The 72089-nt window shown below is 37.7% G+C and overlaps 1 long non-coding RNA gene and 1 pseudogene across 2 annotated transcripts; both read right to left on the reverse strand.

Annotated features, from left to right (window-relative positions):
- Positions 1–15054: 15054 nt before the first annotated feature.
- On the reverse strand, positions 15055–16013 carry LOC114292721 (ethylene-response factor C3 pseudogene; annotated as a pseudogene). The gene has a single exon (XR_014328765.1). The product of XR_014328765.1 is annotated as an ethylene-response factor C3 pseudogene (transcript).
- A 7386-nt stretch (positions 16014–23399) lies between these two features.
- On the reverse strand, positions 23400–41910 carry LOC145790124 (uncharacterized). The gene is made up of 4 exons (XR_014328777.1): positions 41892–41910; positions 40617–40676; positions 40474–40522; positions 23400–23601 (listed from the first exon to the last, which is right to left on the reverse strand). It is a non-coding gene; the product is annotated as an uncharacterized LOC145790124 (long non-coding RNA).
- Between the last annotated feature and the right edge of the window lie 30179 nt (positions 41911–72089).

Here is a 72089-nt window from a genome sequence, read left to right on the forward strand (position 1 = left end):
GTTGATGAAGAAAGGCGTGTAGAACTTAAGGGTTTTGGAGCTTGGGATGGAGAGGGAGAGGGAGAGAGATATAATGCAAGGGCCTTAGAGGGAATTTTTGTAACCCTAATATCAGAGCTGGAGCCTCTGATATATAGGCAAAAAGAGAGGGAAAATGGGGGAAAAAATGGAGGGAAAACATGTCAAGTTTCCCTCCAAAATGCAACCCCCCGGATACAGAATCTGGGGGGAAAACAGATGTATATCTGCACTGTAGATGATGCAAGGAACATGGCCGGCCAGTTATCTTGGTTGCAGGTGGCCGGCCAGCTACTTCCCATGGCCGGCCGGCCAAGGGTCAAAAGGGTCAAGTGTGATTAATGGCCGGCCACCACAGAAAGAGGGCCTCTGATGTGTGCACAACACAGCCCTGTGGTTGAACACTGGAAAAAGTGAACCAGGAAAGAGAACAACCCACTTTTCAAAAGGGTTCAAAAGGGTCAACAATAATTACTGGCCGGCCACCAATTATTGGTGGCCTCCCAGGTGTGTACATCACAAATATGTGGTTTTGGGTGCAAGAAAATCGTCCAAGGGTGTTCAACATTGGCTCTGAAGTGAAGAAAAACGGGCGACTCAGGGCGATGAAGGGATAAAGTTGGCTGACAGAAAAATTACTGGCCTCCCACCCTTCTACGTCCTTCTTACCAATGAAACAGAGGTCCCTGCAAAAAATGAACCAAAACCAATGCAGAATGAAGGCTCGGGGGCCGAAACACGCAGTTCGAGGCCTTGAAAACGGGCTGTTAAGCACCGGGAGTGGTGTTCGACCACGAAGTTGGTCTCTCGGACCACAGTGTCCCTCAAAAGGGAGCAAATAAGAAGTATGCCAAAAATCGAAGCAAATGGAGGTGGTTAAGCGGTCCCGAACCGAGGCACACGGCCAACGATTTCGAAAAACCGGAAACCGGACTCCAAATGGGCAAAATGGCCTACGACCACAAAACGTAGCCTACGGCCACTGAGAGATGATCTACGAGACCTCTCCCTCCCTTCGCGAAGAGAAAATAGAGAAAACCGAGCCTGGTTCGCAAACCGTGGCAAAGCACAAAAAGAGTCCGGAAGTCCGGAGGCAAGGCTCGCAGCCGAGACTCTGAAACTTCTGAATGAGCACAATATGCAATATCACCAAGCGCTCAATTGGCAACGTCTGAGTCTCAAGGTCGGTCAAAAATGGGGTGTCTACAGTCAGCTGCTGTCCCTTGTGTTTAATCTCTCTTTTAGGGCCATTTTTGCATGATAGATTAGCCCTATTTGTGTTCATTTTTTAGGCTTGTTATAAACTGGAAATATGCATGTTTTGGGACTATCTTGCATCTGTCTTCATTCTTCATGATCAAATAATGCATGCTTTGTATAGTTGTAAGTCATTCCATGTGCCTAGTTTCGAGTTTCGGGGTTCATTCCATGCATCGGGTGCCATGTTTCCATGTTTTGAGGCTGTTTTGTATCATATTTCAGCGCTGAAATTCACATGTTTGCATATCATGTTCCATGCCTTGCCATACATTGGGTAGAGTGGCATTTGATGCCTTAGGCTTGGTCCTCGGTTTGCGTGCATGCGTGCACGTATTTCGAGAGTCTCATTTTCATCTCATGGCTACTGATGTGAGTGTGGCTGAGGTCCACTCATGTTGGTGTAAGTCCATTATGCATTGTGTATGCCATTTCATTTCATAGCATTGTGTATGCTAGGTTGTATGTTAGCGCATTGTGTATGCCATGTTACCTCGTGCATCGTGTATGCCATTTATAGCATTGTGTATGCTAGGTTGCATGTTAAGATTGCATTCATGCATGTCATGCATGTTGCATTGTGTTTGGGATAGGAGTTAGCCCGAGCACGGGAAACGAGGGACGTTTCGTACTTCGAGTGACGGAACGTGTCTCAATTCCCTGTCACTGACATTCCGGATTACCCATGATGGAGTTTAGGCCTTGTTGTGTCCATATGTGCATTCATTTCATATTGAGTCGTGCAAATCGACTCATCGGCCATCATGCATCGAGATGCGTGATTGGTGGCACGAGGATCGAAGACTACACTCCCTGAAGAGTAGTCATGCATACATATGTGAAAATACTTTGCCATGCCCCTTTGTTGCTCTCTATTGCAGCAAATCAGAAATCGGCAGCCTTCCGGAGCTTGGCACGCATCCCGAGAACAATTGTAAACAGAGGCAAACCGGGACATCGCAGTGGATTTTCGCGCAAGGCGACTTAAGCATGCATCATCCATCATTCGGAACAGAGCTGAGGGAGTCCATGGATTTGCATGCCAATTTACTGCTTTCCTAGATTAATTTGTTAATTAATTAGGGTTTTGTATTTATTTGGACTGTAATTATTTATTTGGGACTGTATTATTTATTCGGACCCTCCGCGCAAGGGCATAAATGTAATAAGTGTGCGTGTGTGCAATGTATGTCTTCCAACCCCACGTCTTTCTCCCTTTTATTTACCCGTTTATGATGGTTAGATTAGGGCATGTTTCAATTAGCATACAGTATGATAGCATGTTTGAATTCATTCATCTGTTTTGCATGCATCAGGCTCAGCGCATCATACTAACTGCATTGTATTTTCAATTCCAAGTTGAATACATGTTAGTTGTAGCATTTCATATGCCATGTCTAGAATAGCCGAGCCTGCTATAGTTGCATTTTTGCATGTGTTGCATTAGGCATTTCCGTATAATTAGGATCATGCATGGATTTCTAATTAGCTTCTGTTTTGGCTTGGAGTACTCGGTAAGTTTTATGCTTTAGCATCCTTGCATGTGTGTGAGTGACTGCCATGAATAGCATGCTTACCATGAGGCTATATGCTTATGTGATATAACTGCCTGAATGCCTGTGGGTGAAGGTTGGGTTATTTGGATTGGAACAATTCATCAATTAAGAACCGTGACAATTTGAGAGTCCTGAACTGTGGTGAGCCAAAATGAACGGAACGGGACTCATCCTCCCGGGGCGTTCGGGGACGTCTACAGTGGTATCCTACCACCTCTCTACCAGTGCGCCAAGTAAGGGCCTACTTGCTATGAGACGCGATAACCCCATGTAGAACAAGCCGAAGCCGGCCTAATCGACAATCTGGCGAATGCCGATGGGGAGCTCCATGTACCACACCCTCGCGAATGTGGCTTAATATCCTCTGATAGAGTGTGAGTCCTCATGTAATCAGAATAATCAGAATGAAAGGCAGTGTAAGAAATACAATGCAAGAATGTATTTTAGACAACCAGATGAAAGGCAGTGTAAGAATTACAATGCAAGAGCATGATCTATGCAAGAAATACAAGGTACATTGAGGAAAATGGAAAATATAAGAACACAGTGTATACCGCGGTGGCGCCGTAGGATAAATGGGACTCTGGCTCTCATAGCAAGAGATCCTCCTACATGTCTCGTGCAAACCCTTTGAAATGACGAATACTGTCAGATGGAAGCACGTGTGTCTCAGGATGATATGTCTCTAGGTCAAAAGGTCGAACCCTGGGTGGTAGTGGTACAGGCTTGGGATTCGCCTCTATCCCCGGGGAAGCTCCATCATGTGATATGTCATCTGCCATCTAAAAAGGAGGTGAGAAAGTGGGCGAAAATGAGAAAAATGGATGGAAAATGCCAAAAGTCAACCCTAAGAAAGAGAAAATGGGAGAAAAAGTCAAAACCCAGGAAAAGGCACCAAACCCAAGAGAAACTCGAGGGAAACAAACCTCAAGTGGTGAAAATGAAGAAAAAAGCACTGAAATCAAATTTTAATCGGTTCAAAACGAAGGAAATCAAAAGGTTTTAGCGAATCAACTTCGCGTAGGGCATTGGAAAACGTGTATAAAGGTTGAATCTGGAGAAAAGAAAGGTCTAGAGTGAGAGAGGGATGAATTTTGGCTAAGGAGGAGTGAGGAATTGAAGTTTGGGGGTGTAAATATAAAGAACCAAGGCGAAAAGGCCAAAATGGCCCCGAATTGCCAACGGTGGCTGACAACCTTCAGGTGTGGCCGACGGGTGGCCGACGACCTCCCCTTGTGGCCAACAGGTTCCTCGTGCTCCTACATTGGGTCTTGATGTTGTTTTGTGTCTTCTGTTTTCACGACGTGCAAGAAAAGTTCACTTTTGAGTTCAAATTGCCGCTGCGGAAGCTCCAAACTGTGTCTTCAGCGCACGATGGTTCATCGCTGACCCACATCAACGAGGTGTATTCTTTTTGAACATATTGCAACTCTTCCTAGAGGTAAACGGGAGTTGCTAAGTTGGTTTTATCAAGTACACTTTTGCCACTGCATAGAATATGCATTTCTCTATTTGTTGCATAGAACACGCATTTATCCATTATTGCATAGAACATGCTTTTGCTTTTTCATGCGTAAAACATACATAGGACATGCTTCTGATCCATCTCGTGTAGAACATGTTGTCACTACATTTGCATAGAACATGCTTTGTATTGTGCATAGAACATGCACTCTTACTATGTTATGCATGTTAAGTTTCTTTCTTATGCAGGCACGATATTGTATGTACGGTTCATTCAGAGGAGTTCCAGGTGAGATCATTCCTATCCTTCGATCTACCCCCTGTTTTGGTTAAAAACATTTGGACATGTTCCAATGTTTATCACTACTCCTTTTTTTGGTTAAAAACATTTGGATGTGTTCCAATGTTTATCACCACTCCCTGTTTTGGTTAAAAACATGCGGATGTGTTCCGATGTTTATCACCACTCCTTGTTTTGGTTACAAACATTTGGATGCGTTCCGATGTTTATCACCGCTCTCTTTGGTTAAGAACAGTCAGGAGCGTCCCAGTGTTCACACCATCCCTTCTATCCTTCTGCGTGCAATGTGTTAGGATCTTGTTTGACACCTCGGTTGCGCCCGACGGTTGTGTTATTCTTTGCCTTTCCTACGTGATGCATAGTTAAGTTTGCATAATTTTCTTACATCCTTTCTGCATGAAATGTGGTTTGGCTCGTGATGCTCACGCATGGCATGTTTGATTATTTCTTTTCATGTTAGAGGTTACTATACCTTACTTTGGTTTGTTTAAATATAGCATTTCTTTGCATATCATTTGCATCTAGATTTTTTATTGCAGCCTCATTGCATGATCATAAGTTATGTTTTTGCATCATGCATATCACTTGCATCTTGCCCTAGAACTACACTGGTTTGATTCCTTGCAAAGGGATATGTAGAGAGCCAACGGGCACAATCGTCTTTGTCTTGCTTGTCTGTTTGTCCAAGTTTTTGGCCTTGTCAAAAATGGGTCATCTCTAGGTTTTGACATTCACTCCCGTCATTTCATGACTTCCGAGTTCTGTTAAAGAGGGGCAACTGTAGACACCCCATTTTTGACCATCCTCAAGACTTAGACGTCATTGTTTGTGCACTCGATGATTGTCCTTGTTTGTGTTCGTTTTGAGCACCCGAAGTCCTTGGTGAACCGCCTTGACTTTAAGCCTTGAAACCTTATCTATTTTATGCATGTTTTGGACCGAGAGCTTATTGCCTCTAGTCTGAAAGAGTTGGTGACCTGTTAGCCAGCCCCCTAGGCTGTCGGCCAGGGCTTGTTCTTGTCAGCTACCAGTGGTGGCCGACGGCCATTGCTCTCTTTTTCCAGATATTTGTTGCCAGCTGTGCCAGCTGTTGCTCACTGAGCTGCATCTTCATACACGTGTATGGTGAGATGTTCACAAGCTCAAGACTTGTTTTTCTATATACAGGAGATGTCCTCCCCCATTTTTTAGGGTTAGCATTTTTAGAACAAAAATCTTTCACTCTCTCTCTCTCTCTTTCTCTCTCTCTCTCTCTCTTGTTATTTTGCACACATTTGCTTTGTTTCTCTTAGCTTTTGTATATCAACCATTAACCAAATACTCTCACCTTTGGGCTGAGATTACTTGGAGCCTTGTTTGAGCTCTAGAAGGAGGTTTGAGCTTGGTTTGTTGCCTATTTTGTGCCTTAGCTTCAAGAGGTACAACACTTGTTATTTAAGCTTGTTTTCAATACTTGTTTTGTCACATTTTCAAACTGTTTTTGGGCCAATTTTGAATTGTCAAAAACTCTGTTTTTGTGACTTAAAAGTTTTGGTTTGAGGTCTCTTTGAGTTAGGAGGTGGTACACCCTCCTTGCCCTTTTGTTTGTTAAGCTTTTGTGTTATTATTCATCACTTTCAAATTAGGCCTTTTAACCACTAAATCTCAGAGATTTTCAGTGGTAAAAATCAACTTTTGAAGTCCAAAATTGGAGGGGTTAGCCGCCCCTCCTTGTGTCTTGTTTGCATGCCTAGTTAGCTTCACATGTTAGCATGTTTTTCTAGCTTAATTTAGTTTAAATCCAACATGTTTTTTTCTCTGAAATAACCTGTTTTGGCTCTATGTTGGGCTGGTTAGTTCAGTTGAGGCTTGTATTGCATAGTTGTAGTGTTAATTCATTCACTAGCTTGATGTTTTAATGCTTTAATCATCATTGGTTTGAGTTGAAAGCATGTTTTAGTGTTGTTTTACACTTAACTTCAGTACCTAAATCTCTACAACCTCCCTCTTTGCTTCACTCTTCTATTTGCTTTTGAGAGTTGTTTCAAACTTGGGATCCGTTAAGCTTAAGATCGAGGTTATGCTTAATGGTTTAATCCTCTTTGAGGGTTCATTACCAATGGCATGATCTCTCTCATGCCTTAAATTACCCCTTGGTTGACACTTCTTTCCATTAGAGGACACTCACTTTTGGACTTAATCGATTAAAGAATGAATCAGTAATGTAAAATGAGTAAACAAAATAAACAAGCAAAAGATGCAAGATAAGCATCTTTCATGTTGCATTGCATGTGTTCGAATTGGACGTTAATTTGAACACAAGGAAAATGGGGCATTTCATACTCAAAAGTGATGAGATGTGTCACTTTCCTTGGTCTCAATCACCCTTCATCATGCATGATAGGGCGGTGGTCTTTTTGAGTCGTCTTTTGCACTTAGTAAATTTGTACAAACTTGGTTCTTTGGCCATCATGCATGGAAATTGCTTGATTGGTGGTTTGAGAGCCAAGAGTTTCACTCCTTTGAACTTGTGTGATGATAAGGAGTGTAAACAGTACAAACAAACCTGCAAAAGTAGATTGTTTTGCTCTGTTGTTCTCTCTGTTGCAGTAGGGAAATCCAAACCAGTGGTGGCCGACAACCACCACCAGTGGCTGACCGACCACCATCAGTAGCCAACCAGCCACCTTTGTTGGCCGACCGACCATCAATAGTGGCCGACCAGTCCCCCGGTCGGCCACCAATGAAATTCAGCAGAATGTTCCTGAGGCAGAACAGATTTGATCTGGAGAAGAGGAGAGTGTAAGAGCTTCTGTGCAACAGAGGCTTGCAGCAGCAAAACAGTGGCCATTTGGGTGGAATACCGAGCATGCATGCATCCCTCACTTCCCGAGGCCTTTTAATCGCTTTGTTTAGTTAATTAGTGGTAGTTAATTTGTGCAATTGTTATAATTTTTTAAGTAGATTAATTAGTTAATTCATGTTGTAATTAATTAGCTTAATTGCTTTGTAATTAGTTAGTTAAGTGTTTAGCTAATTAATTCGATTTGTAATATTTAATTAGCTTAGAGTAAGTTAGTTAATTCGTTTCAATTGTTGTATTAATTCGCTTAGCTTAATTAGCGTAGCTAGTTGGTTAGCTCTTATTCATTCGGACCCTCCTTCGCGAGGGCGTAATGTTGTAATAAGTGTGCGTGCGTGTGTGTATGTCTTCCAACCCCACGTCTTTCTCCCTTTTATTTATCCACTTTTGATGGTTAGATTAGGGACATTTTCAATTAGCATACCTTATACTTGCATGTTTGCATCTATTCATTAGTATTGCATGCACCGAGGCTCAGCGCATCATTCAAACGGCATTGTTATTTCAATACTTCTTTGAATACGTGTTTAATCGCATGTTGTTCAAATGGATTCATATGTCACATTAATAGCCGAGCCTATTAATTGCATATTGCATGTGTTGCATTAGACACTTAACATAGTTAGGATCATGCATCTTTCTAGCTAGTTTTTGTTTTGGCTCAGAGTACTCGGTGAGTTTTTATGCTTTAGCATACTTGCATAAGTGTGATTGCCATATTGCCATGTTTTGCATGCTTGCCATGAGGCTATGTGCTTAAATGCTAAACTGTATGAATGCCTGTGGATGAAGGCTTATTGTTTGAATTAGAAAGATTCAACAAATGTGAGTTTTAAGGCCACTTTGTTGTGGCAAATCATGTTTTAAGCCAACTATGTTTGGTGGCAAAACCCGCATCTTTAAGCCCACTTGAGGATGGAAAATTCAAATCATTTTTCGCAAACAAACATGAGTTGAATTGTTTCAAATTGAGCAAACTAGTCTATACTTGCTTGTACGCATCATGTAGTAAAGCTAGTTTAATAACCGGAATAAGAGCATATAATGTTTATAAAGCATCATATCATGATTAGTAGAGGCCGATCTTTGATCGGGCGAGCAGGAGTGCTCATTTCAGGACCTTCTCCTCCCGTACCTAAGTTCCCAAGCCAAGGCAACTTTGATGATGACGGACACGTGGCCTTTGGCACGAGTCAGGGTTTCCTAAATTTCTCCAAAATAAAATATTTAGGTGGCGACTCTATATCTAGCAAAGTAGTCTAATTTTGGCATTATTTGCTTTTAAATCGATTTTCCAAAACAATTTGCCGAATTTAGACTCTTTGGTGTTTATTAGTTTCATATTACACTGTGAGACTAGATTCAGAACCGCAGGAGTCCGAACTGTGAGGCCTTCTTTTCAAACCCTTTCTGAAAGGCGGGGCCCGGAAAAAGGTGAGTCCACAAGGTCCATATATTTGGTTGAAAGGTAATTCGAAATTCAAAAACACTTCAAAGTTCCATATATTTAGTTCAAAGGTGGCTCAAAAGCACTTCGAGGGTCCATATATTTGGTTCGAAGGTAATTCAAAACTCAGAAACACTTCAAAGTTCCATATATTTAGTTTAAAGGTGGCTTAAAACTCCCTCAAAAGCACTTCGAAAGTCCATATATTTGGTTAAAAGGTAATTCAAAATGCTGCAAAACACTTTAAAGTAAGTGTATATGTTGTTTGTCACTTCGAAGCAATTCGAAGTAGTACAATCGGAAATGAAAATATATTGTTAAGGTCTGAAGAATCATGCTTTGAAGGTCTTGAAATTTCCATAGTCTCATGATGCATCGAAGGTCTCGAAGTAAAGCATAAAAGGGAACTGTTACTAATGGCTCAAAGAAAATAACATTGGCATGCATTGTGACTAAACCAAATCGGTGATATTTTGCTAAGAATTCACCATTTCAAACATATGCAAAGTAATCCAATTTTGAAGTACACATTAAAATTCAAAACATGTGAAATTATTTTAATTATGATTTGAAGCTTTATAAACTCTCAAAGCAGGTAGCCATCATGCATTCGAAGCTTTTAAAGCTTCTAAAATATGCCATGATCACTTTTGAAGCAAGGTTTTGGTTCTTTTTTAACAAAAATTGAATCATATTGTATGAAAAAAGAACCTTCGAATGCGTGTCTCCCTTCGATTACAATAATCAATTGCCAAATATTGTCTAAATTGATGTACAAACTCTTCAGGAATTCAATGTTTCTCATTCCGAAAGAGTTGGGGGTAATGTTAGCACCATAAATAAATAATTTATTATTATTATTATTATTATTATTATTATTATTATTATTGTTGTTGTTGTTGTTGTTGCTGTTGATAAATTGCAAAACACGTGACACTCTCCTACTCATTTGGAGGTTATGAGAAGTTATAAATCATTAAACATATGTGAAAAAAATGATGGAGAATGTGGAGGATCATGGAGCATGAATTTGAGGAAGTTATGAAGACATGTGGAAGATCATGGAGTGTGAAGTATGGGAAATGGAAGAATGTGGTAGTTATTATGTAGTTTTTTTTCTACAAATGTTCATCTATAAATAGTCATTCATGGCTACATTTAAAGGATCTAAAACTCAAATCAAAGACAATTGATTTCTATTTTTCTTATCATTTATATTTCATGCATTTAATTTTCTGCACTTTATTTTATGCACTTCTTTTTCGAAGCATAGAAGTAGAGGTAAATTAATGGTTAGTTTGATTATTCACTCAATCACCCCAATTGTTCACTGAATCATCTTTCTTCATCTCTCTCCTTTTAATTTTTCTTTTCTGTAAGGATTTTTCAATCGTTACTGGCACGCTTGCATTTATGATATTTTCCTTCCTAAGAAAAATAAGCCAACAAAAATATTACAATAAATCATAATCAAACAACACTTGAAGTATCATTAAAGACCTGATGCACTAGACCTAACCAAAAACAAAAGAAATTAGTATTTTCGGTTAATAACCAAAATAATATACTGTGAGTTATAACCAAGTCATAATTTGGATATTATAGAATTTTTCATTGTTTTTTAGGAAAAAAATATTTTGATACAAGTAAAACTCATAATTTTTGGGTATATTTGATTAACAATTATGAAAATTTGATTTCAGGTCGAGAATACCCTTAAAAAAAAAAAAAAAAAAACAAAACAAAAAAAAAAAAAAAAAAAAAAAAAAAAACTTTGAAAGAAATTGCTTTTATTAGCCTCTTACATAGGATCACATACACAATGGAAAAGATTTCATCAGCCATTATTTGCATTTGGCTTTCAATTGTTAAAATTTTCTACACATAAAGTATTAAGAGTCAAAATCAATTTTTCATTTTAAAAATAAATTCATGTGCATTGCGCGGGTCACTTATTAATATATATATATATATTATTTTCCTTACTTTGGTGACACATTCTAGGGGCCTTTTTTTTTTTTCCCTAAAAAAATCACATCAACATGCCTTTTCATTTACATATAAAGTTCTATACAAACTCAATTTCAATAAAAAACCAATTTTATATGTATTCTATTTGAGAAATACTTATTTTCCATATATTTTTCATCATGTATTTAGTTTGTCGTTGTCAGATTTTTTTTTATATAGTTGATATTTTAATTTAATTATTATCATATTTGAAGAAAAAATTATCTCGATAAACGAATAAATAAATGAGACAGAATGTACTTAATTACGCGCATTGCAAAGATCAAATTAATTTTTTTTTTTATCTTATTGATGTCTTAATATTAATTTATATTTAATTTTTTATTTAACATGAAATTATTTATTACAAAACATTTATATTTAATTTAAATTTTATATACCTATAAACAATATGTATGAATAATTCAAAAATAATATTAAACAAAAAAATCAATACTCTACATAATTAATATATGTATTTTCTTCTTAATCCAGTTATAACATATTTATATTTAATATTTTAAATAAATTTTGTGTAGTTCTATTTCTATATATTTTTATTTTCTAAATAAATATAAAAATTAAATTAAATAATTAGAATCAGTTTTAGTTTTATATTACTAATTCTTTTTCTTATTTAATTGTTATTTTTAACATCAAAATGAGTGTCTAATTTATTTTCTTATAATTTAATATATTATATAAAATCATTATATGATAATTATACTTTTATAATACAATAAAACTAAAATTATCAAAATAAATAAATAATTTAGCTAAATTTATTAAACCATCTAAAAGAAGACTCTATTTAGTGCCCATCTATAAGAGATGAAAATTGGTAAAGCTAGGTGACACAACTTATGTTCATCGTTTGTGAGGGGAAAAAATATATTTAAAAAAAATAATTATTAGAAAGTTAAAAAATGTTACTTTTTTTCTTATTAATTTTTAATATGACAGACTCTACATCTCGTCGCTCAGCTGAAGTTCACTATTCTATTGGATAACATCACGTATATGTAAAGATTTAAATTATGAACATTTGGGAAATGAATGGGTTATGTTTCTAAATTAAAACCCTCCTGTAATTAAACAAGGGCTTTATGCAGAGAAAGAGGTTGACCAAGAGAGGCTGCGAATCAAAAACCCCACATTTTCAGTCTTTCACCCTTTGGCCATCAGAAAGGACCAAAGGACAGGTCCAGTGGCCTAGTGGGGCTGCCTGCTACTATTAATTTCTTCAAACTTCTAGAAAAGAACCTTTCTCCTTAAAATGAATGAAAAGTATAAAAAGAAATTAATACACTCTAATTTGAAATTTTTGGTAGAAAATATGCCAATTTATCTAAATTAAACAAAGAATTATTGTTCAAATTGTGGATCTAAATGATAATTAGTTAAAATAGTTAATTACTTGCTTCAATTTTGATGTTCGGAGTACTGGATCTTGTTATATTAAATTTAAAAAAATCATCATATATAAAATTGATAGCTAACCTAGCCATTTACATCTAACTTGTTACTCATGGCTGTCTCAAAATACTTTGAATATAAAATGACAACATAAAATGAGATTTTTTTCAGAATTTTTAATCTTCTTGTTACATTTTTATTTCACATTTATTTTTGTAGCATGTTTCTATTCAAAAATGCTAATTGAATCCTAATATTCAATTTTTGCTACCGTATCTTTTTTATTTGATAATAGGAAATTATATAAAACAAACAAACAAACAAACAATCAACAACAACAACATAAATTTGTGCGATAAGATTTGAACCTTAGAACAAATTAAATTATGAGTTATTAATTCATGAGTTTTTAACATACTGTTGTACAAATTTAGATTCATGACCAAAAAAATAAATAAATAAATAAATAAACAAAAATAAATAATAATAAAACAACAACAACAACTAAGGTTTGACCCTTATACCAAATTAAATTATGAGTTTTTAATTTTATCAATTTAAACCCCTAATATTTTGATTTGTTTTCAATCTAAATTATTTGCCTATTTTATTAAGTAAAATGTTATCTTAGTTATTAAACTCAACGAAAATTATATTTAGACATTTTATTGATTTTAATGGCTATTATACTCTCTTTTTTTTTTTTTTTGTCAGTTTTATTCAACAAAATTGGGCAAATAATTTAGATTGAAAACAAATAAAAAATTAAAACTTTCAATTTTTTTTCTTTTTCATTGGAAAAAATGAATAGTATTGATGCAATCAGCAGAGAATGAAAGACATCATTTTGACAGGGAAAATAAGCCCTACCAAATTGCTAGCTAAACCACCATACAATACTTGAAAAACCTCAAGTCAAACAAAACGGACTCATTCAATTTTACAGAGACATCTAAGTCCCATCATCAATTTCCTTGTCTGTACAAACCCAAAAATAAAAATTAAATTAAAAATTGGCTTACGTTACTAGTATTGTTTCAAGAATTGCCAAGATGAAATAAATTTGTAAAATAAATGCATTAGCATCACATCATATAAGCTTCTCTCTCCAATAATACCTTAGTTTTTTGTTATTTAATTTTGGTATGAAAACAGAAGCACTATTATGGATTTATTATGGAATGGTATTAAGGGTGTGTTGGAGCCGGACAATAGAAAGTTTGGATTATTATTGTTTTGAATTTTGATTAGGACATGGGCTTGGAGTTGGACTCTTCCCACAACATAATCCTTTTCTTTTTCTTTTTTTCTTTTCTTTTCTTTGTGGTTTTAATAGTTGACTCTATTAAATTTTGACTGCATATAAATTCAAAATTGCTGAAGAGGAATACGAGAAATACGTTCCTATGAATGAAATTTAAAGAATTGACAGGCCGGAAAAATTGCAGAGCATATGATTTAATTCGATGCAAAGCAATTATATAAATATAATTTTGAGCAAGCCATGATGAAAGTCTCAAAAGAGATTGAGTTGGGCTTGTGTGCTTGATGAACCATTTTAGCCCAATAATAATCAAAGCTCAATCAAGATACTGAAATCTGCTTATTGTGTACCTTTTAACCCAAAACAATTGAGCATATATCTAATAACAAATAACTATCATGTATTTTATTTTAAACAAAAATTCATATTTCTATCTACAATTGGTATATCATGTATAGTTTACTATGATGCTGATGTCACCTTTTGACACAAGAATTACGGATTAACCACGATTAAACTAAATTAACCACAATCAAAATACTTGAGCACAAATATAAAAAGTAGATAAAACAACCAAATCAAGTATTTGTACACGTGTGTGTGCACATGCATTAATGTTTTATATATGTAAAACTCAGATGTGATATTAATGTATCTTTAAGATTTTGGTTGGATAGGTGCGGATTTGAAATGCATGAACTTAATATTAATTATTTAAAAAGAATAATTCAAATTTATATTTAATAGTTTATCTATAAATTTCAAATTTGAATTAAATAGTTTTTTTCATAATTTATTTGATATATAATTTTGCTAAGGATTCACTTTTAGTTAAAAGGAGTTTATTAAAATACATCTATTCTATTTCAATTTATCCTTCATATTATTTGGTCAAGGAGATACCAGGCATATCCACCTCGCATTATTGCTATTTATTAATCAGTGCGTGATGTCATGCTTGACTCAATATCGTTTCCACTGACACACATACTAGTGACAAAGAGCTGCACCATGAAATTTTGTTAGACTTTGGTGATTCAACCCATTGATTGTGGTTAGTTGATGCTGCAACAATTAGATACAAAGGAAAATGTTTGGACCCATAAAGGAGGATCTTTATGGCCTTTACTGATATATTAATTATTGATATGTTTGAATTTTTTGTTAAGATTATATCTGACAGTAATATGAATGGTTCAAATCATTTTGAGATTGTAGGGATCATATTTTGTGGGAATCTCTATCATTACTGTAGATACAAATCATATTTTTTAACATGTAAAAAAAATAAATAAATAAAAATCTAGAAATTGCTGGAATGATCTAAATAAATATATTTTTTAATTTTTTACGAAAATATATACAGAAAAATTGAGAGATGATATGATTCAAATAAATTCACTTATTTAAATAAAGTATACTTATTTAATTTATGTCAAATAGTGCTTTAATGTAATCAAACCAACTTAGAAAGAAATCTTTGAGGTGAAAATTGAATTGTTGCAATGAAAGTATGATTCTATGATGCATATACTACATTAAGTGGAGCTAGCTAGTAGCACTCTCAGTTAATCTAAGGAGTTCATCAAGCAAATCTGCACCGAGGTCCTCAAACACCACCACATCATCTTGATTTCTAATTTCTTCCTTCTTGTTTTTTCTACTTCGTCTAGAAAACTTCTTTCTCATCTTGTGTGCCTTTTTCAACACTTCAGCCGGGGAGGAACCCGTGCCACATCCATAGCCACAGCCACCATTGTAGTTGCAATTCATGTCAAGAAGTGATTTTTGGACTCTCTCCATTGGAAAGTTGAGGCGAGCCAGGTGACCTCGTATTGCCAATGCAGCTTGATCATAAGCCAAAGCAGCCTCCTCTGCAGTACTAAATGTTCCGAGCCAAACCCTAATTCCATATCTTGTTGAATCACGTATCTCCGCTGCATACTTTCCCCAAGGCCGCTTCCTAACCCCTATGTAGTGTTTTTCCTTTTTGATTTCTTTCTTTTTCTCATTAGACAAATTGGTGTCTGATGATTTTGCTCTTACCTCCTCCTCAGCGCAAACATTGACCGGTGAAGGAAAATTCTCATCCAACATAATTCCTTCACTTGGAAACAAATCGTTATCGAAAAGAAGCTCACCCCAAGACATTAATGGAGACTCAGGCAAGAAATCGAAACTAGGAGACAAATAATCATCCATCAATGTGTTGATAGGTTTTAAGTATAAATTTTACTCTCTTTCAGTCTCTCCCTCCTTCAAAAAGACTTGAATCATATACACCTTAAGCACCTAACAAGTAACACTTTTGATTTTTGAGTTTAAAGAAAATCGAGTAGAAAAAAAATTGATTTAAGAAGAATAGGGTTAGAATTAGATATTGGAAACAAGATATTGTATAAATGAATATAGAGTGGGTGGTGTGGGATTGATTTGTTTGTTTCTCTTTGATCTTTGTTCCTTATATATATATATATATATATATGTACTTTTCTTGGAATCATACTACTATTTTATTTATAATAGTTTGACGTTGGAAGACAAACTTGGTGGCTGAGTTTAAACACGATTTCAATGGTGTTGTACTTGGTTCTGAATTATTTAATAAGAATTTGCTTTCAAACCTTCATTAACTCGAGTCCGGACCTCTGTCATTATTCCCTGCAATGATTAAATGACTTGATTGGAGATAATACAGTATGAGGCCCACATATCTTTTGTCTATAAATTTTTTTTTTTTTTTTTTTTTGGACAATATATAATATACGGCGAGGTTGTATGTCCTCCAAAATTGGTGGATAAAAAGATAAATTTACCCCTCTTCTTGAATTTTATATATATATATATATATATTCTTGATCTGGAAAACAATCAAGCGTCTATAAACAAACAAAATGATTTATTTACTATTTTTACATAAACAATGAAAAATCTAATTTTTTCTATGCGCCAAAAAAATTATTTCTCAGAGCTTTTTTTGTCAATTGGTTTTGCAGATGAATGGTTTGAGACATCTGTTTGTTTAGGTGAAAAGTTCTTTTTTTTTTTTAAATTTATTTACATAAACCAAAAATATATCTACAAAATCAGACTCTTCACCTGAAAAAAATCAGATTGCTTACAAAAAGATATATTGATTTCTACGTACAATCTAGGGATAGTTATTTTGAATCAAAATACTTGTTTAAAATAATTTTGTGGTGGTTGTTTGTTTGTTTATTAATATTAAGTCGGCATTAATATATATATATATATATATATTTTTGGTTGGAAAAATTATTGGAAATTAATTGCTTATAAGTTATATTCCACAATTCATTTTGTAAGAGTGTTGCAAAATACGCCTACCTTTTTACTTTAGCCCCCCACTTCTTTGAACCCCCACCCAACTAAACACGCCCCCCTCTATTTTCTTTTTGAACCCCCACTTTAATTCCAACAATACCCCTCTTTTAGTTGGACCCCGATATTTTTTTTTTCTGTCCTACTACCGGCAGCCTTCACTGCCAGCACCACCTCCTATGGCACCACCACTACCTTTGGTTCTATCTCTCCTATGCCACCCCATCCTTCCTCACCTCCGACAACACCCCTACGCAACTTTATCGCAGCATCATAAGACCCAGATAGCGAAATCGACCATTGCGACCACCACAACCTTCACAAAACCCTAGCTCTCCAGTAAACAAATCTCCACCATTTTTGACCCACAAACAATCGAAAAAACCTAGAATCGAAAGTCAATCTCGTTACACAACGGCAAATGAAGCAATAAATAAATTTTAAAAAAAAACTTTCCAAAATCAACCATCAAATTGTTTGTGGATTTGATGTTTCACTGTGATACTTTTTGCACCCTCCACTTTATTGATGTCCTATAGCATACTTTGTATGTTCTTCATCAATAAAACTTCTTTTTGCTGATCAAAAAAAAAAATTGTTTGTGGATTTTGATGATTGGTTTTAACCTAGAAATCTCCAATTGCTAATGTTGCCAGATTTTGCAGCCCCGGCGAACACCTTCCACAACGCTCACCAACTGAGAAGTCACACTAGATTTGCACCAAGCCCAGTTGGATCAAAGCGTCACAAACCCAAATAGCAAACTAGAACTCACGATCAGAAGCTCCATCGTCTGAAATGACAACAAATACCATGACTGATGGTGCCCTTAGCGATGACGAGGCCCGATTGTAACCATCAAACTCTTTCTCTCTCTTTCTCTCTCTCTCTCTCTCTCTCTCTCTCTCACATACACACACTGTAGTGGGTTGTGGGGTTAGGCTTTTTAGGGGAAATGATGGAGAGGCGACATCAGAAAAGGAAGGCGACTGACCAAAGGTGGTAGTGAAAGGGGGATAGTGTGATAGCCGGAAGTGGTGGTGACCGCCAGAGGTGGATGGGATTAGAATTAGGGTTTGGGAATTAGAAATGAGGGTAAAAATAGAATTTTATGTTTGGGCAAAATTGGAAAAAACAAAAATGAAGGAGTTTGGGGTTCTAAGAAGAAAGGTAGGGATGAATAGCAACCCTCTTTTGTAAAACAAACATGACAACATATATCCAGTGTTATATATCAAGTTAACAAACATGAATGGTGGGATATATTATTGAATATATATATCCTATTCATATATATCATGAATAAATTCTACAGGACATTATATCATCCATTTTATATCCAGTGAAACAAATAGGACTAGAGAGGTGGTTGCATGGTAAAAAATGCCAATGAGTATTAAAATGTGATGATAAAATATTTTAGTTTTTAATGAAGGTTAAAAAGGCATTTTTAAGGCCTGGGGGTTAAGACCCCAGGTCTCAAGTTCAACACTTCTTGGGCCAACTTCATGGGCATAGCACAATTGGTTAGGAGATTAGCCTCAAGTTATTGTTATCACAGCATTTGGTGTGGGTTTAATACTCTTACGCTGCGCAAGTCCTAATTAAGTGAAACTTGTCTTGGGAGGTCGGACAAGTCACTACAACAATTTGCACTTTTAGCAACATTTTCTTTGGTCACCAAAAGTATATTTTTCAGAATTAAAAGTATCAATGACCTAAAAAAAAGGGTTGCTGAAGCCTCGTCACTAAATGATTCGGCGACCAAATACACTACGATCATGCTTTTAAAAGAATCAATGACCAAATAGTTTAGTCGCCAAATACCAAAAAATCATCACTGTAAAACAACATTTAGTTGCTAAAAATAGCCTTAAACAGATGCCATGTTAGGTTTTAGCGACCTACAAAAATGTCGCTAAAACATCCGTCAGCAACCAAACAAACTAGTTGTTAAATGCCAAATCTTTTGGTGACTAATCAAGATTTTGGTTGAAATCTTTGAAGTTGATGTTTGAAAATTTCATATAGCCTTGAAATAACTAGAATGCCAAGAATTTTTGCATGATGAGACGTTGTTGTTGTGTATTGATGGCATATAGTTATTTTGCGAAATAACATTGAAAAGAGAAAATGGGAAACGTATTTGCTTCAATATTGTTGTCAAGATACTTGAAATTGCAAAGTTAATTATCTTGCATTGTGAACTTTGATTTGGAAATATTTCTTTAAGTAAAAGTTATGTTTTGTATACGAATTATGGAAATGTTATCGGGTAAATATGTTAGTAAGTCCAGTTAGGAGGTGTAGATGAATTTGATAAGTTGGCCTGAGTGTCCAGAGTAAAAGACCGAAAACACGCACGAATGAAGTATCACTTCCCTTCCAGTTAGCAACCGGTAAAGTGGGTTATTGGTAGTGCTTGTTGAGCCTACTTGCAGACACCAACCTAGGGATTACCAAATTCGTACTTACCGCCCCCTTGTGTTTAAATTGAAAGGTTGGAATTGATGATATTGCAAAATGTTACTCAAAACATGGTGATTTTTAAGAAAAACATGACATGGGATTTTCATTGAAATGGCATTGCATGGCATTTGCATTTGCATTTGATATTGGAAATCTTGCACAAATGTATATACTTTGTAAGGATTTCCCTACTGGGCTTTATGCTCACCCCTATGGAATTTTGGTACAGGTAAAGATGTTGTGATCCCGTCGAGCTAAGAGTGTGGATATGTTTTGTGAAGAGTAGATTACTCTTTTATTTTGTTGTAAATTTTTGTAAAGCCAAGGGCCAACATGTATGGGTCCGATGGATCATTTTGGTGTAACCAGGCTCATGCCTTGGAATTTGTAAGCCCTTGAGGGCCCTTATTCATTTTGGTTTAATGATTTCACATGCTATAGATTCATGTACTAGCTTTCAATGAATGTGTATTCACATGTGAGATTACTTTTGTATAAACATTTGAAGTTTTGTAATGGAATATTGTGCTTACGACCTTCTGGTACCTCTTGTGTATTGGGATTATTACTTAGTGATTGTGGGTTGATGTATTATATTTATGTTGGATTATTTCGAGGTGTTACATTCTGCTCTCAATCGGTTGTGCGCTTGAGCGACTCTTCTTGAGCTTGAGCGGTAGGTATCTATCTGTAAAACTACCAGGAGAGTATTTCTATGCTCGAGCGACACTTCCTGCGCTCAAGAGGTAACTTTTTTTGTATCTGAACGCTTGAGTGTCACTTCTTGCGCTCGAGCAGACTATGCGTATATCAGTTTGTAATAATCATTTTTTCATAACTCTCTATCTAAACTTTCTAAAAATCCTAAGTTGAGACTCTCTGTTTCTCTCTCTAAAACTCACATTCTCTCTTCTAAAACACTTGTATCCATTGATTTCTCTACCCTACTTCCTTTGAGAAAAAGGTAGAGCTCATTTTTATCCGAATAGAGTTGGGTTTCGGCTTCATACGAGTTTCATCCACGTTTGTCTCGTCTTCTAACTTTGAGGTAGGGATTCTCTACACTTTTTTATGATTTTTAACCCAACTACTTGTTTTTTTCAAAACAATCTTGTGATTTTGGAAGATTTTGAACAAACCTAGGTTTTGATTTGAAATCAAAAAAAGAGTTTTCAAATGGATATATTGAAAATGGTTGTGGGATTGAAAATGATGTTGAGTTGTGATAGAATTGTTGAATCTATTCTTGGAATGGATTTTGAAAGAAAAAAGCGTTTTGTCATAATTGTCTCAAATTTTTATTTTGTATAAATAAATGGAATTGATCTTGGAAATATAAAATCGGATGGATATTGATATGGACATGTATTAGCGCTCACATACTGAAATTGGAAAGTTTATCTATTTTCGAGATTTTATATCTGTTTAGAAATATTAGTTTCGGGCTATCGGTAGAGGATAGTTATGATTGTTGTAGAAATTACATAAGGATTAGACAAATTGAAATCAATTTTTCATCCATTTGCATTGAGCATTATCACATCTTGATACATTGTACAAGTATAATGATTTTGAGAAAAATAGGTAAACGTGGAAAAGAAGTATGTATCACCAAATCAAGTTGGTCTGTGTATCTAGGGTGAAAGTCTCGAAAAATGCGCGTATACATGAGTGCCGATTCCCGCGGACGAAATATCTGTAAAATGGCAATAGTAGTGCTTGTATAGCCTACGTTTATACAGGTGTCGTTTGACGATTTTTCACAGACGAAATATCCATGAAAGGTTGTACCGATTTAAGGTTTCCCCCTTGTTTTCTAATGTGAAGGAAATAAATAATGAATGGTGATATAAACCGAACTTTGCATGGTTTGGAAAGAGAAATGAGACGTTTTGGTCATAAGCATTACATATGCATTTCACCCTTATATCTTTATTAAAATTCATGTATTGTGTTAGATTATTTTCACTGGGCTTTGGCTCACCCTATACGGGAAAACCATATTCAAGTATTGATGGGATGCCTCCGCCAGGGCAATATCTTGGGAGGATTGGAGGATAGAGCTTCTTTTTGTTTACTTGTTAATATTATTTTGTACAAGTCTAGGGTTTTGTCTGTATTGGATTTAAATCCATTTTGATGTAACCGAGTACAATCTTGGAAAGTTATAGCCTTCAGGGCATTTCAATTATCTGTTCGACTTCTATTTCATACCTTTCTTGTTGACACATGCTATAGATTCAGGGTTAGGACTTATGAATGTATATTCGCATGTGTCACCCTTTTGTACAACTGAATCTTATGTAATGGAAGGATGTTATACTCTGATTTATATATTTATTTATTTATCATCGTGGATGGTTTATTGTATTTATTTCGGATTCATTACATGGGTTTACTTTTTGAAATTGTCACAAATAGAGATGAAATTATAACCTAGTAATCAATTTTCAAAACAAACTCTGGTTCTGAAAATGCAAAACCAGAGAATGAAGATTCAAAACCGAAAGAAATGAAACTAAAGACAAAGAAGAAGAAGAAGAAAAGGAGGCGATGCTTAGTGGGCGGTGCGAGAGAGAGAGAGGGAAGAAGAAGAAGAAGAAGAAAAAGAGAACACATACTGTTTGAGGTCGGCAGTGTTGTGTCGTTTGAGATCGTGGAGTATTGAATGAGATGAACTTTTAGGTCAATTGTTTGTTTATTCACCCAAAAGGTTAGGTCAACCAATTAAAAATTAAAAAAAAAAATTCAAAACGACGTAGTTTTAAAAGATAATTTATTGGCAACTAAAATAATTAGGTCGCCATAAATACGGTTCACATTTTCGTGACTATTTTATTTGTGTCGCCAAAAATGTACAATTGGCGACCAAAATTTTCGTCACCGTATATTAATTTGGTCGCGAAAACTTTTTTAGCACTTCTTCCAAAAAATTTAGGATAATGCCAAACTCAACGGTGACCAAAATCTAAATTCGTCGCCAATAATTTAGTTTTTGGCGACCAACAAGTATATTAGTCGCCGATTATGTAACATTGGCAGCTAATTTATGTTTAGTTGCCAAAAAACGTCACCAAAAATGTTTTTTGTTATAGTGAGTTCCCAAGTTATAGTCTTCTAACTCGAAATAGACAACAGGACACCTTGGTGATCTCTACAAGGGGCGCTGCCCTAGACCTGCTGGAGAGTGAGAGGATTTTCTTGTCACGACCCAAACCTGTCCCTATAGGTTTAGCGTCGTAACCTGCCAGTAATCTTGGGATTACCAAAGGCGTATGAACAAATTAATATATGATAAGGGGTTGCGGAAGCAAATATATTAAACATACATAATCCATTGAGCTATGCAGATAAACAAGGGACATGAAGTTAAAACTTTATATACATAAACTTACATGTAACGTCATATATATATATATATATATCCATCTTACATTGTCATTATACACAAAATAAAACAAAAGAACTGTTCACAAAACAACAAAAGTCTTAATCTTATAACTTCACAAAACTTGACCACTAAACTCTTTCCGGAACCTCCTCGAAAGGCACAAAGGTTAGTCGACAAAACAGACCTCTAGGCAATCATCACTGAACCTGGTCACGCGCCTAGTCACCTACATACATAAATAATAGAGTGAGCGGGAGCCCAGTAAATAATAACAAAGTAAAGATTTTAATGAATAATGTCCATAACAGATTTAGATTTTAATTCTCATATCAAATTAGAAACACTGTTCGTATTCGTGTCAGAAACAGAGTCATATTCATGTTCAAATCATGTGTGGTATATCCATTAGCATTAACATATCACTTTGGTCATGCATATCAAGTTCCATAATGAAACCTCCGATACAGGGTATCTTATAAAATACATAGGCCACGGTATTGTTTATCCCGGGCGAGGGCCTCGTGCCACGGTATTGTCTCCCCCGAGTGAGGGCCTATGCCACGGTATTGTTTCCCTAGGGCGAGGGCCTCATAACCATAAGCCACAATATTGTGTCCCCAAGGCGAGGGCCTCTACTAAAGATACCTCAAATACATCTCAAAGAATTGAATCATCATTCATTTATACAAAATATAGCATTTTAGAAAATTGAACGTTTCATATAATTAGAAAATAATTACAGTCAAACATAACTTTACAGAGTTATTACTCACAAATAGCTTCGATAGTAGAACAGGTGGATCAAATCGCTCACGACGCGTGACCTACACAAACATATAAGAGATACACTTATTGAAACACACACACGGATAGTAACTTATTTCATTTCGTTCTTAGTGTGGTTCTCAGTTATATCCTTACTATTGTGCCTTAATTATGTCCTAGGAATGCCTATGATGCAATTAGGATGCCAAAATGCACTTTGAAACACTTAGCTAATTTTTCAAAAACAAGGCATCGCTCAAGCGTCACTTCCTACGCTCCAACGAGCCCCTAGGTTTGCAAAAGTACTAGTTGCAAGAATTTTTCGCTCGATGGACGCTCAACAGTCGCTCTAGCGGAAGACTGAGTAAATAAGGTCCTCGCTCGAGCGCAACTTTGGTGTCTTGAGTAGTCTACAAAATTTTGTAAAACTTCTGGGAGCATAAATTTTACTCTCGAGCTTAAACTTCTTCGCTCGAGCGGAAGCACAAAACAAAGGGTGGTCGCTCGAGCGCAACTTCAATCATTTGAACGAAGAGGTAGAATTTTGGAATTTCCAAATTGTTCTACCAACTTCAAAGCTCAAATTCAACCAAACAAAACACATCATTTTGGGCCCAAAACTTGAGAAAACAAGTCTAAACTTGGAAAACATTGAGAATTAAATATCATTTTATGAAATCAAGGCCCAAAAGCATGCCACTTGTTCAAAATTAAACTTGAATTATATGTATGCATATCATGCATGTGTTGTTATGAACTCAAACCCTCTAAAACATGCACAAAATGCAGTGTTAAAGTACAAAACCACAATGAGCTCCCATATTAGAACAAAAATAAGTCCTTGTATGTAAGAATTGTTGAAATCAAACCTCAAAATCCAAGAATTATGAATGGATGTATGGTATGCCTTAAATTCTTCATCTTTTAGCTCAAATCTTGTACTCGAACACTTAAACCTCTTGAATCTATGCATTAGTTGGCTCAAGTACACAACGAAAGTCTTGAATTCTTACCTTAGGTGCTCAATTGAGTTCTAGAATGCTAAATTCTTTGGGCTAGGAGGCCAAATGTCCAAAGTTCCTTCCAAATACTTTCTATCCTCTTTTAAGTTCAATGTGTTCTTCTCTCTCTCTCTCTCTCTCTCTCTCTCTCTCTCTCTCTCCACGTTTTTGATGTCTAGGAAGATGAGTGTAGATGTAATTTGAGAGTCTAGAGTCAAAGAAGCCTTGTATAGGCTTGGTTTAGTGTTGGCTAATCAAGCTTGGTCTAAACTAATCAAATTGGCATTAATTATCCTAATTAATTCGTTCCAAATCAAATTTAAATTAAACCTACCATAAAATTCTAAAAATTCCAAATAACACGAAAATCAAGTCAATTTCGTAATCAAATGCTGATAAGGCCTTCAATTTGCAAAACAAGACAAAAACACAAATAGATATTTCTACGACGGACATATATAGATGCAAATAACGTGTAACACATGCAATTAACACAATTTCCTCCTAATTACTTATTACGCATTCTTAATCACAATTTAACTGTTAATCACGGGTTAAGGTTGTTACATTTCCTGTAGCAAAAAAAAAAAAGGCATATGGACCATCAAAATCTTATAAATATTTTATTTGGTTTTAGTATTTAACTATAATTGAATAATTAAAAACTATATTAGAGGATGAATTCTACTATGTAAATATAATTATTTTATTCAACTCAAATTATTTTATATAATAAAATACATATATGATTAGATAATAATATCAAGTCCATAATAACAATCTGATATCAATTTTTTTTTTCTAGTAGGGAGTGTGATCATTTGGGTAACATCTGGACTTTGTCTTTCTTCTTTGGGCGATGGCCAACGTGTCTATAATTGCCCACATAATAATGAGAAATGTTTCGTAGCTCGAAATGCCATTGACCCGAATGGCTCGACTGCCCAAAACGACGTCGTTTTGGATACTTTTTTTTCTCTCTCTTTTTTCCTTTTTTTTCCTCTTCCCCCTCTATGTTTTCTCTGAAATAGATGACAAAAGAAGAAGAAGAAAATGAGAGAAGGAGAAAAGGAGAAAGGGGGAACAGATTTATGACAAATCTATATATACCCGCAGATCTGGACTTCAATGGGTCTCTTCGGATATGAACTGCAATGGCTTGCTATTCTCTCTCTCTCTCTCTCTCTCTCTCTCTCTCTCTCTCTGTGCTTGCTGATTTTGTGCAATGATGAGATTTTTGGAATGAAATGGGAAATGGGATTTGTGGGTAAGGTTTGGTTTGGGATTTTTAATGCTTAATTTTAGAGAATCTTCAACTTATTTTACATATATTTGATTTTATTTGTCTGTAGGTATGTATATGTATGTACAATTTGTGAGTCTGTTGTTATATTCAGATATATACAACAACAACAAAAAAATTTACTATAATATTCATCTTACAGAGTTCGTAAATTTTCTCATTCGATGCATGGAATCGATTGTTGCCACCATTAGCGGGTACCACGGCTCGGGGCGTTTCAAGCTCATCAAGCTGATATCCCAATCAGGTGCAAGCTATGTTGGAGCGATGAATCAGTCCACCACACACATGGTGGGTTTCAGTTTTTATGGAGTATTTGTTTCTAAAACCTATATATTTGTTATCATGGAAGTTATTGAATCGGTTGTTTTTATAAACCTTTTTTTTTTTTTTTTGAATGATTAGGTGTGTTGGAAATTTGAAGGAAGGAAATATGATCTTGCTAAACAGTTCAATATGTTGAGTGATGGAGAGAACAAAGGAAGAAGTTAAAGAAGATGAAAAAAAAAAAAAAGACAGCGATGAGAGAGAAAGAGAGAGAATGAAATGTGTGGGTGTAATTTGAGCACAGCAGCAGAAAATTGAGTGAAAAAAGAAATTCGGGCCTCTCGAGCCAATGAAGATTCGAGCTACATAGCGGAGCCGCGTAATAATAGATGCATATAAAATCACAAAGACCCAAAAATAGAAACTTACTATTTTGGGTGTTCAATCCAGAGGATAATGTAGACCAAAACAAGCTCACGAAATAGATAGATATATATCCCTTGTGGATCTTCTAATCCACATTTGTTGCATTTCCAAACTCCAAAAATACACCTCATGGTCTCAATATGTATTGACTTGTAATACTCACAAGTTTTGCCTCTTTCGAAAATATTTATATATTGAAGTTGTATAAAAAAAAAAAAAAAAAAAATCCCAACTTTTAAATTTTGTTTTAATGATTTTTAACTTAGAAACACTTAAAAAGTACAAAACTTAAACAAATAATCAAAAAATATTCACTAACACAAAATTCATGAAAAAAAAAAAGGCTTGGCAGTTGCTTTCAAGAAAGAAATTAAGAAATTTATAGTTTGAATTAAATTTTATTTTGGTCCTTATTATTTTAATTCAAACAATTTAGTCCATACATTTTAAATTCAATTTTATTTAGTTAAAATTTGTAATTAAAAATAATAATTTTAAGACATTTGTCACTATTCTAAAACATATATGTAAAAAATTAAACTAAAAACTCCTAATTCTAACAAACAGCACATGAAAGAAAACTCATGGAGAAAGGAAGACAAAAATGATGGATCCTTGTGTTGCATCAGAGAGGAAGACTAGGATGTTAGAGAAAGGAAGCTAATACAAAACTATTCACAATATTTGTGGATGATCTACCCAGTTCTATGAATTCAAAGATGGTGTTCGACATTTTCAGGAAGTTTGGAGTGGTGAAGGACGTATACATCCCACAAAATCGGAGGATAGTAAGGAACACTAGATTTGCTTTTGTTAGATATGATTGCGAAGTGGCAGTAGAAGTAGCAGTGTAGAAGGCAAATGGGATTTGGGTGGAGAATAAGAAACTTGTAGTGAAGTATGCAGACTATGGGAAGGAGTGTATGGGAGAGATAGGGCACAATCAGCATAACCCAAAAGGTACCCTCAATAATGGTAGAGGTGGAAGCAGTGTGTGGAAGCCAATATCAGGACTTAGATCTTATGTAGAGGTCACTAAGAACACTAGCATCAGGGAAGGAGTCGTTAAAATCCAGGCAAAGAAAATAGGAAATGGATGGCTATATGACAGTGTTGTGGTACATCTTAAACCAGAGTATGCCAACATTAAACTTAAAGCAAAAATTCAAGAAAGGGGCATTAAGGATGTATTGGTTAGGGATGGTGGAGGCAGAAATGTGTTGATAACCTTTAAATCCAATGAGGAAAGGATAGCAAATATGGGGACCATTAAGGAGTGGGTGGAGAATTGGTGTGAGGACGTATTGGAGTGGGAACCAGATGTTGTTAGAGTCACAGAAAGAAAGGTGTGGTTATATTGCTATGGACTACCATGGAATCTATGAAATAGAACCACTTTAAATAGAATTGGGAATATCTGGGGGAAAGTTATCTTTATTGATGGTGCCTTATGCAACCCAGCATCATTTGATTGTGCAAAGATTCAAATTATTACCGGGTGTATAGAGCCAATCAATAAAGTTATTAATTTGGTTTGCAAAGGATCTTCTCATCCTGTGAGAGTTTGGGAACAACAATATGAGTCAACAGATAGTATGGTAGGGAGATGCAATTGTAGTAAGAAGACTGTTAGGGAAGAAATTTGCAGTACAAACAATAGTAAGAATGTGGAAATTGGGATCATTGCCAAAGAAGAGGAAGTAGAAGATGATGACTGGGTTGTAGAGTCAGTAAGGGAGAGGGTCCAAGTTGAAGATGTGTCAAAAAGAGGTGTGACAGGTGGAGAGAGGAAGAGTGTTGAGGCGGATAAGGAGTTACCTAGGAGAACTGAAACGATAGTGGTAGAGTCAGCTAGCAATGAGCTCGAGGGAAGGGCAGTAGGAATAATGAAGGCAATTGGGAACATAAGTAACAGTTGGGAGTTGGTATGTCAGAAAAGTGTTGATCAAGTTGGCACGCAGGGCTTTGTTAGAAGTTTAAGTGACTTTAGTTTACTTAAACCTGGAGTGGAGTTAGAGGTGGAATTGGGCCTAAGTAATGAGGTGGGCCTAAAAGATGGGTTAGACATTAAGCAGAAAGGGGTGAAAGTGCAAGCCCAGGGCTTGAAGCCTAATTTTCAATGTGGGCTTTTGAGTGTTTTAGGGCCAAGGATGATCAATTCAGACATGTCACACACCCATATCGATGAAGTATGTTTAAGTAAAGAGTCACAGAAGAAAAAAGGAAAAAAGAGAGTTGTTAGAAAATCAAGTGGAAAGAAGATTAAAGAGATGCATAAGGGTTATCTCGGCCTTGCAAAAAGATATGGCCACAAAGGAGCTTCATCAAGTAAACTGGGTCCAAAAGGGGCAATATGGAGAGTAGCAGCTGCGGCAGTGTCTTCTTCAACATCAACTGCTTCTGGAGTGGCTAGAGGCAAAAGTATGCTTAAAGAGGCTCAAGAAACTCTACAAGTGGGAAAATTATTGGGGGTAAATTACAAAGGCAATGAAGAGGAAGTGTTGGCTAAAATTTTGATCTAGAGGCAAAGGATAGAGAAAGAATGGGAAGGGTATTGGTGCTGTAGTTTAATCTGCAACTTTTGGGGGGCAGAGGTCAGTCTCAATGGTCTATGATGACGTTACTATCATGGAATGTAAGGGGTTTGGGTAAGAAGGAAAAAATGAGTAAAACAAAAGCATGTTGAAAGCTAGATAAGTTGACATTGCCTTATTCCAGGAGACCAAGAAAGCATCAATGTCAGAAAATGAGGTAAAGGAATTAGGGGCTAGGAAGAGGATGAACTTCGTGTGTGTGGATGCTGATGAAACTACCTATGGCCTTTTATACATATGGGATCCAGGAATGTTTCAGGTCTCTAGTTGCTGTTGTAGTAAAAGATTTATCCTTTTATTTGGTACTCTATTTTTCTCTTTTGGTTGTGTTATAGTTAATCTGTATGCACCAAATGAAGTGGGACCAAGAGGGAAATTATGGAAGCGTCTACTGAAGCTAAATGAGGAATTTTCTAATTCATGGTGCTTGGGGGGTGATTTCAATGAAATTAGAAGCATTGGTGAGAGAAAATGATGTTCTAAGAGGGAGAATGGTATGACAGAGTTGAATGAATTTATTGATAAATCTGAGGTGAATGACTTGCCCTTTTTAGGCAGAAGGTACACGTGGTGTAATGCAAGGGATGGGGGAAAATAGAGCATAATCGACTGGATTCTTGTGGATCCAAAATGGTTGGAATCATTTAATCTGAGGTTGTAGGGGTTACCTCGAGCACTGTCTGATCATAGTTCTCTGCTTTTAATGAAGGATGAGAGAGATTGGGGCCCTAGGCCCTTTAGGTTTTTAAATGCATGAACATTACGCCCAAATTTCCTACTTTTTATGGAAAAGCGGTGGTTGGAACATAATGTAAAAGGATGGGCTGGTTACAGATTATTTAAGAAGATGAAAGAGTTGAAAATAGTGCTTTAACAGTGGAATAAAGATGTATTTGGTAATGTTAATCGTAGACACCCCATTTTTGACCGCTCTTAAGACTTAGGGGCCTCAGGTTGATTGCTCGAGGATAAAGGCTACGTTGTGTAAAGGTTCGATTTCTTCTGCAAGTGGAGCTCTAAATCCCAACCTAACACCCCATTTTGGACAAAAAAAAAAAAAAAAATTGACCAAAAATATTTTAGACCTTAAAACCCTCACTTTCAAAGTTTTTTTGAAAATGCTTCTGCGATGTTCCGAGGCTCGCATTTCGTTAAATATTTCACTTTTCTGTAAACCGAGCAAGGATAAAGCGGAAATAAATGAAAGAGAAGTGAACTCTTTGAAAAATATTTCAAATCATCTTATTTAGAGGTTTGGAGTTGAAGAAAATAAGAGTGGGGGGGGAAGAAACTTAGTTGGGGAAGAAGTTGGGCATGAACCGTTAAGAAAGAGTTGAGTAGCCCTTGCTAAATCAAGCATATCCTTTTGTATACTTGGACTTTAGTTGTGAGACCACCACCATTGGAAATTGGATTTCTGGGGCTTCATTTTACATTTAATAATCTCCTAAACCCGAGTTTGGATGAGGGAGACGTGATGGTTGAAGTTAGACATCCATCCGGTTAGGACCAAAACTGAGCAATCCTTACTAAAATAGGCATATCTTTTTGCACACTTAGAATTTTGATGTGAGGTTAACACCATTGGAAATAATACTTCTAGGGTTTCAATTTAGACTTAAGAATGATGGGCAAAGGAGTCCGGATGAAGGAGATATGTCCATTTGAAGTCAAGCCCAAAAAGTAAATTTTCTGGCCAGCCACTGAATGAGGTTTTTCGGCCATTGATGAATTTTTCCAGCCATTGATGAAGTTTTCCAGCCATCAGTGATGGTCAGCCGGCCTTTGGTGTCAAAAATCAGTTTTTGCGCAGATATTTTCCTCCAACTGTTTTCACACTGCTCCAGCTGTCCTATATGGATATTTTCGACCTGAAGCCACTTTTTTCAATATATAGAGGACCTTATCTATTGTTTTCAAGGTTGAAAAAATTTTGGGAGCCTCTCTCTCTACAATTCTCTCTCTCTAGATTTCTCTCTCTCTTGAATTTTTGTGCATACAAGTATAGATACACTTCAAGTTTGCCTATCAACCCTTAACCAAAGTTGTTTATCTTTGGGCTGAGGTTACTTGGGGCCCTCTTTGAGCTCTAGAAGGTGGTATTGGCTTGATTTATTGCCTCAATTGTGCCTTGGCTTCAAGAGTTATAGCACTCTCCTTTTAAGCTTGTTTTGCACAATTGTTTTCTTATCTCTTTCCACTATTTTTTGACTGTTTTTGGCCTGTCTTTGGACTGCAAAAAACTCTGTTTTTGTGGCCTAAAAGTAGTGGTTTGAGGTCATTTTCAGTTAAGGGGTGGCTCACCCTTCTTCCTTCTTTGCTTGTAAAGGTTTTTGTGCCTTTGTTCATCACTTTTAAACCAAATTTTTTGGGCCTCTTAACCACTGAATTTCAGAGATTTTTCAATGCTAAAAAAACTCATTTTGATGTCCGAAATTAAAGGGGTTAGCCTCTCCTCCTTGTGTCTTATTTGCATGCCTAGTTAGCCTCATGTATTAGCTTAATGTTTTAGCTTTTTGTGACTCAAGTCCAGCATGTTTTATGCTCTATTTTAACCTGTTTTAGCTCTGTTTTGGGCTAGTTAATTTGTTAGAGTCTTGTTTTGAATAATTATAGCACAACCCCGCGCATTAGCTTAATGTTTTGGCTTTTTGTGTCTTGAGTCCAGCATGTTTTAGACCATATTTAGGGTTGTTTTGCCTCTGTTTTTGGTTGTTTGTTTCATTTGAGCCTTGCATGGCATGGTTGTAGTGTTAGTTCCTTAGCTTAGTGTTTTAAGGCTTTAACTCTCATTGGTTTGAGTTGGTTGCATGTTTTTAGTGCTTTTATCACTCAATTTCAGCACTTAAATCTCTGCAACCTCCCTCTTTGCTTCACTCTTTCATTTGCTTTTGAGGGTTGTTTCAAACGTACGATCCTTTAAGCTTGACATTGAGGTCATGCTCAATGGTTTAATCCTCTTTGAGGGTTCATTATCAAATGTATGATCGCTCTCTTTCCTTATACTATCCCTTAGTTGACACTTCCTTCACCTTAGAGGATACTCACCAATGGACAAATTGATTAATGGATGGTTTGGTAATTAAAATGTGTAAACAAAATTGACAAGTAAAAGTGACAAGATAAGCATGTCATTGTGTCGCATTGCATGTGTTCAAATCGGACGTTAATTTGAACACAAGGCAAATGGGACATTTCATACTCAATAATGATGAAATATGCCATTTTCCTAGGTCTCCATTGCCCTTGATCATGCATGATAGGGTGATGGACATTTTGAGTCTTGTTTTTGCATTTGTTGAACTTGCACAATTAGTTTCACAAGCCATCATGCAATGAAATTGCTTGATTGGTGGTTTTGTGAACCAAATCTTGTCCCTCCTTTGATTTCCCCATGAAAAAGAGAGACAGGGTGTGCAGACAACCCTTGGAAAAATCTCTTTTCTGCTCTGTTTGTGCTCTGTTGCAGCATGGTAACCCAGAGCATCAGTGGTCAGCAGTGCCTCATCCATGGCCTGTAGTGTCTCATTTCTGAACGGTAGTGCACATTTTTTGCCGACAAAGGGCAGACAGCAGCCATCCATGGCCGACAGGCCACTGGTGTAAACCTCAGCAAAGATTTGGTAAGGTGGAGTAGAAAAGTTCTGAAGTGTGCTCAACCCTGCAAACAGAGGTCTTCCCGAGCGAAAACCGAGTATGTACATGCTCCACTTCCCGAGGCGGAGCAGTGGCAGCATAGTTTAATATGTTAATTGCTTAATTTATTCGCATTTGTGTTGTAATTTAATTAATTAGTTGCTAATTAGTTAAAGTGTTGTAATTATTAGTAATTAGTTTGCTAGTTGTTCATTTGATTTGTAATAATTAGTCTAAATTAGTTTATTCTAATTAGCTTAATTAGATTAACTTAGCTTAGATTAGCTTAGCTCTTATTCATTCAGACCCTCCTTCGCGAGGACGTAATGTTGTAATAAGTGTGCGTGCATGTGTGTATGTCTTTCAATCCCACGTCTTTCTCCTTTTTATTTAATCTCTTTTGATGGTTAGATTAGGGTCATGTTTTACTTAGCATATCGCATGCTTGCATCCATTCATTCATATTGCATGTACTAAGGCTCGGCGCATCATTCAAACTGTATTACAATTTCAATATTTTCTTTGAATACACGTTTAATCGCATGTTATTCAAATTGATCCATATGCCATATTACTAGCTGAGTCTATTAATTGCATTATCGCATACGTTGCATTAGACACTTAACATAGTTAGGATCATGCATCTTTCTAACTAGTTTCTGTTTTAGCTCAGAGTACTCTGTGAGATTTTATGCTTTAGCATACTTGTATGAGTGTGATTACCATGTTGCCATGATTAGTATGCTTACCATGAGGCTATGTGCTTAAATGCTAAACTACATGAATGCCTGTGGATGAAGGCTTGTTGTTTGAATTGAAACAATTCAACGAATGTATGTTTTAAGCCCACTTTGTTGAGTGGCAAATCATGTTTTAAGCCCACTGTGTTTGGTGGCAAATCTGCATCTTTAAGCTCACTTGAGGTGGCAAATTCAAACCATTTTCACAAACAAACATAAGCTGAATTGTTCCAAATTGAGCAAACTAGTCTATACTTGCTTGTGCGTATCACATAATAAAGCTAGCTTAATAACCGAAATAAGAACGCATAATGTTTATAAAAGATCATATCATGATTAGTAGAGGCCGATCTTTGATCGGGTGAGCAGGGGTACTCATTTCAGGACCTTCCCCTCTCGTACCTAAGTTCCCGAGCCGAGACAACTTTGGTGATGACGGACAAGTGGCCTTCGGTACGAGTCAGGGTTTCCTAAATTTTCTCAAAAATAAAATATTTAGGTGGCGACTCTATATCTGGCAAAGCAGTCTAATTTTGACACTTTTGACTTAAAATCAATTTTTCAAAACGATTTGCCGGATTTGGACTCTTTGGTGTTTATCTGTTTCATATTGCACTTGTAAGACTTGATTCAGAACTGCAGGAGTCCGAACTATGAGGACTTTCATTTCAAACCTTCTGAAAAGGGGCGCAGAAAAAGGCGAGTCCACAGTAATACTAAATTGAAGCAAGCACAGGATGAGCTGCATATGACTGATCTAAAAGTTGAGGAAAGAGAGCTTGTAGAGGTAGAAAAGGCAAGAAGAAGAGAGGTTAGACTTGAAGCATACAGATTAAATAAAATGGTGGAATGGGTGTGGTTGTAGAAATCAAGACTGAATTGGAATTTGAATAGTGATAAAAACACAAGATATTTCCATGTGGTAGTTAAGTGTAGACAAGGGAGGAATGAAATTAATTCTTTAACTATTAGGGATGTGGTATTTGATGACCCTGGCAGAGTTAAGCAAGAGGTTCAATCTTACTTTCAAAAATTATTCACTAAGGTGTGGAAATCTAGACCTATATTGGAGGGATCATTCAAGTCAATGAGGAACAACCCATTTTTTGAATTATTGGATGCATAATTTTATGAGGCAGAGATAAGGTCGGCTGTTAAGGATTGTGATGGTAATAAGGCTCCTGGCCCTAATGGGTTTAATTTGGCTTGTATTCATAAGTTGTGTAAGGTTATGAAGACTGATGTGCTCAATATCATGGTTGAATTTCATAAAAATAGTAAGTTGGTCAAAGAGATTAATAGTTCCTTCATTGCTTTGGTCCCAAAAAAGGAGAACCCTGCGGGTTTAGCTGATTATAAACCTATTAGTTTGGTTGGTTCACTTTATAAAATTCTTGCTAAGGTCTTATCATTCAGGTTGAAGGCAATGATTCCTCAAATCATTAATGAAAATCAATCAACTTTTATTGGAGAAAGAAACATACTAGATGGAGTGTTGGTGGTTAATGTGGTTGTTGATAGTTGGAAGAAATCTAGGAAAAGAGATTTGATCATAAAGCTAGACTTTGAGACAGCCTATGACTCATTGAATTGGGACTTTCTATTTTCAATGATGAAAAAATTTGGGTTTGGAGAAAAGTGGGTGGGATGGATGAAGGAGTGTATTACCTCCTCTAGATTTTCTGTGCTGGTTAATGGAGAACCTACTGATGAATTTAGCCCACAGAAAGGGCTTAGACAAGGGGACTCTCTGTCCCCTTTCTTGTTTAATATATTAGCAAATGGTTTAAGCATTTTAATATCTAGAGTATTGGATTCGGAGTTCATATCAGGGGTGCAGATTGGCTCGGGTGGGGTAGTTCTTACTCATCTTCAGTTAGCAGATGATACATTAATATTGTGTGAAACTGATGTCTTTGAAGTTAGTAATGTGAACAGGATTCTGAGGTGTTTTGAGATGCTATCTGGTTTGAGGATAAACTACCATAAAAGTGTAGTTAGTGGGATGGGTGTTCCAATTGAAGAATTGAATGAGTATGCATAAGTGCTAAATCGCAAAGTTAAAAGTCTGCCATTTCACTACTTAGGTCTACCGGTGCCAACCCTAATAGAAAAGCATTTTGGAGACCTGTGTTGGATAAAGTTAGAAGCAAATTGGCAAGTTGGAAAAGGAAATTACTTTCATTTGCAGGGAGGCTTACTTTAATAAAATCTGTTCTTTCTTCATTACCTATATACTATTTGTCTTTGTATAAATTGCCTCAGGGGATTGGTAGAGAGCTAGATAAGCTTTAGACCTCATTCCTTTGGGGAGGGTCTGAAGTAAAAAAGAAGGTCCATCTTGTAAACTGGAAGGAAGTATCCCAACCTGTTGAGCAAGAGGGATTAGGGGTAAGGAGAGTTAAAGAGTTCAATGATTGCCTTTTATTGAAATGGTGGTGGAGATTCGGGGTGGAGAGCAAAGCATTGTGGAGAAGAATCATTTGTAGTAAATATAGGATAGAGGAGGGGAATTGGTGGCCTTCAACTAACCGAATAAGCAAGTGCTCTAAACTCTGGAATGATATAGTTTCAGGAACTAAACAGAGTAGTAGACTGTTGGAGTTTTATCTAGAAAATTGTAAGGTGAAAGTGGGTAATGGACATAGAGTGAATTTCTGGGTTGATAAATGGTGTGATAACTTATGTCTCAAAGATGAATTCCCACTCTTATATAGATTGGTAGTTAATAAGGGAGAGTCTCTATACGCAATGGCGGAAAGGAATGACGAAATTGGTGAGTTGTTGTTTCAGTTCAGAAGGGAATTATATGATTGGCAAAGAGTGGAGGCCACCCGATTGGTAAGCCAATTAGGGGCAGGTCCTGCTATGAGGCCATCCACAGATGATACTCTAGTATGAGATGCTTCTAAATCTGGAAATTTTACTGTTGAATCTGTGTCTAAATTTATGGCAAGTGGTTTTGATAGCCTCAAATCAATAAGTAAAAGGATTTGGGTCAAGTACATTCCTCCTAGAGTTCAATTTTTTGGTTGGCTTGCCTGGAAAGGAAGGTTAAAAACAGCAGACTTTCTCATCTGGATTGGTGTTGTGTCTGCTAATACATCATCAGTATGTAGTCTGTGCAAATCAGTAGATGAGTCAATTAACCATGTATTACTGTCATGTCAGTTGCTTGGAGAGTGGTTAGAAATGCTAAGATGTTGGGATGTACAAGGTGCACTGCCAGGCACAGTGGAGGCTATTCTTAATTGGTGGGCAGGGGTGAGGCTTAGCAAAAAAGAGAGAGTGATGTGGAAGGCTATTCCAATGGTTATAATGTGGTCTTTGTGGAATCATCGTAATGAATGCTTGTTTAGGGATAATGTCCCAAGTGTGGTAGGTGTGACTGATCTAATTAACTTTAGACTGGTTGTGTGGTTCAAGGAAGTGTTTAAGGATCATATTTTCACAGTGAATGATTTTATCTTCAATATAGAACACATTAGATTCTGTGTGGGAGGTGGTTCCAAGGGTGAGCTGTAAGGTAGCTTTGTGAGTTGGGATGGGTTGCCTCAGCTTTCTGTGAGGGAATCCTGAGTCTGATTATTAGTCTATGGTGCAGTTGATTTTTAGTCTGTGGCTGAACTGTGCAGAAATCCAGTGTCTGGTTGGGGTTGGTACTGGTGGTTGTTTTGGAACCTCAATGGGTAGCTGATTTGTTGAGTTTCTGTTATTTGGTACTGGTCTTGGTCCTGAATTTTCTGAATTGCCGAATTACTGATCTGCTGATGGCCTGAAGCAAAGGATTGTTGTTGTTGCTATACTACTGCTATTTAGGGACTGTTACGGTTTGCTACTAATTGTTGGTTTTCTGGTGATGCAAAGGATTGTTCCGTAAGGATTGTTGTATTGAGTTGTTGCTAATTGCTGGTTTGTTGCCAAGTGTTTGCTTTGCTGCTGGTTTTGATGCTAATTGTTGTAAGTGCTAGTTCTGTGTTATTTTCCTCTCATCTCTTTTTGGTTCTTTTAATTGGTTTCTCACCAATCTTGAATTCAGTACTAGTATGGGATTGTGCTTCCGTATCGGTGCCAACCTAGTTGGAATCGATATGGTCAGCTATGATGCTATTTGCACTTCTCGTCTTTGTTGATGTATGTTTTCACATGTATCTTGCTTTTTTCATTAATAAAGTTTCTTTTTACTAATCAAAAAAAAAAAAAAAAAACATGTAAAAAATTTAACGAAAGTCCAATTATGTAAATTTTGAAATAATTAGGGTTCTCTTCCTGTTTCATTTTTAATATTTTATTGATCATTAGAATCAATCTCAATTCCGTACACTAAAATATAATAGCAAGTACGACTATGCTATCCACATGGGGACAGGTTGTTCTCAATCCCAGAATCCAGAATCAATAATGGTTCAATTTGCTTTTAAAATTTTCCTAGCAATTAATTAACATGATGCCAATTCAAACCAAGGCCTAAAAAATAAGATTTAGGTCTCGTTTGGTAAGTGATTTTTTTAGTTAAAAAATTAAAAAAATTCTAATAAAATCAAAAAGTCATAGATTTTTTTTCCCTCTACTTTTTGCATATCTTTTCGTAAAAAAATAATAAGTCATCCCAAACATATTAGTTTTTTTTACGTCATATTTTAACCAAAAATTCAAAAAATTACTAAAAAAGTTTATTTCCAAACAAAGCCTTAATTGTCGACATTGAAAATTGATAATACTAAATAATAATATTTAAATTAAAATAAGGCTTATTAATAATTTTTTCAAAATATTTTGTATTAACATCTGTTTTTTATGGTGCCAAACATCAAAAGTTACCAAAAATATATATTTTTCATAAAATATATATTCCAGCAGAAAAAATAAATAAATAAATAAAAATAAAAAAATAGAGAGCAAGACTGAAAAGGGTCTTGATTTGTAAGCTGAGCCCATCCCCTAATAAACAATAGTGAAGAAAAGACTTGACTCGAGCCACCAGAAAGGACCAATGACAGGGTGGGAGAACCCTTCTATTCTAGGTTTATTTATTTCTTCTTCTAGATCAACTGCCAACAACTAACTACCTTCTCATTAATTCAGACCCCCAACAACCTTCTCATAAATTCAGACTACAAAATAAAATAAAATAAAACAACAATAACAACAACAACCAACTTCTCATATATCAAGTACTCAATTTTTGACAGTCATCAATAGTTTCATCATTATTTGGTCAAACTCCATTGTTTTAACCAAGCACAAATATACAATATATTTTTGTGTGGACAAAAATAGTATTTTGAATCTCAGAGTTTAATCACAAAATATATAATATTTAATAAAAAAAAAGGATAATTACAAACAATATATATATGTATATATATATATCAAAGTTTGAGCCTTCTAACAAAATAAGTTTTCAATTTTTTGTTTTATCAATTTAAATCCTAATTTATTAATTTATTTTCAATCTAAACTATTCAACTATTTTTGTTAACTAAAATTGACAGAAAAAAATATTTGAATTATTAAACTCAATATACATATAAATAAAATATCTAAAATATCATTTTTCATTGAATTTAATAACTAAAATTTCCATTTTTTCATCAATTTTACTTAATGAAGATAGGAAAATGGTTTAAATTGAAAATAGATTAAAATTTAGAATTTAAATTGACAAAATTAGATACTCAAAGTTTATTTTGTTACATGGATCAAATTCTAGAATTTTTTTATAATTTCCCCTAAAAAAATTAAATAAATAAATATTTCGACCCTAATTAAGGTTAATAGTAATTTTTTTTGAAAATTATTAAATACATATATATACACATGTTAATAGAAAAATTTTAGAAAATTACAAAACACATGTATATACACATGTTAATAGTAAAAGTTTTAGTTTGAATAGGCTATTTTAATAATTTTCTTACTTTTGGGATAACTTTTTGATTTTTTTAATAAAAAACATGCAAAAATTATTGAGAAGATAGAATCCTTCTTTTTTTATATAGTTTGTTGACATTTTTATATTTTTCATAACTATTTTAACTTTAGATTAAAATTCAGACTCCCCCAAATGAAGCCTAAGTAATACATGCCTACTACTCATTTATTTCTCATTCAAAAATACTAAAAACTCTAATATTTTATTAAATCCCACAGAAGTGTGAATTTCACACTCACAAAAGTATTTGATAAATTTTTTTTTTTCTATCCTGACATTACTCTTTCTCATTTGTTGATTGAGAAAATAAGTGTGACCTTGATGATGCAATATCCACATCACGACATCGTGCATCATACTGGAGCCCAAACGCCAAACGAATTGTTTTGGGAAGTTGGTAAAAAGTTGACCAGTTGTGCTACGTAGCTCGAAAGAGAGGGTCCCCGAATCCCCCGAATTCAAAACGACATCGTTTCGTCGTTTTGAATTTTTTTTTTTCAATCAAAAAAGAAGAAGAAGAAAGAAGAATAGAAGAAGAAGATAGAGTAGCAGAAAGTAGGGGTGAGCGCGGATCGGTTGCGGCCACTAAACCTCCAATCCGCCATCCGTCCGCCAAATTGGCGGATTGGAGAAAATCAATCCGCATCCGTCCGCCAATCTGGCGGATGCGGATGCGGATTTGGCGGATTGGCAGATGGATGCGAATCGGTTTGGCAGTTTGAAATTTTACAAATTTTCAACATACAAAAAAAAAAAAAAAAAAAAAAAAATTTGTCTTCATGCATCACACATTGTTTTAATCAGAATGTTTTTCTCTTTTCTTTTACTTGTTAAAGGGTGAGGTCTTTGCAAGCCCTTAGAATTTTTACTTCTTGGCACAATAAATCAACTGCCTTGACAACAAGAAAAATACATGAAAAAGCATTTAACTCAAACCTCAAAAAGGCTAAATTCTATATGGCATGGACCAAAATCAAAAGCAAAGCCATCATATATGTAATTGAACTCTTACTAGTAAAAGAAAGGAACCTGATCTATATCCTCGCAGACAGCAAGCTCTTCATGACCATATGGGTAACTGTTTCACACAATTAAATCATTATCAAAACGAAACTGAAAAATGTCTATAACATCAAAAGTTGGAATAGAAATAAGCTTGAGCAGAAGCTTACAGCAAGCCAAAACTAGAGTACTACTTCTTACGATCATCTCTAGTAAGTTCGGTGCCAATGCTGTAACACAAAAATGACACAAAAAGAATATGATTCTGAAATGAACTAAAAGACCACCATCATTAAAATAACCGAAATCTTGTGGTAATATTATTAATTCTTTCGATCCCTACACAAGGGCTTCATAAAGAAAGAAAGCCATTGATGAAGCAGTTTTTGGATAACCCCGACTTGCTACCTGGTTCTATTGAAGTATAGTTGACAATGATATCAAAATGGGGGAAAATCATCCCTCTTTAAATTGTTTGCTTAAGCATTAATAATCTAAAAATGACACAAATAATATAACAACAAAACACACATGTTTTTTTGCTTTTTACAATCAACAGAATACATAGATATTCACTTGGCTCATTTTACCAACAGATTCAAGCTCCAAAACCTGGATTCAAATAGATAAGATTACGTTTTTGTCCTGGAAGTAGACATTAATTTAATGAAGGCAAGCTTGCAAGATAAGAATCTGAGAATGAAAACACTCACCGCTGGAAATTAGGCTTGAACAAGCTTGAAAGAAAATAAACCCAATCAAACAGAATCAAACAGAATTATAAAATTCAATTAACCAATTAACCACTTATTAGTGATGTTCATTTTCAATTAACCAATTATAAAATTCAACACAATCAAACAGAATTAGGTCATAACTTTAATAGAGTCAAATACTCAGAAATTTAACACAGTCAATTATCAATTAACCATTATCTGCTTTCTGACCTTTCACTCATTTTTGTTTTTATAATCTCTCACATAATTGAGAATGGGTTATTCAAAGTTACTAGCTTGAAAAAACAAAATACAAATTAAAATAGAAAGATATCAGAGCTAGACAAGTTCACTACCACCAAACAAGGTCCTTTGAAGAGATGGCCTATTTCTAGTTTGAAGATATCAGTCAAATACTCAGGAAAAAAGAAAAAAACTCAATACATACATCAAACCCTCAATCAAACACTAGTCTTAAAAAAAAACTCTATATGATCAAACCCTCAACCTTCAATCAATAATATACATCAAAATTCAATATATACATCAAACCCTCAATCAAAGGGGGGAAAAAAACAGAGAGAGGTATCTGTAAATTATATACAGAGACAGGTATCTGTATACAAAGATATACGAAGATTTTCATATGATCAATCAACTCAATATATATTATATATACAGAGAGAGATACTGTAAATCTTCTATCTAGAGAGAGAGGGAGAGAGATACCTCAGTGTAGTAGATCGATCGTCGTTCAGTGCAAGCAAATTGATCGTTGTTTAGTGCAAGCAAATCGTCGTTCAGAAGTGTAGATCGTCGGCCGGAGGTTACTGTCGGACGGTAGGAGAGAGAGAGAGAGAGAGAGAGAGAGAGAGAAAGAGAGAGAGAGTCTCACTGTCTCAGCGTGTTGGTCTGTGAAGAAAGAAATTAGGGCTTCTAAGCAAAAGGGGCCTGACCGTGTATAAAATTGGTAGAAAAAACGAAGGAGGAAAAAAAGGACGGGCGGGTCGGGTTTGCGGGGTGAAATGGTGGATCACCCGCCACCCGACCCGAACTCGAGAAACATGAATTATTGGTCCCGCACCCGTCTGCCACACACCATACATCCATCCATTTGGCTTCGGGTCGGGTCGGGTCGGGTCGGGTCGGGTCGGGCGGTTATGGCGGGTCGACTAATCCGCTGCATTGCCCTAGCAGAAAGATCATCAACCACCCAACACATTATCATCATCATCATCATCACATCATCACAGATCCTCCGATCGAGCTGCGAGGCGGAGGTGGCGGCAGGCGGAGGCAGAGGCGGAGACTACGACGATCGGAGACGGAGACGGCGGCGGACGGAGGCAGAGGCGGAGGCGGGGCTGCGACGAGCTACGACGATCGGGCAGAGGCGACCATCTCCTCTTCCCCTCTTTTCTCTCTCTCTCTCTCTCTCTCTTCTATCTGTTTCAGACCTTTAAAAAAAAAGCTGCCCAAAACGACGTCATTTTGGGCAGTCGGGGGATTCAGGGGAGAGAGATTCGAGCTACAAAGGATTATTCAAAGTTCACTTTTTGGCTTTTTTAGCTTATTTTGGCTTTTTGTGGGTAAGTTATGTGAGAGATGATGTGACCCAAAATTAGTAAAAGCTGGAAGCTGACTTTTTACTAGCTTCCCAAAAGAGCACTGAATCAAATTTCTGACCACTTATGAGTCCTTTTCTTCAATTTATGGGTATTAAACCTTGGAAGAAACAAAAATTAATTTACATTACGAAAACATGTTTCAAGGATTGACATGCATCATAGGATTGTGATGCTTGAATTGTGATTTTTTTTTATTCCAAAGTTATAATAGAGGATTTTTATTATATTATTAAAAAAATTAGTAACTTTTTTTAAATTTAAAATAATAATTAATGAATTCACAACCTGTACAGATTTTACATATCATTATTCATATACTAAGTACATCAATTAAGCTCAAGTTTTGCCCTTGGTGAAATTTGAATTCAAGATGTCTGATTTTATCATTCATCCTATAACTCGCTTAATTTTGTTAAATGTGTTGGTTATGTAATTTTTTTTTTTAATATATTAATTTCAGCCCATTAGACTGACTAATTTGGAAGACCAATTCCACCATTCACTTAAGGAAGTCTCAATTAAAGCAAGAGCAAAATCCCTCATGAAATAGCCTCAAGAAATTATTTATACCTAGAAAATTTCGAACTTAAAACTTTAAAAGGAGACCTAGGCTTCCAAAACTTGACCACCAAACCAACCCAGAGAGATTAAATGTGCTGGTTATGCATGGGTGTATTCACGAATTGGTTTAATTTGATTTGAGTTTAAAATAAATTACAAATTTTACGATTTAAAATTTTAGATGTCAAATCAAATTGTAAAACTTTTTAAAGTAATTTACAAAAAGTGTTTCTACTCCCATTCATTTCCATAGCTGTAAATTAGAAAATTAATCAATATATCATAAGCAATTTAATAAAAAAAAATTAATTCTACTTGTGAAAGTATTCTAAAAAAATTACAAGCATACTAAAAAACTGCATTAGAGCATCTTCAACGATCTGCTAAAAGGACTGTTAAAGACAAAATTTAATAGGTGTGCAAAAATATAGTGCTCCTACGGTCTACTATTCAAGTTGGTGAAAATAGCGATTGCTATCTTTTGTGTCAAATTTGACACAAATTTTACCTATAACTAAAGTTGCCAAAATATTGTCCAAAAATACTATTCATCTTCTTCTCAATAGACACGTTGATTGTCTGATTGGTCATCTCATTGATAATCATACAACAAATACACCAGTGGTTTGGCCGATCATGTTGGAACAGTCTTCTGTATCTAATAAATAATTTGACACTAAATCACATACATAAAAATAAATCACTTACAGAATTTATTTTGTCGAACCGAATAAAACTTTAAAAGATCAAGTCGAGTGTGTGACACTGTATTCTTAAGGCAGATTCGCCCCGCTACGGTGCTTATGGATAAAAGGCGTCTATCTCCCAGGATACAATGATCTTCACAAATTGTAGTAGTACTCCAAACAATTTGTACGGCGAACTAAACCTATGTTCTATACTCTCTTAATTTTTTTCCTAAAATTTTATGAAGAATATATATGCAATTAAGCAAAATTTGGATAGCAAAATAAAATTTTCAGATTGTTTTTGGATACCCAAACCGTTGGAAACTGCTGGTATATATAGGCAAATTTGGTTACTATTTGGACAGCTCGAACAGGTGCAAAATAAGGTCAACACGTGCCAAATTCAAAAGAACAGATTTGCTGGCAGCTTTTTATCTGTTTGCAGTTTTAAAACTGTCTAAAACTGTTGGGCAGTTATTCAATCTATTTAGAACAATTTGAACCTATTGAACTTTGCTGAAAAAAATGAGTTGAAAAACGGGTAACATATGGACAGAAAAATAAATTCAATTTTTTACACAAAATTTAAATTTAATTTCATTAAGAATTTGGAAAAAAATTCAAATAAATTTTCTCTAAAAAATTAATATTAGAACCAACTCGACCCTCAACCCATACTCGCGCCCGCCATGGCTCGACCAGGCCGGTCAAACGGATGGCGGTGGCGCGCGCGTATGTGGTGGTTTGAGTTAAGGTTCACTTTGTCCATAACTACTCTCTTCTACAAACTTGGGGTGCCCCTTGGGGCCCGACCCAAGTGTTGCCACCTAGAACTTATATACACACATAAGTTTTCTTAAGTTTTTAATGTGGGACAAGCCTTACAATGAAACCCACATTTAATTCTTGAATTGTCCATTTCACGAATTCGAAAACGACATCAAGTTCCCATTCACTTATAAATGGTTTTGACGAACCATCCTTACTGTGTGACTTGCCACGCGGCAAGAAACACATCACCTCCTCGGACCCACTCCAAAAGACGTTTGGGACCCATTCATAATTGGGCTCAAAGTTGGCCCAAAATAAGCCTATAAAACCAAATTTCCAGCAATCCCCCATATGAATGGAATTTGACAGAGAGAAAATGCAACAACATGATCTAATTACAGAGAGTATGGAAATTGGAAATATTCTGCAAAGGATAAGTATCTTTTGGTTTTGAACCTTCCCTTGTGAGACACTATCTGATTTACTAGCTAATTAATGAACTCACACAATATATTACCAGACACAGTTTAGTTCTCACTATTGTGTTCATTTTGACCCTAAACAACCTGGTCTTTCATGAGTGCTCTAGAGAATTATAGCACTTCACAAATCTTATAGAACCGGCCCAGTTCACACTTATATAGGTGATTCTTATAAGGAGTATCCTGCCATACTCCACTAGGTATTCCTAGATATAAGAATCATTAAAAGTATTACTTAACCTAAATCGCTGTAGGTCATCATAGAAATTGGTAGGAGTTTGACTCCCTAGTGATCCTTATGAGTCATACACAACTCGGTTGTCCTTTTGAATCTAGATCTTGGGATCTCCAGTCAACTAGGTTGGGTTGCCGTTGTGGTAACTCTTATTTAATAGGCTTAAGTCTCATTCCCCTAAATGAATTTTCAACTAACGCTCTTGCTAACCCTTTGGTTAGTGGATCTGCTATGTTGTCTTTAGACTTCACATATTCAATGGAAATAATTTCATTGGAGAGTAGTTGTCTCACGGTGTTTTGTCGACGACGAATATGTTGCGACTTACCGTTGTACATATGACTCTACCTATTGCTGATTGATTATCACAATGTATGCAACTAGCAGGCACCGGTTTTGGCTACATTGGAATATCTTCAAGGAAGTGGCGATGCCATTCTGCTTCTTTCCCAACTTTATCTAAAGCTATGAATTTTGACTCCATAGTAGACCTAGCAATGCAAGTCTGTATGGAAGATTTCCAAGATACAGTCGTACCACCAAGAGTAAAAACATACCCACTGGTGGATTTTGAGTTTCTTGTATCCGATATCTAGTTTGCATCACAGTATCCTTCAAGTACTGCTGGATATCTAGTATAATTCAGCCCAATGTTCAAGTGAATCTAAGGTATCTTAGAACCTTTATAATTGCTTTCCAATGTTCTACTCATGGATTACTCATATATCTACTTAATTTACTTACTGTATAAGCTATATCCGGGCGAGTACAGTTCATTGAGTACATTAAACTTCCAATAATTTGGGCATACTCTAATTGAGAAATATTTTCCTGTACATTCTTAGAAAGAAACAAATTAACATCCACAGGTGTTCTAGCAAGATAATCATCATCTTTGCTAAATTTGTCAAGTATTTTCTCAATGTAATGAGATCGTGACAAAGCATAACCTTCTGATGTTTTGGTAATTTTCATACCAAGAATTACATCAGCAATCCACATGTCCTTAATGTCAAAATGTTTATTCAACATTTTCTTGATAGTTTTAATCATGTCATTATTACTATCTATGATGATCATATCATCCACATAAAGACATACAATTGCATAACCTTTGTCTATGCTTTTAATATAAACACATTTATCACATTCATTAATTTTGAATCCATTTGACATCATTGCTTTGACAAATTTCCCATGCCATTGCTTTGGTACTTATTTTAAACCATATAATGATTTAACCAATTTACGCACTTTCTTTTCTTTTCTTTTCTTGGAATAGAAAATCCTTCTGGTTATTCCATGTAAATTTCTTCATCTAACTCACCATTTAACAAAATGATTTTCACATCCATTTGATGAATTTCTAGATTGTACAAAGATGCAATAGCAATTAGCATTCTAATGGATGTTATTCTAGTAACCGATGAGTATGTGTCAAAGTAATCAAGACCTTCTTTTTGTCTAAAACCTTTGACCACAAGTCTTGCCTTGTATTTGTCAATTGATCCATCCGCTTTCATTTTTCTTTTGAAAATCCACTTATATCCAAGAGGTTTACACCCTGGTAGCAGATCCACCAATTCCCAAGTGTGATTTTGCAGGATGAATTCAACTTCGCTGTTTACAGCTTTTTTCTATAAAGGAGCCTCAGGATTGGACATAGCTTCTTTAAAAGTTAAAGGCTCATTTTCTAACAAAAAAGTTAGAAAATCTGAACCAAAAGATTTTGAGGTTCTAGCACATTTACTATGCCTAGGTTCCTCTTTCTCATTTTGATCTATCTCTTGCTATTGTTCTTGATCATGGCTAGTAATATTGTCATAAGGTATTTTATTATTACTAGTATCCAGTCTTATTTGGAAATATATTTTCAAAGAATGATGCATTCCAAGATTCAATAATAGTATTTACATGCATTTCGGAATGTTCTGACTTATAAATCAAAACCCGATATGCACTACAATTCTTGGCATAATCAATGAAAATACAATCAACTATTTTAGGACCTATCTTAGTCTTTTTAGGACTAGGAATAGCCACTTTAGCCAAACGCCCCCACACATTTAAGTATTTATAGGATGGTACTCTCCCATGCCATATTTCATAAGGTGTTTGATTTACTTTCTTCTGGGGTACTTTATTAAGTATATAATTAGCAGAAAGTATTGCTTCCCCCCACAAGTTCTGAGGTAATCCAGAACTGATCAACATGGCATTCTATAGACACCCCATTTTTGACCGTCCTCAAGACTTGGACGTCATCGTTTGAACACTCGGTGATCATCCATGTTTGTGTTCGTCTTGAGTTCCCGGAGGTCTCGGCCACGCGCCCTGCCTCAAGATCTCTCGACTCGACTGTTTTGTGTTTGGTTTTGCACCAAATACTTGTGTTTTGCCTTTGAGGGGTAGAGAATGGCTTATTGGCCATTCCCACACATCACCGGCCATGGCTTGAGGCCACCGGCTGGGTTTTGTTGCCATCGGCCAAATATTTGGTCGGTCGGCACTCTAGTTGGTCGATCGGCCATATATTTTGGTCAAATTACATTTTTGGCTGGCCGACCACTGTGCATCTGCTTTTGATAGATATTTTGTGCCAGTTGTGATAGCTGGCACCCACTCTGCTTCTCTCCATATACGTGTATGGAGGGATCTCCCTCTTGACTACCTTACTTGAGAAGCTTTGCAAGAGTGAGCTTCTATAAAGAGGAGGCCTCTCCTCCCTCTTATAGGGTTAGAAAGAAGCTCCAGAGGTCTGGTTCTTTTAGGGTTAGAAGTGTGTCTATTCTATCTCTATACTTTCCTCTCATTGTGTATAAGTGTGTGTTTGTTCATAGTTTTGCACATAAACACCTACCATTACACCTTCCCTTAATTGTTGAGGCTTTAGAGGGTTGATCTTGGACTTTTTGAGCTGGTTTTGATCCAAGAAGAGGTCTGACCTTGTGATCTTGGAAGTGTTCTTCAAGGGTGAGTGTTCTTGCCTTTTATTCCCCATTTTTGCATAACTTTTTTGCCTATCTTGTAACTATTTTTAGACTTTTCATATAACTAATAAAAGTCTTTTTTTTACTTGCTTAAAATAGTTGTTTAAGGGTGTTTTGTTGTTTGGGGTTGTTCGACCCCTCTTAGGGCTTGTTTGGACCCATTTTTGTGCTATTTTGGTGAGCTCCGGGGCCACCTTGTTTGGGCCTCCTCACCACTAAAATCTTGAGTGATTTTAGTGGTGAGGATGGTGGTTTGAGCTCCTAATAAGGAGAGGGCCACCCCCTCTCCTTGTTGTCTTCAAAATGTGCCATTTAAGCCTCATGTGTGAGCACCATTTTTGAACTCAATGTTGGCCATGTTTCAGTAGGTATTTGGTAGTATTTTGCCATGCTTTACCTCTATTTTTACTTGGTTTAGACGCACCATGCTTGCCTTGCATACATGTCATGTAATGCTATATTTTTTGCCTTAACATACTTTAGGTTTTAACCCTTGTTCTAGCATGATTTTGGCCTAGCTTTGTGAAGTTTTTATGCTTGTTTTAGTGTGCTTGAGGTCTTTTTTTAGTCATTTGGGTCATCCATGCTTCGCTTTGTATAACTACCATGTAATCTCTCTTGTAGGCCTTAGGTATCGGACCCTCTAACATGCTATTCTTGCATCATTTCAGTGGCTTAGAACCACTTATAGCATCATTTCAGTCCTCATGGCATGCTTGTATGCTTGCATTTGATGTCCCTTTAATGCTTTATAAGGTTGTCATCTTATGCTCCATGTTTGGCCTCTTTTGTATGCTTGCATGTTTAAACCATTTAGACGCCATCTAGGTGTGTCTTTGGTCTTGTTTAGACCTACATTGGGGCTGTTGGAGACCCCTTGGCCCTTTGAGGCTTGGTTGGCATGGCCATGGTTTGAGCCCTTTGGTTGGCCTCAAGCTTTGGGCTTGTTAGCATGCTTTGATTGCTTGGCTTAGGCTGGTTTGGCACCATCCTCATCTGATTTTCAGAGCTTATATTGCTTGCCATATGCCCATGTTTAGCCTCTTTTAAGTGTACTTAGAAGTTTCTCTTTGATGCCTAAGTGATGGACCATGTTTGCATGCATGCTTGTATGTGCATTTGGCCCCAATTTCCTTAGCATTGGCCACTGTTTTGGGCCTAGTTGAGGGCTGCCCAAATTGGTTTAAATCCATCCTTTATGTGTTGGTGCATGCTTACCATGTGTGTTGTTGCATACTTGTGTATTGTTGCATGTTTAGGTTGTTTAACATGTTGCTGCATATTTACCCCATGTGTTGTTGCATGATTAAATGAAGTCACATGCTTGCTTGCATGCTTGACCATCCACATTGTATCTCGCATACTTGTCATTAGCATGATTGTCACATGTCTTATATGCTTGTTTGCATTTCCATGTTGCATACTTAGTTCGCATGCCTAGGTTGCATTGCATTGGCATGCATGCTTTACCTCTTGAATTGAGTATGATAGAGGTTGAGCTCATTGTTTGTTATGTGCATCTCATTCTACATTGAAAATGTATACTTGGTTTCTTGGGCCATCACGCATCGAAATGCGCGATTGGTGGTCCGAGAACCGAGAACCATGTCTCTTTGAGTCATAAACATGATAAGGGATGTGTTGGTGCACACATTTGCTTGGAATGCATTGCCATGCCTTGTTTTGCCCTCTGCTGCTGTCAAAACAGGATTCTTCAAGAAGATTTGGCCGGCCGGCCATCTTTAGTGCCGACTGGCCAACAATTGGTGGCCGATAGCTTAACCAGTGGCCGGTGATCATTTCCTTTGGCCAGTGACCATTTTCCTTGGCCGGTGGTATCCCACAGGGTTCATAGAGTGCACCTTGGGAATTTTGCAATGATCAAAGAAGGAAAACAGTGTGGACAGAGGCAACTTCTGCATGGCAGTGGACTTCCGAGCGGAGCCGAGCACACATTGCATTGGGCCCTCTTCCCGAGGCTGTTTACTGTTTTATTAGATTAGTTAATTTTCTTAACTAGTTTAATTGGTCTGTAATATTTAATTAGCTTGTAGGTTAGTTAAATCTGTATTATTCTTTCGGTCCTTCCGAGCGAGGGAAAATTTATAATAAGTGTGGATGCGTGTGTGCATGTCTTCCAACCCCCACTTCTTTCTCCCTTTTACTTACCTGCTTTGATGGTTAGTACTAGGGCATATTTAATTTAGCATCCTTATGCTATGCATGCGTGCATCATTCATCAGTATTACATGCATCGGGCTCGGCGCATCATACTAACTGCATAGTATTTCAAATCTAACTTGAATATGTGCATCAAATGGTTGCATTTCACATGCCATCCTAGGATTAGCTGAGCCTATCCTAATTGCATTCTATATGCGTTGCATTAGGCACTTAACATGGACTTGGATCATACATTGATTGCTAACAAGTTCTTTGTTTTGGCTTGGAGTACAATGTAAGTATTTTGTGCTTTAGCATCTCGCACGAGTGTGAATGTTAACATGACAGCATGCTTACTATGTGGCTAGATGCTTATGTGATATGAACTGCCTGAATGCCTGTGGGTGAAGGTTGGATTGCTTGAGTTGGAACAAATCATAAAAATCTGTGTTTTAGCCTACTCACGAGTAGCAAATTTCAAAACATTTTCTAAACAAACGGATATGCGATGCTTTGTTCCAAATTAGGCGATCTAGTCTATACTTGTTTTGCTGTGCACATCACATAGTAATTCTAGCTAATTAACCGGAATAAGAACACATAACATTTTCAAAATTGGATATCATGGTTAGTGGAGGCCGATCTTCAGATCAGGCGAGAGGGGGTGCTCATAGCTGACCTTCCCCAATCGTACCCAAGTTCCTGAGCCGAGGCAACTTTGGTAATGACGGACACGTGGCCTTAGGCAAACGAGTCAGGGTTTCCTAAATTCTCCCATTAAAAAAATATTTAGGTGGCGACTCTGTATCTGGCAAAGCAGTCCATGTTTGGTACTTCTTTTCTAAAAATCTGTTTTCTCAAAACGATTTGCCGGGTTTGGACTATTTGGTTCAAACTAAGAACCGTGACACAAAAAGGGAGTCCGAACTGTGGTGGCATAAAGCCCAAGGGCGCGTCCATAGTTTCTGGCGACTCTGCTGGGGAGTATAGAGAGCTAGACTCGAACTCATGATATCTTGTTTTGACTACACTTATGTGTTTCTTTGCATTGCATGTGCATTGGTGCGCTTAGGACACTGTGTTGGCCATCTGCTATTCCTGAATGGTTTGCCAGAGGCTTGCCATGTCAAGGCATGACCATAAGGCAGACCGGTTGCGGGCTCTGCCAATATGGGAACACAAACCCCGATTTTTACCTGGGCACCCTTTTGACCATTCGACCTAGTGCATATTCGGAATCCGTAGTGACCATTCCAAACTAGGACAGGTTGCTTACCTGATTATAGGTTGTTTGAAACCGCTGCGTGCGTAGTGAAACCCTAGCTCCTGACAAAATAGGACAGGGAAACCCTACCCCAGCATAGGGGTGTTTTGGTTCTCTTTTACTTGCTATGTGCTTTTAGAGTGTATCTCTACAGGAATGCACATATCAGTTTACAAGTTTAAGTACCAGACCTAAGGGCATCAGTATCAGTGTTTTGGGGAATCAGTTATATCTGCGGGTATCAGACTCAGTTTTGGGGCAGTGATTTTGGGGAACAGTGATCAGTAGTAGAGTACAGTTTTTTAGCTATGCCTGTGTCTATTCCGTCTGGGCTGAAATGCTACTTGTTTTTCCTTTCAGTTTAGAGATTTGGTGTTCTCCTTCACTGAGGCAAGGCAGACGCCTGATCTGTCAATCGCCGGTTGCATCATCTCCGTTCGATTCAGCGGACTTATGATGACCCAAAGTTCAAAGGAAATCGTGGTTATGACAGCCGCATTAGACCAAGGAATCACCCTACAAAGTGAGACCAATGTTGAAATACCACATCCGCCCAGGTCGCCTGCTGCACACCCGATCTGGACCCCCCAATTGTATCAGGCTCGTGAGCCCACCACGTTTGAGTTAATGGGAATGATCGGCGACCTCCAGAGATCCATGGCCGATCTGGCCTATGGAATGTTAGCTTCGCCACCAGCTGCACCATATGCCGAGAATTTCATACCACAAGAGCCCCCGCTACTGGGACGAATTGTGATCGAGCTCAGCCAGCCTGAAGTTGTCCCAAGCTATGGCAATGACATGTCAACAACAACCGAGTTCCCCTCTGATATAGCAACCCAAACCCTCGATCAGGCTGAGGCTAGAGGTAAGAATAAAGTGGGAACAGATGCTGATCCCGTTGAACAACTCCTGTAGGCAGTCGAGGCTTTGAAAACTGAGGGAATGAATAAGCAGCAAGTGTTCGCTGTCATGACTAAAGCTGTGGATGATGCTTTCCCCACTCCAACCGAAGGCAGTTCAAGCTAGGCGAAAAATCGGGATAGGCCCCGTCATGCCAAGACAGTTCCTTCCATTCCCAACCCTGCACCAGGAAAAGATCAGAAAGCCAAGGCAGTGCCTGCCGACCCTTTCGCTAGTGCATCTAGCAAGAACCCTCAGACTTCGAAGTATCTGCCTCGAGGGCGCAGAGCCTTTCACGCCCTCTACATGCCTTTGTCTAGGGCATTTCAAATTTTGGCTAAAAAGGGCAATCTTAAACCCCTCAAGCCTCGACCTCTACTGAAGAATCTTCCTCTCACACATGATGCTGCCCTGTACTGCGCATACCATCAGTAAACCAGTCACAGCACCGACGGTTATTTCCGCCTTCGCCACGAAGTGCAAGATTTGATCGACAATGAGGTCATCCTCCCACCCACCTCAGCAAAGTCTGTTACCACTGAGTTGTTAGACTTCGAGGATACTGCAAGTATGTGATTAGGGGTTAGACCACCTCCGGGCGGCGCCTGGTGTATTTCAGATGTGGCGTTTGGCACGCACTGTTGGGAGCATTTGCGAATGCAGTTTTGTAATTTCTGGCTTGGGTGTCGAGTCAGTTCTTTGTTTTGTTTTGGGGTTTGTCTCATTGTCTCGAGTCAGTCTTTTTGCTTAAGGGTCTGTCTTGTTGTGTCGAGTCAGTCCCATTGTGTAGAATGTCAGGTGATTCCGGGGTTGTTACCTTGAACACCGTTTTGTTTTGTAATTATCCTTTTTCTTTCTTTTTGAGTGTGTCTCTGCTATGGAGCCAGTTGCAACCAGGAAATCTTGAATGAAACAGCTGCGGCTATCATGTTCTCGTGCTTATCGCTACTTTGAGCTAGTTGTGCCAGAGCATTTGAATGAAACGGCAGAGCATCTCACTCACTTTTTTGCACCCCAAACTTATTGCATTGACCTAAGTTTTTTTTCTCAAAACTTTTTGAACACTGTGGTGATGAAAACGAAGAGGAAGGAATTCCTCGAGATTTGCAAAACTTTGATCAAATTGAGAGAAAGAGAGGCGTGCTAAGCCCTTAATGATTAAAATCATGCTTGTCAGCGTGAGTACTGAGAAGGACCCTGGCTTGATCCAGACTGGTTCCACACTATCTTCGGCGCGAGCGATTTGTCGTTTCTTTAAAAAATTTCAAAAACAAAATGTTTTGCGCGGTCCTGCGATGACCTGTGTGGAATCGCTCTTGAGATTGTGCAGCTTAGGATCACTCACAGCATCAAGACTTGAGCCCTTGCTTTAAAACCTTAAACCACAATTCGGAGTGTTCAACGATCGACTATCAAGAGAGGCCTGCGTGGCCAGATTGGAAGCAGCCCTCGAACAAGAGGCACCAAAGTCAGATCAAGAAGATCAGATCTCATCAGAAGAAGCTTGTGAAGCTAGAACAGAAGCACCCCTCCAACTAGAGGAAAAAATGTCCGATGTGCTCGAAGAACCGAAGATGGGTCCTTCAGCAAATCAATACAACAGTCATTTTCCTGGATTCAGATGACTTCAGGATCTCAAAACCATTTGGCATGGACTTGTTACACTTTTACCCTTTGAGAGGCTCGCTGGGCCGAAAACCCAGAAGGGCGACCCAGGCAAAAGTTAAAGCAAGAGAAAATACAAAAAAAAAAAGAAGAAAAAAAAAATGCAAAAGAAATGAAAAGAGAAAAATAGAAAAAAATAGAAAAAAAAGAGAAGAAAAGAATTGAAAAAGGAAAGAAGAACAAAGCTCGCAAGGTCGAAAACCCGCAATGGGCGCCTTGGCAAAAGTTAGAACCTAAAAAGTGAAGGTTAATACCCGAGTGTACCTTAACCCGAACTACGTAAGGCTTGATTCCCATGTTTGGGATACGTAGGCAACTTTATCTTGAAGTCCAGCCCCTAACGCTTTCATAGCGACTGAGTCCATGTAATGGTTTTAATCATCCTTGATTCCCATGTTTCGGATACGTAGGCAGCTTCATTCTGAAGTCCAGCCCCAACGCTTTCAAAGCGACTGTGTCCATATATTGGTTTTGACCATCTTCGTCTTCTCTGTATCTGAGAGTTCGGTTGTGATCATCACTAATGAGGACTGTTTACAAAATGCTGTGGCGTTATCTAGACAAGGGGCAACTTTCCGTTGCCATGAGTCGCCATTCAAACCAGGGGCAACTTTCTGTTGCCATGCAGCGTCCTTCGAGCAAGGGGCAATTTTTCATTTCCTCCGATCTAAGGTTGCGTATTTCAAGAGTAAGTTCTACGATCGTTGAGCGGTGGCCGTTTGCCAATAAAAAATAGTTTTTGAGAATTTTTACTGAGGTTGACCATTTTCTCGAAATTATTTTATCTTTTCCAAAACTGGACCATTTTCTTGGACCCAAAAAGGAAAATTTTCAGTGCTCATAGCCTGACTTGCATGATTTTAAATCAGAAAATCGGACAAGTATGTTAATCTAACTCTCATTTTGGTCAAAATTGTTTTAGTAGAAAACCAAAACAAAAAAAATGGTCAAAATGATGAACTAGGGGCACAGTTGAGTCAGGTGTTCTGTCTTTACCCCGTGGTTAACATTCCTTGCCATAAGGACACTCTACCTGCCAGAGAGGGCACAACTGGAGCTGTCTGTAAAGGGCTGAAAGCTCTCTCACCCTCCAAGCGACAAGGAATCAAAACTAGTGCAAGCATGAATCGGAACGGATCAAGATACTCTATTCCCTCATCCGGAGCACTGACTAGATGTCATCGGAAGAAATAGCTGTGAGCTAACAGTGTTGGGCGTGAACCAACAACCTCTCGTTTATCCACCGACCGTATCTGGGGAGGGATTAAAAATGAGAGAGTAAAGAATAGAGAGATGTGCGCTGAGAGAAAAGCGAGCAAAAGGGTTTTGAGAGAAAAACTGAGCCTGAGTGCAGAGTGAGGTGAGAATCACACAAATCAGAAAGGGGGGGAACAATACCCGAAGGAACTGGCTCTTCGTGATTTGAGTTCTTTCATTTTTGAAAACACGTTTGTGTGTCGTGTCTTTTGTTTTGTTTAGCTCAACTTTTGTTTTGAGTCTTTTCCGAGTGTTACTTGTTGTGTCTAGGTAGTTTACCTTTTGATTTTCGCTGTTGAGTCTTTTTCACTGAGTTCAGTCGTAGGCTCAATACCCCGGTTTGAGAAACCCTTTTTTCAAAAACAAATCATTTTGTGCTCAGAGTGCTGTGCCATTCTCCACATTTGTGCAAAATAGATTTGGTTCTTTCGTAAAGCCGCAGAGGTTTAACCCAGGTCGTGTGAAAACAATGAGCATATGGATTCCGGATTGCATCTGAGTGTGTTTTAGATTTAACAAATTCAACCTTTGTATTTCGTCTTGTCAAATTGAATTGTTTGTTCAGGATTCGCTGTATGCAGATTAATCCCCAGCAGAGCATGAGCCGAGTGTTCGGACTGAGCAGTGGGTTGTTTAAGTTGTTTTGCTGTTAGCTGGTTCATTACCTGGTTATTATAATACAAATGTCTAATTTTCAGATAGGAGATCAATCTCATTTATATTGAGGTGTAACATGATACAATGCGATGCAATGTATAAAATGTACAAATGTAACAATTTTTCAGACAAAAAGTTTGTTTCATTTCATCATCTTTTTTTCAAGTACAAAATTTTGGAGAAAACAAAAACCTGCCCACGATAGTACAAGGTACCCTAGCTACCAGCAAAAGAAAAGCAAAACAAGAAGAAGAAAAACAACAAAAATCTGGATCAATGTCAAATGGTCTCAGGCCTAGAGGTCCGTCCTCGTCCTCTTCCTGGACAAAGGTCTAGGAGCATCATCATCAGCGCCGTCATCTGAGCCCGAGTCAGTGCCATCTCTGGACTCCTCCTCAGATGACTCTGCCTCGGACTCGTCATCATCTGGAACTGGTGCCTGAGAGCTACTCCCAACATGAGTGCGCCCCGCCTTGGTGTGGGGGTATACTCTGCCATCTCCTCCTCCTCGAGTAGGAACCGAAGGTCCGGCTGGAGCATCTCCTGCAGCGGGAATCAGAAATGGAGGCTGAAAAGTACAAATTACAGACGCATTAGTATGCTACGCAAAACAGAGTATCAGTACAGAATGCGGTGTATGAGTATAGAGTATGAATACTATGAGCAGTGTATCAGTACAGAATACAGTGACTGAGTGCAGTGTATGAATGTCGTGAGTAATGCTGTGAACGGTCTGTGGGCTACAGTGTATCAGATGCTGTGAGGGCAGTGTATTGAGTGTTGTGTTAACAGGGCAATGCATCAGATTATGTGAAACAGTTTATATATGGTTTGAGACCGTGGTCAGAAGAGCATACCGGAATACTGTACATGGCCAAAAGATCAAGGCTCTGCTGGAACATCCCCATCACCGAAGCAGTCAACTCCAGGGACTGGCGAGTGTACTTAGAAGAAGCCAGTAAAAGTGTTATCAGCCGGAGGAGGAGCGATGGGGATCTGGTAAATCGCCCTACCCTGCCCTTTGCATGTCATCGTCGTGGGCAGTGCTGGCCAACTAGCCCCCCGTCCTCTCCGAGCTCCACTCCTGCCACGGACTCGAGCCGTCCTCGATGTCCCTGCCCCTGCTCCAACCGCTAGCGCCCCCGGCGCCCCCGGCCTCTCTCTCTTAGCTCGACAGCCACTGCTCAAAGGCCGCATGATATATATACGAACGTACTCTGTGTAGTCACCTATGCATCTATAATGTATCGAATCCCAGTCGATCATATAATCAGCCATCTGCTCGGGAGTGAACCTCTCGGTGTCCCTCATATGCTTAGGGGGCGGAGCTGGAACTATCTGCTCTGACAAACCCAGGGTTTGGCGTAGGAAACGCTCACCCAGGTACCAAGCCCGACAGACCGGCCCCTCCAGCAAGATCCTAAAGCGTGTAGTCTCCTTGGCACCGGCAAATTGCTCCTGCATCACGGCTGGCAATGGACCCCAAGGCTGCTAGGTGATCTGTAAATGGCATGCAGTTTGTTATCTACTGTTATTGAAAATACAGTGTAAAGCGAAGTTTAAATAAACTCTAAAGTTGAACATACCTCCGCGGGGGTGATGGTGTCAAAGTAGCAGCGGAAGAAGATGAAAGACTCCCGCGATCTCCGCACACACCTAACGTCGAAGGGGCGGGAGAATGGCACGCCAAGAGGGGTCTCCACATCTGGCACTAGGGCGAGTCTCGGAAAGTAGGCGTAGACCCACAACTGCAGAGCAAATATCAGTATGCTTATCAAATAAAGCAGAATACAGAATAAAGCAAAAATTGCAGAACCGTGAATTGTGTAGTATATTATGCAGAGCGTATAGTGTGTGCAGTGTACAGTCAGTGTAAAACAGAGTATATGTGTGCCGCGTGTGCAGTATACAGTCAGCATGAAGCAGACCGCAGTGTGTGTAGTGTACAGCGTACAGAAAATGTAAAGCAGAAATATAAAGCAGAAAAGAAGATGTACCTCCCAAGCCCACCAGTAGCCTCCGAGCAACTGTCTGCTGCAACGGGAGGCTGAGCTCATGTATCCGTACAGGGTGGCCAGGGCAGTGCCACTCCAGTCGTAACGCAGAATCTGCGTGACGTCCACTAGCCCACTCAACAAATAGGGAGGCACGGTGTTCGCCCGATCGGCAAAAATGGACGTCCCCAGCAGAAACATGAGAAAGCCGCGGGCGTACTGCTCCACCTCCTCCTGGGTCATCAGTGCCTCCTCAGCCAAGGCTGGCTGAACCCTGAACTGGACCTCAAACCATGAGTATCTGATGAAGCCGGGGCATGCGAGAGGCGGCATCTCGCCCAGCAAGTAAATCTGAGTGGCCTCCCACTTGTCCATGTCGGTGTCGAAGGGATCGGATCACCGCCTACCCCGATACCGGTGAGCATCGAGAAGTCATAGGGAGTCATCGTCATATCTCCCGTAGCAGAGAAGTAGAAGGAGTCGGTGGTGTCCCACCACCTCTCCACTAGAGCAGGAAGGAGAGGCCTGCTCGTAGTAAGGAGCGAGAGTCCTCTGCAGAAGGCGCCGAAGCCGGCCTGGTCTACGATGTGGCGAACCACATCTGGCAGCTCCATGTACCAGTCTCGAGCGGCGACGTTCCCAAACCCCCGGAAGGCATGGGAATGTCCCTGTGTTCAAGCAAAACAGTTGCGAAGCAATATAAAATGTACGGTTTTGAAGAGCATTCACAATTGGTGACAATATAGCGTGTGTGCACGTTTTCAGATTCAAATAGATATCGGGTGCCGGTGTGCTTGTAGTAAACTACAACAAGTGACGTATCAACATGTTTGAGTGGTTCAGTACAGATACAGTGTGTGTGCACGTTTTCAAGTTCAAACAAACATCGGGTGCCGGTGTGCTTACAGTGAACTACAACATGCGATGTGCCAGTGTGTTTGGGTGGTTCAGTGACAATACAGTGTGTGTGCACGTGTTCAGATTCAAACAGACATCAAGTGCAAGTGTGTTCACAGTCAACTACAGCATACAATGTATCCGTGTATCCCGGCTAAGTAGTTAAAGAACCGAATCAACTATGGTAATTAAGGGTTTTACATTGCGGAAAATGAAATGGGGAAGAATATACCTCAGAAGTGCCGTATGATAGATGTGACTCCAGCTCGCGTAGGAGAAGCTCTGGAGGCACCGTCTTGTCAAAACTCCGGAACTGGCGAAGTCCGCCAGGAGGCAGTATGTGAATCGCCGGCCAGTAGGTCGTCGGGTCAAACGGGCGGACGCTCAAGGGCAAGAGCTCAGCCTCGGGATCCATCTCATGATTTGGGGGAGTCCTGCCTCGTGGAATATCGTCTGCCATCTCAAAGAAAGTGTGAAAATGGCCGGAAGAGAGAAAACAGGGCTAGAATACGAATGGTCAACCGAAAAGTCAATCCCCGGGAGGGCAGAAAATGGCCGGAAAAGCCGGAATATGAAAAAGGCACGAAGATCAAGAGGAACTCAGGGGAAACAAACCCTAAGAGGCGGAAATCAAGAAAGAGACACCGAAACGAAGTTTCGTTCGGTTCAAAACGTTCGAAACGCGAAGGTATTCGCGAATCAAACGTCGAAATGAGCGCTAAAACCGAGGAAAACGCTGAATGGAAGAGAGAAAAATGACCTAGAGGAAAAGGGGAAGAGATTTTGAGCAAGGAGGAAGTGAAGAAATAGGGATAGAGGCCCTATTTTAAAAGACCCGTGCCGAAATGTCCAAACTGCCCCGATTCAAGCAGATTTGGCCGGTCAGCCACACTGTTGGCCAGTCGGCCAAATATTTGGCCGATGGATTTGTTTTGAGGCCGATGGATTGCCAGTGACCTCCCCCGATGGCCGGTGAACCTCCTACACCTTTGATTGGGTCTTTGATGTGGTTTGGGCCCTCCATTGCCCAAGACAGTGCAAGACAGTGCATTTCCGAAGCTCAACTGGCCTCCGTTTTGACCTCAGACTATGTCTTCTGTGCGCAGCACTTGAATATGTGCAAGGTGTATCCTTTTTGTATCCTTTTGTCCCTTTCAAGATTTGAAAGTTTCCCCACACGCGTTGCTTTACAACGCTTTGATCTGAACGTGCGTTGAGTTGTACGTCATTATGCTTACATTGTCATACACCTCGCCACGGTCTGGCGAGACCTTAAACACATACGGTCTGGTGAGACCTTAAATACGCTCGGTCTAGGAGACCTTAAATCCGCTGGTCTGCATTGTCATGCATGATCCTCGTCACGCGTTGCCATACGCACCTTACATGCATTGTTATGCATCTTCCTCATTTGCATTGCATGCATTTCAAGCCGCGCACTGTCGCGCATCTCAAATTCACATGCATTGCCATGCATTTCAAGCAACTTGCATTGTCGCGCATTCAAAACAACATGCATTCCAAACAAAAACAACATGCATCATTTACATTTCAAAAAACAAAAAAATATATGCATATGTCATTCACTATAAATAGCATGCATTATCATGCATTGTCATGCATTTGTCAAGCATCCACTGTATATAGTACATATGTCATGTATTTTTATTGTAAATAATGCATATGTCATGTGTTCACTGTACATACATACATTCCATTGCATATTGTATATATTGCATTGTAGCTTGCATGCATTCATTGCATCACCTCCATTTATGGCTTGCGTCTTTCCATGATTGAGCTTGGTCTGGTATGTGCCCATATCTTTCACGTCAAAGCACAGTTATGATATTATGTGTACGCACCTATTCCAAGCTGGTATGTTGGTTTGAGGGTGACGGCACCGTTTCTGTGTTAGACGCGGCTTGTATGTGTCCATGCCTTTCCTAGGCAAAATACAGTTTGTCCGTAGGCCTTATCCACTGCATCCATTGCATTCTCCCCAGCAGATCGCATTCTACATAGCATTCATTGTATCTAATGCATTGTACATACATACATTCCATTGCATATTGTATATATTGCATTGTAGCTTGCATGCATTCATTGCATCACCTCCATTTATGGCTTGCGCCTTTCCATATTGAGCTTGGTTTGGTATGTGCCCATATCTTTCACGTCAAAGCACAGTTATGATATTATGTGTACGCACCTATTCCACGCTAGTATGTTGGTTTGAGGGTGACGGCACCGTATCTGTGTTAGACGTGGTTTGTATGTGTCCATGCCTTTCCTAGGAAAGATTTGGTTTGGTTGCATGCCATATCCATTGTATATATTACATTGTAGTGTAATTTTGCATCCAGCATTAGGATCATTGGTCTTTTCTCAGTGGGACATTTCCCCACTTATGTCATTCCACCCAATTACTTGTTCTTGTGTCCGTCTACATCACTCATAGTTCTGCATGTGTACGCGCTTATTCCACGCTGGTATGTTGGTTTGAGGGTTGCGGCACCTTTTCTATGGTAGACGGACTTTGCATCTCCATCATCCTTTTGACATTTGTGTGGTTTTGAACCGCTCATGATTTGATCATGATTTAATTGCATTGCATTTTCATTTGCATTATTATACATAGTTTTGTATATATCGCATATCATTTTGTATTCATTTTGCATGTTATGCATTTGCTAACAATTTATACCTGTTGAGTTTTCGTTCTCTTTCAGGCACGATATTGTATGTACGGTTCATTTGAAGCTGGTGCAACCAGACGAACCACACAGGTATTGTATTCTCCGAGTGAGACATATCGAGAATTGCATAATTCTTTTACATCCTTTCTACATTGTAGTGTAGTTGGATTTGTGTTTGCTAGCTTAAAACTGTCACATGTTATGCTTCGTTACAGCTTTCTTTGCATGATCATAAGTTATGTTCGGCTTCTTACATTGTCAGTTGCATTTCGCCCCTGCCTTCAGGCGCATATCTTTATTGTCTTGCATGCTTGTCTAAGTCTTCGGCCTTGTCAAAAATGGGTCATCTCTGGGCTTTGACATTCTCTCTCGTCATTGTTATGACTTTCGAGTTCTGTCAAAGAGGGGCAACTGTAGACACCCCATTTTTGACCATCTTAAAGACCTGGACATCACCGTTTGAACACTCGGTGATCATCCATGTTTGTGTTTGTCTTGAGTTCCCGGAGGTCTCGGCCACGCGCCCTGCCTCAGGATCCCTCGACTCGACTGTTTTGCGTTTGGTTTTGCACCAAATACTTGTGTTTTGCCTTTGAGGGGAAGAGAATGGCTTATTGGCCATTCCCACACATCACTGGCCATGGCTTGAGGCCACCGGCTGGGTTTTGTTGCCATCGGCCAAATATTTGGTCGGTCGGCACTCTAGTTGGTTGGTCGGCCATATATTTTGGCCAAATTACATTTTTAGCTGGCCGACCACTGTGTATCTGCTTTTGGCAGATATTTTGTGCCAGCTGTGATAGCTGGCACCCACTTTGCTCCCCTCCACACATGTGTATGGAGGGATCTCCCTCTTGACTACCTTACTTGAGAAGCTTTGCAAGAGTGAGCTTCTATAAAGAGGAGGCCTCTCCTCTCTCTTCTAGGGTTAGAAAGAAGCTCTAGAGGTCTGGTTCTTTTTAGGGTTAGAAGTGTGTCTATTCTATCTCTATACTTTCCTCTCATTTTGTATAAGTGTGTGTTTGTTCATAGTTTTGCACATAAACACCTACCATTACACCTTCCCTTAATTGTTGAGGCTTTAGAGGGTTGATCTTGGACTTTTTGAGCTGGTTTTGATCCAAGAAGAGGTCTGACCTTGTGATCTTTGAAGTGTTCTTCAAGGATGAGTGTTCTTGCCTTGTATTCCCCATTTTTGCATAGCTTTCTTGGCCTATCTTGCAACTATTTTTAGACTTTGCATATAACTAATAAAAGTCTTGTTTTTACTTGCTTAAAATAGTTGTTTAAGGGTGTTTTGTTGTTTGGGGTTGTTCGACCCCTCTTAGGGCTTGTTTGGCCCCATTTTTGTGCTATTTTGGTGAGCTCCGGGGCCACCTTGTTTGGGCCTCCTTACCACTGAAATCTTGAGGGATTTTAGTGGTAAGGATAGTGGTTTAAGGTCCTAAGAAGGAGGGGCCACCTCCTCTCCTTGTTGTCTTCAAAATGTGCCATTTAAGCCTCATGTGTGAGCACCATTTTTGAACTCATGTTGGCCATGTTTCAGTACGTATTTGGTTGTATTTCGCCATGCTTTACCTCTGTTTTTACTTGGTTTAGACACACCATGCTTCCCTTGCATACATGTCTTGTAATACCATATTTTTTGCCTTAACATGCTTTAGGCTTTAACCCTTATTCTAGCATGATTTCGGCCTAGCTTTGTGAAGCTTTTATGCTTGTTTTAGTGTGCTTGAGGTCTGTTTTTGGTCATTTGGGTCATCCATGCTTCGCTTTGTATAGCTACCATGTAATCCCTCTTGTAGGCCTTAGGTATCAGACCCTTTAACATGCTATTCTTGCATCATTTCAGTGGCTTAGAACCACTTATAGCATCATTTTAGTCCTTATGGCATGCTTGTATGCTTGCATTTGATGTCCCTTTAATGCTTTATAAGGTTGTCATCTTATGCTCTATGTTTGGCCTCTTTTGTATGCTTGCATGTTTAAACCATTTAGATGCCATCTAGGTGTGTCTTTGGTCTTGTTTAGACCTGCATTGGGGCTGTTTGGAGTCCCCTTGGCCATTTGAGGCTTGGTTGGCATGGCCATGGTTTGAGCCCTTTGGTTGGCCTCAAGCTTTGGACTTGTTAGCATGCTTTGATTGCTTGGCTTAGGTTAGTTTGGCACCATCCTCATGTGATTTTCAGAGCTTATATTGCTTGCCATATGCCCATGTTTAGCCTCTTTTAAGTGTACTTAGAAGTTGCTCTTTGATGCCTAAGTGATGGACCATGTTTGCATGCATGCTTGTATGTGCATTTGGCTCCCATTTCCTTAGCATTGGCCACTGTTTTGGGCCTAGTTTAGGGCTGTCCAAATTGGTTTAAGTCCACCCTTTATGTGTTGGTGCATGCTTACCATGTGTGTTGTTGCATACTTGTGTGTTGTTGCATGTTTAGGTTGTTTAACATGTTGCTACATATTTACCCCATGTGTTGTTGCATGATTGAATGAAGTCACATGCTTGCTTGCATGCTTGACCATCCACATTGCATCTCGCATACTTGTCATTAGCATGATTGTCACATGTCTTATATGCTTGTTTGCATTGCCATGTTGCATACTTAGTTCGCATGCCTAGGTTGCATTGCATTGGCATGCATGCTCTGCCTCTTGAATTGAGTATGATAGAGGCTGAGCTCATTGTTTGTTATGTGCATCTCATTCTACATTGAAAATGCATACCTGGTTTCTTGGGCCATCACACATCGAAATGCGCGATTGGTGGTCCGAGAACCGAGAACCATGTCTCTTTGAGTCATAAACATGATAAGGGATGTGTTGGTGCACACATTTGCTTGGAATGCATTGCCATGCCTTGTTTGCCCTCTGATGCTGTCAAAACAGGATTCTATAGGAAGATTTGGCCGGCTGGCCATCTTTAGTGCCGACCGACCAACAATTGGTGGCCGATAGCTTAACCAGTGGCTGGTGATCATTTCCTTTGGCCGGTGACCATTTCCCTTGGCCAGTGGTATCCCACAGGGTTCATAGAGTGCACCTTGGGAATTTTGCAATGATCCGAGAAGGAAAACAGTGTGGACAGAGGCAACTTGTGCATGGCAGTGGACTTCCGAGCGGAGCCGAGCACGCATTGCATTGGGCCTTCTTCCCGATGTTTACAATTTTATTAGATTAGTTAATTTGCTTAACTAGTTTAATTGGTTTGTAAAATTTAATTAGCCTGTAGGTTAGTTAAATCTGTATTATTCTTTCGGTCCCTCCGAGCGAGGGAAAATTTGTAATAAGTGTGGGTGCGTGTGTGCATATCTTCTAACCCCCACTTCTTTCTCCCTTTTACTTACCTGCTTTCATGGTTAGTACTAGGGCATATTTAATTTAGCATCATTATGCTATGCATGCGTGCATCATTCATCAGTATTGCATGCATCGGGCTCGGTGCATCGTACTAACTGCATAGTATTTCAAATCTAACTTGAATATGTGCATCAAATGGTTGCATTTCACATACCATCCTAGGATTAGCCGAGTCTATCCTAATTGCATTCTATATGCATTGCATTAGGCACTTAACATGGACTTAGATCATACATTGATTGCTAACGAGTTCTTTGTTTAGGCTTGGAGTACACTGTAAGTATTTTGTGCTTTAGCATCTCGCACGAGTGTGAATGTTAACATGACAGCATGCTTACCATGTGGCTAGATGCTTATGTGATATGAACTGCCTGAATACCTGTGGGTGAAGGTTGGATTGCTTGAGTCGGAACAACTCATTAAAATCCGTGTTTTAGCCTATTCGCGAGTAGCAAATTTCAAAACATTTTCCAAACAAACGGATATGCGATGCTTTGTTCCAAATTAGGCGATCTAGTCAATACTTGTTTTGCTGTGCGCATCACATAGTAATTCTAGCTAATTAACCAAAATAATAACACATAACGTTTTCAAAATTGGATATCATGGTTAGTAGAGGCCGATCTTCGGATCGGGCGAGAGGGGGTGCTCATAGCTGACCTTCCCCAATCGTACCCAAGTTCCCGAGCCGAGGCAACTTTGGAAATGACAGACACGTGGCCTTAGGCAAACGAGTCAGGGTTTCCTAAATTTCCCCATTAAAAAAATATTTAGGTGGCGACTCTATATTTGGCAAAGCAGTCCATGTTTGGCACTTCTTTTCTAAAAATCTGTTTTCTCAAAACGATTTGCCGAATTTGGACTCTTTGGTTCAAACTAAGAACCGTGACACAAAAAGGGAGTCCGAACTATGGTGGCATAAAGCTCGAGGGCGTCTCCACACATTCATCATTTCTTTTAAAGTCCTATTTTTCCTTTCAGCAATTCCATTTTTCTGAGGTGAGTAAGAAGCGATGGTTTGATGAATTATTACATGTTCTTTACAAAATTCACCAAAAGGTGATTCATATTCACCACCTCTATCACTTCTAAGTTTCTTTATTTTCTTACCAAGTTGATTTTTAACTTCATTCTTATATTGAATGAAAGTTTCCAAAACTTTATCCTTGGTTCAAATTAAATAAACATAACTACATCTAGTATAGTCATCTGTAAAAATGATAAAATACTTTTTCTCACATCTAGTTTGAATTGATTTACAATCACAAATGTCACTATGAATTAATTCAAGTGGTTCTGTACTTCTTTCAATTGAATGAAAATGAGTTTTAGATAATTTTCCCTCAACGCAAATTTCATATTTATAATTTGAATCAATGTCAAATTTAGGTAAATATTCCATATTAATTAATCTACGCAAAGATCCATAATTAACATAACCAAGCCTACCATGCCATAAATTTGAAGACTTAAGCAAGTAAGAAGAATATGTATTTTTATTAATAACAAAGAGTACAATAGCCATTACATTCATTTTGAAAAGGCCATCAGACATGTAACATTTTTCTACATACATCCCGTTTTTGGCAAGTACAAACTTGTCACTTTCAAAAACTAGCCTAAATCAATTTTTACTCAACAAAGATCCAGAAATTAGGTTCTTGCGAATGTCCGGTACATGCAGCACATTATTGAGAGTGAGTTCCTTTCTAGATGTCATCTTCAGAATAATCTTTCCTTGTCCTTCAACTTTAGAAGTCGAGGAGTTGTCCATAAAAAGTTGTTCACCGTTGTCCACTATAGAATAAAATATGAACATCTTTTTGTCGGCACAGATGTAGCGAGTAGCACCAGTGTCCACACACCATTCCTTAGGATTTTCGACAAGATTTCCCTCGGAAACAACTACAGAAAGATTTATGTCATCGACACCATTGGAAATTTTTTCCACTTCGGTCATATTGGCCTGAGCAGGCTTCTTGCTTGTTCTTGCTTTGCCTTTGCGTTTGCTATGACAATCTTTAGCCCTATATCCCTCTTTGTCACAAATGTAACACTTGCTATTGAACTTGTACTTCTTATTTTTCCCTCCTTTAGAGCCTTGTGTGGAACTTTCTCCAAAAAACTTTCGTTTCTTGGCTTTTGGAGTATGCTCCACCACATTTGCCTTTGACTCCATTGAATGCATACCAGCCTGCTTATCAAAGTTGTGGTTGTCCTCCTCAATCCTCAAACGCACAATTAATTCCTCCAAAGACATTTCTTTGCGCTTGTGTTTGAGGTAGTTCTTGAATTCCTTCCAGCCTTGTGGTAATTTCTCAATTAAGGCTGCAACTTAGAAGGATTCACTGAGAGACATGCCTTCTACGTGAATGTCATGCAGAATGAGTTTGGAGATCTTGAACTTGACTGATCACAATCTTAGAATCAACCATTACAAAATCCAGGAATTTGCCAACCACAAATTTCTTTGAGCCAGCATCTTCTGTTTTGTACTTTTTCTCCAAAGACTCCCAAAGTTCCTTTGCCGTTTTGATAGGACTGTAGACGTTGTACAATATGTTGTCAAGTCCGTTCAAGATGTAGTTTCCGCAAAGGAAATCAACATGTTTCCAAGTATCGATTGCAGCAACAACTTACCGGTCAGTTTCATCCTCTTTCAGAGTAAGAGCATCCTCACGGAGAAATCGTGCCAGGTTAAGAGTAGTAAGATAGTACTGCATTTTCTACTGCCATCTTTTAAAATCAGTTTCTGAAAACTTCTTTGGCTTTTCACCGTGATTAACTGGCACAGTCACAACAGGAGAGGAGGTTGGCGCAATTGCAGCCACTATACCAGTACTTGTTCAAGCATTAGTTTGACCAGTTTCAGTAGCCGCGAATTATAAATTATAAAACAAAATTATAATTAAGATTTTATATTACACAAAAAATTAAATCATAAACAGAGAATTTTAAATTCTATAAAATAAAAAAAAAAACAAGAATTGTAACTTTTATTTTCAATTAATTTGAAAATAAAATAAAATTTTATTTAATCAAATTAATTCCACACAGAAAAATAAATTTCTATAACACTTCAATAATTAAAATACTGAAACATAATTTTAATTAATGAACACTCAGAAATTACTTCTAAAAATTAAAATTAATTTCTGACAAACTTCACAAATAAATATTCTAAATTGTTAATAACATCAGTATATTACTACAAGTTGTCAAAAAAAATAAACAATATATTACTACTATTTGTCAAACAGTATATTACAAGTATTTATTTTTCCAACCAGAATATTATTTTGTAAAACCACAAAAAATAATTTCTATAAGAAGAAGAAAGAAAAAAAGAAACAAACGAAAAACTCCGTATAAACAAAATAATTTGAATCTGTCTTAAGATTGTTGGAACAGTCTTCTGTGTATAATAAATAATTTGAAACCAAATCAAATACATAAAAATAAATCACTTACATAATTTATTTTTCCGTACTGAATAAAACTTTAAAAGATCAAGTCGAGTGTGTAACACTATGTCCTTAAGATAGATTCGCCCTGCTACAGTGCTTACGGATAAAAGGCGTCTATTCCCAAAATACAATGATCTTCACAAATTGTAGTAGTACTTCAAACAATTTGTATGACGAACCAAACTTGTGTTTTATATTCTCTTAATTTTTTTCCAAAAATTATATGAAGAATACATATGCAATTGAGCAAAATTTGGACAGCAAAATGAAATTTTCAGATTGTTTTTGGATACCCAAACTACTGGAAAGTGTTGGTATATATAGGCAAATTTGGTGACTGTTTGGACAGCCCGAACAGGTGCAAAATGAGGTCAACAGGTGCCAAATTCAAAAGAACGGATTTGTTGGCAGTTTTAAAACTGTCTAAAACTGCTGGGCAGTTATTCAATCTGTTTAGAACAGTTTGAACCTGTTGAACTTGGCTGAAAAAATGGGCTGAAAAATGAGTAACATATGGATAGAAAAATAAATTCAATTTTTGACACAAAATTTGAATTTAATTTCATTAAGAATTTGGGAAAAAATTCAAATAAATTTTCTCCAAAAAATTAATATTAGAACCGATCCACAATCCACACCCGTGCCCGGCACGGCCAGTCGGACGAGCGGCGACGGAGCGTGTGCGTTGGTTTAGGCTAAGGTTCACTTTGTTCATAACTCCTCCCTTGTACAAACTTGGGGTGCCCCTTGAGGCTCAACCTAAGTGTTACCACCTAGAACTTATATACACACATAAGTTCTCTTAAGTTTCCAATGTGCGACAAGCCTTGCAAGGAAACCCACATTTAATTCTTGAATTGTTCATTCTACGAACCCGAAAACGATGTCAAGTTCTCATTCACTCATAAATGGTTTTGACGAACCGTCTTCACCGTGTGACTTGTCACGCGACAAGGAACACGACACCTCTTCGGACCCACCCCAAAAGACGTTTGGGACCCACTCAAAATTAGACTAAAGTTAGCCCAAAATAAGTCTATAAAATCAAATTTCCAATAGATCATCCCAGTGGATATGCTAGGGGATGACCTCAATGGTTTAGAATGGCCAACTTAGGAAATGTCCTGGGGGATGATTTCAATAATTTGGAATAGTTGAATTAAATCAATTAAATGGAGGGAAAAGTTAAAAATAACAATTTAATTATTAAAACAACATTAATATCCTATAACTATGAACCATTAGAGATACTCTTATATCTTGCAAAAACAACTTTTGTGAAATGCGTAAACTATAAAGACACTTGAAATTCTTCATAATATATACCAGGCACTACATAAATGAAAACTTCAATAATATGAGTTTGGATCATCTGCTGTATTCTCCTGCGGCGGTCCCTACGGTGCCCCAAAATGACGTCGTTTTGGGGCAAATTTTCACAAAAAAAAAAAAAAAGAAAGAAACAAAACACACACACACACAGAACCAAAGAAGAGAAAGAGGGGAAGAAGATTCAAGCATAGAGGATGAGAAAGCGGAGAAGAAGAAAGAATGGCATCCCACAGGCGACAACCTCTAGCCTTCCTTCACTCACGGCGCCATCGCCGCCGCAACCCGCCATCACCGCCTCCATAGCCGCGAGCCCCCTTCTCTCTCTCTCTCCGATTTTCCCCCGGTTTCAACCTAGATCTGAAATGCAAAAAGATTGATTTATGAAGAAAAGCAAAGTTTCAAAATGTCTATGAAAGATTTGAGATCAAAATTCAAATAGGAGAGGAAATTTTTTTGACTGTTGTTCTTTGTTTTTATTTGTATATATATATATATACTATCATTAAAAATCTCCAACTTTTTTTTTTTTTAATGTGTGTTCTGTGTGGGTTTGGATGTTTGAATGGTCTTTTTTTTTTTTTTTTTCACTTGTTTTCTTAAGTGTTATTCTTTGCTTTTGTTTCTATATATATATATATATATATATATCATTAAAAATCTCCATTTTTTTTTTGAATCTGTGTTCTGTGTGTATGGGTGTTTGAATGGCTTTTTTTTTTTTTTTTTTTTTTTGTTAATTTTCACTTGTTTTCTTTAGTCATTGATGGATTTATGAGGGATTTGAGGAGGAAAACCCAGATGAGAAAAGGACATGTTGGAGAACAATACCCACAAAAGAAATTGCAGACAAGTTTGCAGAGAGAGAAAATGAGAAGTTAGAGAGAAGACGTCTGAAGAGAGGGTGGGCAAAAGTCAAATTTTGGAGGAAAAAAAAAATAATAATAATAATAAATAAAACAACATCGTTTTGGAGAGGGCCGCAGGGAAGTGCGGTCGATGATTCGGACTCCAATAATATAGGAAGCAAAAAAGTTTAATAAATAGGGAACAATTCAGTTCAGTTTGGTTCTATTTATTTCGTTTCAATCTAAGATCAACATCGTAATTAATTGTTGTTAATTTCTAAAAACTACAATCATACCATTTTCTAAAAAATTGCTCTAAATCATATGTTTTGGATGTATTTGGATCAATTAATCAATTTTGCCGACTTTTTAAAACAATGTTAATTTTTGGTGTCACTCGCACAAACATTTATAGGAATAATTTATTTCTTTATTTTATTTGGGATAAACACGTGCACATTAGGACACAAGTGTGCATATATATATATATATATATTTTAATAATGTTATACCTACATAAATGATTTTTTTTTTTTAATAAATATATTCAGAAGTTATATCTTTATATCTAGTGATAAAACAAGCAAATAATAAAATCTATTTATGTCAAGCATTTTCCTATTATTTTGTATGTGGCTAGGCTAAGACTCCGTTTGTTTAAGGAGATTATTAATACTGAAAGATTAAGTAAATGGATTATTAATACCGAGGGATTAAGTTAGAGATGTAAGATGAATTGCATTTGTGTTGCACACTATGTGGGTGTTTGATAATATGATTCAACAATAAGTCCTCTTGATAACCATAATTGATGTTAGTTAAAAATTTAAGTGCCTCTTAAAATGTAGACTAAAATTTAAGAAAATTTTAAGTCATATAAAATTTACTTAATTCTGACTGAATTTATAAATACTAAACATAATATCAATATACATTATTATAAACTCATCATCACCACCACTATCACCACCACCACCACCACCACCACCACCACCACAACCACTGTCATTGTTACTACCACCACAACCACCATGCCACTACCACCACCACCACCACCATGCCACCACT

Source organism: Camellia sinensis, chromosome 1 (genome assembly GCF_055761805.1).
Source record: "Camellia sinensis isolate YWXY chromosome 1, ASM5576180v1, whole genome shotgun sequence".
NCBI classification, from domain to species: domain Eukaryota; kingdom Viridiplantae; phylum Streptophyta; class Magnoliopsida; order Ericales; family Theaceae; genus Camellia; species Camellia sinensis.